The following is a 72,089-nucleotide window of genomic DNA, read 5'->3' as shown; positions in this document are numbered from 1 at the left end:
ATTCTAAGTGAGGGTGTGTGAGTCCACCCCGGATGGAAAGGCATCCTGGTCCAGGGCCACCTTATGCCCTGAGCTGCCGGAAGAGACGCCCACCACCCTGAACTGGAATGAAAGGGTTGGAAAATAATTATCTTACTTTTTTTTATTAATATTTCTTAAATGTATTTATAACACATTTATTTCAGATTTTAATATTAGAAGCAATTTCTGGTTTTTATTTAGAACTTTGGTAATATTTTTGTGACCAGAAATATGCTGTAGGAACTTAACTCTTGCTAATATCAATTAGTCTGTAATAAAAGTGGTTTTGTTGTACATCGTTCCCCTTAAAGTTGCAGTTTCTAAGAACCTTTTGTCAGCATTAAGTGAGGACCTACTGTATGTCTGCATTTGGATGAGGACTGGGGAGGTAAATATGTAAGCGGGAATAATTGTTATGTAGAGGGAGAGGTGATGGGTAAGGTTTTCTTTTCATAGGTTTAATGTTATTGTATTTTATTTTTAAAAGCAGGGGGTTTCTGAAAATCAAGATATTTTTTTGGAGACAAAAGAATAAATATAAACACAATGTCTCTAGGCTTAACCAAAAAGATTTTGGGACTTCTAACAGGAACAACCTCTGTCAATTATGTGGCCACACCATTAGGTTGAGAAATGTTGTTATCACTAGAATAGTGGTAGGAATCAAATATGCAAATATTTCTCCTGGAGGTGGAAAAGTCTAAATAACTTTATGATAATGCACAGTAGTCCTATTCCTATGAAATTTTGGTTATAGTTGGTTTTCCTTATATTTAAAGTAATTCTTTATATATAATTATTTTTATTTTTAATCATGGTGAAAAAACACATAATGTAAAATTTATTGCATCAGTTTTAACTGTACAAACCTCTAGAACTTTTTCATCTTACAAAACTGAAACTCTGTACCCATTAAACAATAGCTCCTCATTCCTCCCCTCCCCCTCAGCCCCTGTAACTATGGTTCTACTTCCTATTCCTATGACTTTGAGAACTTATATGAGATATAAGAGGAATTTTGTGTCTGGCTGATTTCACTTAGCGTAATGTCCTCAAGGTTTATTTCATGTTGTAGCATGTGCCAGAATTTTCTTGCTTTTAGAAGCTGGATAATATTTTCAAATGTACTGCAGTTTGTTTATCTAGTTGCCCGCTGATGGATCTTTGGGGTTGCTTTCACCTCTTGGCTGTTGTGAATAATATTTCTATGAACATGGATGTACAAATATCTCTTCAACATAAAGTTATGTTATGTAGCTCCACTGATTTGGATCCTCTTTGGGAAATCACATTCTTGCATTTGCCCACTGCTCACTCCTCTGAGTCTGAAAGTCTCTAAACTCTAAGAAGTCTCTTTAGTTAATCCCTGGCCCTCACATGCTGGGAGGCTTGTTCCAGTTGGTAAGGGCTGATCTTCAACTTCAATGTTAGAAGGTTATCTTCTTCCTGGAGCTTGCCTGTTTATAATGCCATTCATTAAGAAGCCATTCTCAGTGCTACCACCAACACCTGAAGAAGGTGCTAGAAGCTTTCAAAAATAAAATGATGGCCTTAAAACAGCTTTCTGTTTTTAAAGTGTAGTTTGGGCTTGTGGTTAATCTATCCTACACTTGTCTTATATTCAGGGATGATTCCACCACTTACTAACTAGGTTTTCAATGATTTGTGATGCGTGACAATTCATCTGGTGCAAGACTGAGAGTTATTTTTATACTGTTTATGAATTAAGAGACTGCTAAACAAAATAATCCTATAAACAAAATTACATGGTTTGGGCAGGATATTTCAGTAGCTTAAGGGGACAAATGTATTCAAGGATATTGGCAGTTTAATTTGCATATAATTGATGTACTAATTATAGATAAGTTTGTCTACTAATTAAAGTAACATTAGAATGTCTACTTAGAATATCCGTTAACAAAGTCTGTACTTAAATTAGCAAAATTACCTTTCTTTTCCTTTGTAATTTAAATATTAAAAAGTTCCACTTCTTGCTACAAGTTCCTGAAAGTATTACTCAAGGAATTATTGTAAAGTAGATCGTATTAACCAATAAGAACAATGTAAATCATTCATCCAACAAGTGTTTTATGGAGCACCTATCATATGCCAGGCATTGTGCAAGGCACCAAAAGGAATACACAATGAACATGACAGATAGGATCCCTACCCTCCTAGAGTTTACTCTCAGTGGATGGAAGACAGATAGTTAAAGACGAATAACAGCTTAATGAATAAGATCATTCGGATAGTGAGAAGTGTCATGGCGGCAGAAGATAGTCACATGACTGTTCATGGGGTTTGCCACTTAGATTAGTAGTCAAGGAGGATCTATGTGAGAAAGTGACACTTGAGCTGATAGTGGAAATAGAGAGAGAACCAGTGGTGAGCCTAGGTATGGGTAGAACATTCTAAGGCAAAGGCTCTTGGATGGCATAGGAAGAGCAAGGCACACTACAAAGAACAGCAGGTTCAAGGACCAACAAGACTGGTGTGGCTGGAACATAGTAAGAGAGCGAGAGATCGGCGTGTGCTGGAGTTGAAGATGTGTTCAGGGGCTGTCTAAGTGGTAAGGCCAAGGTGAGGACTGTCGTATACTAAATGCAATGGAAACTAAGGTGGTGTGGGTCTAAGCAGGGCAACGACATGGTCTGATTTGTGTCTTACAAAGATATTCTTAGGGCGTTGTAGCAAATCTTGTACCTGATCAAGGACAAGTACATGAAATAAAGTCAGGAGCATGTGGAAATTAAGAGGATTTCCAATTAGTCATTTTATGTATCTTCTTGTCTTCCTTTTTCTGAGTCCAACATGCCCTAGGGCAGAGGTTCTTAACCTGGAGGTTACAAGAGAATCACCTGGGCAGGTGTCTGTAAGAAAGATGCTCAGTCTCACCAGGTGGCTTAGGGTGGAGTCTGATAATATTGATTTATTTGCTTAACCTACACAGATGGTTTTGTGAACTGAAAAGAAAAAAAACAAACCCAAATAGCAAAAGGTAGTGACGGCCAGGCTGCTTTATAGAAAGTAGGGACTGCCCTAAGGGACTCTCAGTACAATAGTGGAGACCAGACACTCTACACAATTAATTGTGACACTAAATACAAACAAATTGGGACTGGTGTTGGTAGGAGCAGAACTTTCGACAAAGGGCTCCTGGTGTTCAGGGGAGGAGGAATACTTGTCAGTGAGGAGGGGTCGAGGCCTGATTCTGGGGATTTTAGCCCCAGAGCTCAGTTGATGATAATCAATGGAACCACTTCACCTCTCAACTGGCTATGTCAGGAGTGACTGTCTGTCCTGGCCCCTCCAGCCATGCATAGGGAGAAGGGGCAGGAGACAGCCTTGGAAAACAAGAAGGGAGATCCCAGAGGCTGAAGGAGGTGGGCAACAGTGGGAGGCAAGGGAAAATTTGAGGTGAGGCTTGACTAGTTCCAACCCACTCTCTGGCTCTCACCCCACTAAGTTTGAATTAGTGAGTCCATTCTCTGGCTAAGTCATCTTCTCTCTGGGTGAATTGACTATCAGTGCAATAAAATAGGAGTAGTGCTCTGGATTTGTGGGCAAACTAAAAAGGAAAAGAAACTTATTTCTCAGGTATTAATTTGCTATCTTGACCCTCCACAATACAATCCCCAGAGTGGGGAGATTGAGGAGATATAGAGGATCTGGGTTCTTTTCATAGAAATTTAATCATGGGTTAGGTACAGACTAATGGAATATGGAGTGGGGAGGAAGGGGTGTAGAACTGAGACAACTATGGGTTTTATCTATCTGCACTGTTTTACTCAGTTTTTAAAAAACACACTAAACTTATAAAGAGATCAACCAAGGGGTGAGTATTTGCATTCCAAAAGGGTTCCCTGAGGAATTTCTTTAAATTGCAAGATCTCCCTAGAGCCTTCATTACGGTGAATTATTAAGTGGAAAAAAATACAGTGAATAATAGTTTCAGGAGCCACTGGTCACCAAGCACTCCTCCCAGGTCAAGCCCAGTGCTCTGTTTTCATGGACTGTTTGGAATACAGGTCACCCGGCTGGGTTCCCACCTTCTCTCAGCTGCTTCTGAGCTCCCTGCTATTACTGTTGGCCTCCTCATTTGGCCTCTGTGTCTTGTGGAAGACGCCAAAGCACTTGACATTTAAAATTTACCACCAAACTTTTAAATATATATAATGTGAATTAAACAGGGTTTTTAATCCCCTCAACTGTTGCCATCAGTATAATCACTAATAGAATGAAATCAGAATCAGTGAAGGAAAATATTAATCACACATTTGCATCTATTAAGTATAATGCGAGAACAAGTAGGCTGGATGCCCAGGGCTGATTTTCTAGCATTTAGGAGGCAGGTGGCTGTGGGTCACTGAGAGAGAAGGGTGACACTCAGGGATGTCTGTTTCCTTCTCACCAGCTCTTGTGCCTCCACAGCCCACACAGTCCAACCTGCTTAAGGGTGCCGAGGCAGAGAGCTAGCTAGTAAGAAAACCCCTTCCTGCCTGAAGCCCTGGGACTTGGTTTGGATCAGATAAAAATTTGCTAGAGTTTTTGGGACTTTTAATCTCTGACTTCTAAAAAGGGAGGGGTGCAGAGTGACTTCCCATCCCCACTTCCAGGCTGGAAGCTCATCTCTGAACCCATGAAATAAATCCATTGCTGGGGACTAAGTCAGGTAGCAGCTGAAGCCCAGGGATGAGCGTGATAGTAGGTCTTTGGGGACACTGCCTTCAGTAAAAGATTAGCCTTCGTGGTTAAAAGCATGAACTTGGCATTGAAACAGACCTGCTTTTTATTAGCTGTGCAACCCTGGGAAGGTTCTTTAAACTGAGAGCTTCAGTTTCTTCATCACTAAAATAGGGGTAACAGTAGCTACTGCAAGAATTAAATGGGACACTGAATACAAAGCACTTAGCCCAAGCCCTGTTCCTAAAAGGCACTCAACAAACATTTTTTTAAATGTTCCCATATAGTTTGTCTTTGGACAACACATCATCCTGGATGCCTCATCTCACCTAACATTTCAGCCTCTAATGACCTGAAAACTTTTGTCTTCAGATCTCTCACCTGCATTTCAGACCCAACTCTGTTCTAAAAAGGACCCATGGGTGCCTCAAACTTAGCAAGTTTACAACAGAACTGGGCATTTCCCCCAACACAACCTTCATTCTCTAGCCGCTAACACATAAAGGACACTAGTCTTCCCCCAGTCACTCCATTCAGGCAACTGGAGACCTTTCCATTCTTCAACCTTACCTCCGCCATGTAAATCAGATTAGGTTCCATAGCCTGTTGATTCTGCAACCAAGCAAACCAGGGCCCAGCCACACGGCCCCTTGACAAATGACCCAACAATTAGTGTTGAAGGAAACAGGTGTTTATTTACAGGAGTCCAACCTTGGGGGTACTGAGAGCACTTCTGCTCAGAGTCCTGTTCTCCCACGAAACCCAGCAATTCCCTTTCTCCCCACTAGGCTATAAGCCAAAACCGTGCCCAGAAAGTTCCCCATATCCTTATCTGTTCTTAAGCCGACTGCGCAGACAGGTCTCTATCCCCTCTGGAAGGTGCTCCTGTGGGTTTCAGAGTCGCCATCCTCTCGCAGAAGCTCCCCTTCAGGATCTGGGCTACATTGTCCTCGGCCTCCATGTAGTAGTTTGGGAAAATGTGCTGTGTTACACTGGATCACGATGGAGTCCAGGGAAGCACATGTCCCAAGAGAGTGACTTCTCCATATGTCCTTCAGAGAAGCTGAAGTCTGCATACCCGGTCACAGTTCAGTTCAGCTCCAAGCATCTCCCATAAATCCGTGCTTGGTTAGGCAGGTCCCCACACAGCTCCATCAGCTCTCTCCTTACACCCTTTCCTCCCACTTGGCTGCTTCCTCCTCTCTCTCAGCCTGCATGGCTTCTATTCTCTTTCAGCACTCATGGCAGAATCCTCACTACACCTGCCCACATGGCAGAATCTACTTCACACAGACTGCATGGCTGAATCCTGTTTTCTTTCAGCCCGCCCTTATTAAAATGTTTGGTCCAGAACTTCCTACGTGACCTCATACCTGGCCCCTCCTATGATGTGCTACTTTTGCCAGGTCCCCCTTATCTTTTACCTTCTTTTGGCTGTCAGCTTTAGTCAGGGCAAGAGTTCCCTGAGACACCACAGAGACATCCAGACATCTGAGGTGGGCATCCACCTCCCCTGGCTATGTCATGAGTCACTATACTCTCTGAAAGTCATGTATACCTTTTGCCCAGGGTGGCAGAACAGCTATCAACTTGCCATTGTAATGCAAAGTATTTTAAACAAGGTGTAGTCCACTTTCCCCTTCCCCCAACTGAGGTGTGTGGGGAATACTTCAGGGGTTCCCCCACCTCCTGTTCTGCACCCCATTACAATTATACCTGCTAAGTAGCTCTCAAGTTCATACTTTTCTCTTAGCAACTCATTTCAAGCCTAAATTTTCAGTCTTACCTCCTCAAACTTACCTACCCAGGGCCCAGAGAGGGATTTCCTGAAATCATCCATCTGACCATTTGTGTCCTGCCTACAATTCTTCAAAGGCTTAAAGAGTGAAATCTAATCTCCTGGCTTGGATTCAAGACCCAGCTGGTTTGTCCCCAAGACCTGTCTGACCTCTACTGCTGATTCTCACTCCTTCTTTGAGGTTCCTTTGGAGGGAATAAAGGCATGAGTCTAACCCTGAGTGTTTCGTAAAAGCAGAGTAAAAAACGTGGGGTATTCCCAACCAGATACTTTTTTTAATTACGAAAGCACAATAACACTTTTTATTCGCCATTTCAATGAATATCTGAGTACCTATTATATACTAGGCACTTTCCAAATGCCATAGATACAGTGATCATATAAAATAATATCCCTTCCTTGTGGAATTGTACTCCTGACTAAAGAATCCAGCTATGGGAGCAAATATATGAAATATATGCAGATATTATGAAAATGACACATAAAACCAGTGAAGAAACACAGATGACTCAGTATGTGATATTAGGATAACTGACTTGCTCTTTGGGAAAAACATTAAGTTGGATCCCTGCCTCACACCATATACCAATACATTTCTAAGTGGATTAAAGACCTAAATGTTGAAAATAGATTTCTATCTCTGGCCCCATATTTCTGTCCTTGTCCTTTTTCCACACCAGGGGTCACAAACTCATATGCTGACAAGGAACAGACCAGTCATCTAAATAAACCAAATGGCCTTGCAGGGTGACCTGGAAAGCATTTGCTCCTGGTAAACGTCTAATAATCACAGTTATAATTATAATAGTAGCAGATGACATTTTTAGAGCCAGCACTTTTCTAATCACTTTTCATTAATTTACTCATTGAATCCTTATAACAATCCTATGTGACATGTATGATTATTACTGATAAATAAACTGAGGCAGAGAGGAGTTAAGTAATTTGCTCAAAGTCACATAGTAAATGTTGAGTAGGGTCTGGAATCCACATAATCTGATCCCAGAACCTATGCTCTTAACCCTTATATTCCAGACAGTTATTAGACCAAGCAAATACCATACGTACATGCCAGAACTAGTGCATGGATTGCCAGTTTCAGCCTGTGCCCTGGACTCTCTTAGGAGGCTGACGACCCTGCTGACAATTACACATTTCTACCTCAAGTTCAACACTGACTTGTCCCTGAGGTCTATATTTTTTCAACCTTTTATAGATCTGATCTGAATGTCCCCCGGGCCCATCTAATTTAACAGGTTTAAGCTGACCTTCCCTTCACTTCTACCCAAGCTTGTTCCTCCCTTGTAGCCCACTGCCGTATCTTTCATGCTTCCTCCCTTCCCATCTTTCCCAAATGTCATCTTCCCATACACACTCATTCACATGTCCCTGCCAGTATCCTAATCTTGTTTCCTCTCTGGTTTCTTTTTCTTCATATTACTTATCCCCATCTAACATCTCACATATTTTTCTTATTTATTTTGTTTGTTGCCTATCTCCCATTGCTAAAGTGTAAACTTGTGAAGACAATGATTTTTTAATTCGTTTTGTTCACTGTTGTATCTTCAGTGCCGGGAACAGTGCCTGAAATCACACTGGAAGATTGATTGAATGAATGAATAAATAAATTGTGGTTTCATCTTGTACAAAAAAAATAACTTTTTTTTGTAAAAAATTTCCTTGAGGTCTTATGTTTTATCTTTAAAAGGAATCCAGATTTTGATTTCTATTCTAGTCATCCAACTTTATTTTATTAAAAGATATTTTGTATTGTTTCCCCTACACCCTAACCAAAATTTCAAGTAAAATCCATGCTCCCAGTCAACACGACCTGTCGTGGCCTCCTGTACATGTGGCATAACCACCACACACACCCTACCCTTTGTCTTGCTCTTGCCTTGACTTTCCCAATAAAGAGACCTGCTTTCCCAGTGAAAGGTTACCAGGAGTGAGTTGATGCAAGTTCAAGAGTGGCATACAGTATAAAAGGCTGTGGAATGCCTTGAAGGCAAGGACATTTCAGCCTTCCTGAATAGGCATACTGAGGTTAGAGGTAGGGAAGGGACAATTTTCTTTATTTTTCACAAATCAAACCGTATTTTTATTCTTTTCATTTTTTAAAGATTTTTTTCCTACCTGCCTTTAAAATGACTTCCTTGTTTAGTTTTTTGTTCTTTCGCTTTCTTTTCTATGTTAAAACTATCTCACTCATTAAGTTGTTTAATAAATATGCATCAAGCTGCCCAGCAGTGCACTGGGCTCTGGGGATAAGGCCAGGGACACAGTAGATATTATCCTTTCCCTCATGGAGCTCCCTGTTGTGTGGAGTCCACACAAGGATACAGACTGTGCAATCTTGGTTGATAATTGCTGGACTAAGGAACTGTAGGATGCCAGGAGGGCACCTACAAGAGCACATAACCCAGATTTAGTAGTCCAGGGAAGGCTCCCCAAAGAAAGTGATGGATTATGCTGATACCCAAGAATGAGTATGATTTACTCAGGCTATTGGGAGAGGAGGGTGCTGTCCTGGTGCCTACATTCCATCAGGAACATAGTCAAACTACAGTGGGTAGGGGAGACAGCTGGGATGATTACTATGGTGACGATGATGATGATGATCTGTGTATATGTGTAGAAACCATTCTATAAAGGTTGGATTTGGGAACTGGGGATTTTTTTCTCCTGAGGAAGAGCAGTCTCGGGCTCCCTCAGGTATTTGAAAGTCTGACACACAGAAAATGGATTTGGATTTATGCTCAGAGGCTCCAGAAGGCAGGTGGTAGCACTGGGTAGGTGTGAGAAGCAGGTGAGGCTTTCAAACAGAACTGTCCAATAATAAAGTGGCTCCTGAGGAAGGCTATAAATGCCCTATCACCAGTGAGGCCAAAGAGCATACAAGGTGAGTGTTGTGATACTTGCCAGGGTACTGGGCTAGAAGATCTTTGGTGGCTCCTTCCGCCAGGGGTTCTGTGACTCTGGGCCATTTTCCTTTAGGAGGGGCTTCTTTGATGAGAGCTTGGGAGCATATTTGGGCTCTGTCTTGCTCTCAGTTAATAGAGAAGTGTCAGACCTGAGCCTCACCCATGGGAGCTCACACATCCATCAGGGAGAAAAACGCAGGCAAGGTTGTGGGAAACTCACAGGTGAATTTGTGGAATAGATCATGAGAGTAAAAAAGCTGAATAAAGGAGTTACTCAGCAGCCCAGAACAGTGGAGGATTCAATGGAGGGCAGTATAGAGCCCTGTCTGGAGTTAATAACCTTGGGTTCAAGTCCAGTTCTGCTCAGATGTATGGGGTGTCTCCAGGTCAGCCATTTTATTCTCCAAGCCTTTGTTTCCTCCTCTGTGAAATTAAAGGTTCTGTTTGAACTCTAATACTGTAGGGTTCCACGACCAGCATGCTGTAATGACCATATCAAGAGCTTGGAAGAAAGGGAAACATTCACTCATTCACTCATTTATTCATTTTCTTCATAAGTACAATACTTGTCAAGCTCTTCCATGGGCTTGACCGCTGGAAAAGGAGCCAGAGGCAAATCCAAAGAAAACCGAGATGAGCCATAAGAAGACATGCACAGATGTTCACTGCAGCCTTGTTTGCAATGAAAACAATAAAAATCCATCAACAGGGAAATGGCCAAATAAAGGTGCCTTGTTCATATGGTAGAATAGTAGTCCTAGTTCAAACGGGTAAACTAGACCGCTATGTATCAAGTAGATAGATCTCAAAAACTAAACGTTGAGTGAGAAAAGCAAGATGCAGAACAATAGATGCTTGGCTAAAAAGCAGCAGATGTCATTTGTAGAAGACCTATTGCCTCCTTAGCATCCACTCCTTTCACTTTATATAATTTTTTTCAGGTCCCCACAGCAACCTGAGCAGCCTGTGTGTTTCAGAAGAGGCCAACTCTACCCTCTTCTTACAGTGGGGGACGTGTTCCAGGCCAAGGCTGGTTGACATAATTCCACTAATGGCTATAATGTCTGGTTCAGGGATGGTAGCATGAACCATTTTAGGCCATGAAAACAGAAGTTTATTGGAGCTTTTGGGGGAAAAGCTTCTCTTCTCTCCCTAGAGCTCCCCCTGGCTGACTCCCTCTCTCCCTGGATGTGGACAAGGAGGCATGTGGTCCTAGAGCAGGAGCAGCCCTGGGATGAAATCACACCAGGGAAACAAGAGTCAGGAGACAAAAGAAACTGGGTCCTTGATGTCACGATTGAGCAGATAAACCATGACATCCTCCTTGCCACTAAACCTTTCAGTTATGGGAGCTAGTAAATCCTCCTTAAAGTTTAACTCAGTTACAGTTGGGCTTTCTGTGTTTGCAACTCAAAGATACTAACCAAGACACTGTTTATGTAAATTAAAGAACACATACAAGAAACACTATATATTTTTCATGACTATAGTATACATATAGAAGTACAAGTACAAAGCAGGGACTGAAAGCATACATACTCAATTCATGTTTTGGTTGACTCTGTCAGATGGTGGGGGAGGAGCATGGAGAAATAGGTCCAGGGATGGAAGACAAATAACAGTGAGCATATATTGAGTGCTTATGATGTGCCAGACACTTACATGCATTAACTTATTGAATTTTCAGGACTACATTCCACATCCATTTTACAGATGTAGAAACTGAGGCACAGACGGTTGAGCCACTTGTTTATGGTCACCATGGCTAACAAATGGCAGAACTGGGACTTGAAAACCCAGAGAACCAAGTTCCAGAGCTACTTACTACGTTTATGTTCTCTTAATAGCTATACTAAGGTGACATGAACCTTGTATGTAACATTCCTCTCTTTTCAAAAGGAGAGTGAAACAAATATAATAAAAATTTAACGATCATTTTTCTCTGGTGAGAGTAGTACAGAGGTAGTGGTCTCATTATTCCCTGCCCTTTTGTGTGATTGTTCACATTGCTTACAGGAGAAGTCAAGGTGGGGACAGCTTCTGCTCTCAAGGAGTCCTCAATCCATGGGACACACTGGCTGCAGCACAGACTGAGCGCTAGGAGACAGGCTGAGACACAGTACATCCTGTGGGAGTTCAGTAGAGGGAGGGGCCCCATCATGCTCAGTGATCATGGACCGCTTCGTAGCTGCTATGGCATTAGAAGCTGAACCTGCAGATGAAGTTTGGATAGGCAGTGTTAAGGGTGACTGAGCAACCAGGCAAAGAGGAGGCAAAGTGCGGGACCCGGGGAGCCCACTGGTTGGAGCTGAAGATGCATGAAGTGCAGAGGGAGAGAAAATGTCTCTGGAAGTCAGCTGAAGTCAGATGGTGGCAAGGCTTGTTCTCCATTTGCCCTTGTGCCCCAACCCCAAAAGATGGCTTTTTGTTAGGGGGCGCGGCTGCTGCCTCTGGTGCTGACCCCCTCTCCACTGTCGCCATTCTCATGAGGTGCCCATCTGGCTGTTTTTGCTGCATCTCCAGATGTTCTCAGGGCTCCTGCAGTGAATTATCTGCTGACCCAGCAGTAGCCCCTTCCCCAACACCCGGCGTACTCTCAATGTAAAACATATAGCCACTTTTAAGTCAGTGAGACCTTGTCTTCCCGGGGAGACATATTCAGACCAATCTGCATGGACCTATTCTGGGCTCCGGGCCCGCTCAGGGTCACCTGCACAGAAGCGGGTGAGATGTCCCCAGGCATCCACAATGGTTCCTGACAGCTGTGGGAGGGACACAGATGCAGGCTAGCGTGTAATTAGTGCCAGATATGCAGCTTTCTGATCACTTTCCCCCAAGAATGTGCCTCTCTGGCTAAGAATCAGATAATGGACAATCACAGAAGATCCTTGATTATGGCTTGATTGAGCTCATGGGAGATCCAGACGGCTAATGCAATTGTGGCTTCCAAACTGTTAGTGGCGGGCATTTCCATATGGGCAGGGAATTAAATAAAGCTGCCCTGAACACTTTGCTGGGCTTGTGCCTCCAGTGTTTGTCCGGATACAATCTTCCACTTCAAGTAACCTCAGCAGAGACTATAGGGAGTGGTCATGACCCAGGACAAGAAGGCCAACTTCCTCCTTAATTACTGTCACATTTCACCTCCAGGGCTCTTGACCTGCCTGGCATTAGCTTTTGGCTCCCTTTCCTGGAGCCAGAGATCTACTCTCCGCCTGCCAACCTCACATCGGCACCTTAACTCTAGGCTTTGAGCTTTTCCAGAAGTCTTGACTTTTATTAAGTAGAGAATTGTGCTGGGCTCTCTTTCCAAAAGAAAGATGATTCACTGGTCTGGTGGAGAGGAGCCAGGGAAAACCATGGGTGGAGCACAGGTCTTATGTCAGGGCCCTTGGGGGTAGTCACATATGCCCCCGATTTTCCCTGCCCCCTGCTTTGCCAAGGTCTTTGCCTTTCTGGACCTTGGGCTCTCACCTATAACAGAGAGAGATGGGAGAGATGATTTCTAAAGCCCAGGGATTGAACCAGCTACCCTCAGCTATGAAAGCAATAATGTAAGTGAAATAGGATGCTGAATGCACCTTCTTGCTGTTTTGAAATGTTGACAAAAGCACCAAAGATGGAAACAGTAGCTGCTAGCTGCCCTGTCTGGGGCTTCTGGAAAGAGGGATGAACTGGTGGTCTCCAGCCTTTTGCTTGCCATCCATTTTCAGCCCCCACACACAGAAGGTCTAAAGTTCATTGAAGCAGGGAATTTGGAGGAGGAGTGAGCTGCAGGCTAAGGAGGAGAGCTGGGCCATTCCCCTCTCTGCCCCACTGTGAAGAAAAGAGGAGAGAGTGTTCCCTACCCAAAGCCAAGCGACAGCAATTCCAAGAGAATTACTCAGAGTCTGAGGCACCAGCACAAGTGCAAACAGGCATTTTACTCTCCAGCCAGGTAACTACCAGGCTGCAGGAACTTCCAAGCCTACCCAGTGATGCCCAGGAGTGGAGCACAGTGAGAGGGCTCTTGCAGAGTTTGGCATGCGTCCCTGGAATGTACACGAACTGAGAAGCCGGTGCCTGGAGAATTCTGAAGGCAAGTGGTGGTTGAAGTCATTTGTGAGGCCAAAGGTAGGACACCCGAGGATCTCTTGAGGGAAGTGGATGCCACAGAGGATGGCTGGGCTTAGGTATCTTAGGTGGCAAACACACTCTGCCTTCCAGGCAAAGGATTCCATTCATAGAGGTCCTGGGATGGAAGGGAGATTTCAAGAGATCAGCCAGAGGACACATAGCTTATGTCAGGAGACTGTTCAGGATGGAGATTCCAGAAGGAAATTCAATGAGAAAACCAATATTTGAAGGCCTGCCACATCAAAGACATCAATACCAACAGCATTGGCCAAGGGAGAAGTGTAGCCCCAGTTAAGTTAAAGAGAGGACTTCTATTCTTTCCTCCTAATCCTCAGTCCTTCTGCCCCGATTTGAGAGTAACCAAGAGCAGCAGAGAGATGAGGATGAGGAGAGGAGGAGCAGGAGTGACAGAACAGACCATAGCATTTCTCCATGGCCAGCAGCCTGCACATCTTCCTCTTGCCCAGGAGTACACAGCCCTTCTCAGACCCAGGGATGAGTCTTGGGCTGGACAAAGTGAAGTGGTTTTGAATCATATGCAAGATTGAAGTTTCAATTGGAGTGGTTTTGATTTGGATAGCTTTGGACTTTTTAATATCTGAAAGTAAGTCTGAATTAACAAACGGAGACTTTTCTCATGACTGTAAGGGAGAAGACAGCCCTGAGCTCTGCCTGAGATGGCATCAGGGAACAAGGAGTAGAAATCAGAGCATGTTTGAAGGCAGTGGTTGTAGAAAGGTAAAGTCATTTCCTATTTATATGCAGTTTTCATAACTAATGCTCTGGTTCAATCTCTTACTGTATTTAGTCTGTGTTAGACTTGGAAATGGAAAGGTGAAGTGCGCTGGATTCCCACCTTGACTTGGCAAATACTGTCTCAAGGGTGCAAACCACAGTTCCTGGGCCCCCATCAGCCTTCCCTGGCTTCTCAGAGAGTCAGAGGCCTCTGTTCGTGTTCCACGGCCATCATGTGCCATCCACCAACCTGACACCTCCTCTACTGAACTGCAATTTTGCCTTTGGTCTGACCTCTTCTAACACTGTGCTCCCCAAGAGCAGAGGCTGTATCTCCGGTGTTTAGTCTGGAGTAGCTCTCAGCACATGCAGTTGGGGAATAGGTTTCTCCCTCTGATCTTACCTCACTGCCCAGTCCAGAGTAGGAAGAGCAGTTTTCTCACCTGTAAAATGGCACATTGGGCTGGATGACTTTAAGGTCTCCTCTAGGTCAAGAAACCTTTGACTAACAGGATGGGGTTTATCCCCAGCCTTTGAAACGTTCTGACAATCAGCTATTGAGTATTCAGTGCTGGATTCTTCTGAGGGAAAGGCCCAAAATGGGCAGCAGAGACAACTCACCCATGTGCTGGCCACGTATTGTCAAATCTGTTTTGCCTCGGGGTACAACAGGGCATACGCCGGCTCACTGCAGCAGGACTGGCAGATGGAGGAGGGCTGGGAGGTATAATTTGAGTAGTCCTCTCTTGTCCACAACCCTTTGGACCCACTCTGCAGGTAGAATGGAGGTTTGTTGGTAGGTGGCAATGTCTTGCCTCTGATCTGAGTCTCCCTAGGACCATAGTCCCCCAGAGAAAGAAAGAGTAAAAACAAGCTGAATCCCAGTCTAAGAGGTTTGGTGGTTGTGCAAAGGACTATAGAGGTAGCTCAGGTTCAGGGGCAAAGCATGGAACCAGCTGAAAATCGGGAAACAAGGTCAAGCTCTGCTTCACACAATGATGCTGGTTCTGAGTGCTAAGCATTGGCCAGAGTTTCTTAAGTTCCTGCTGCCTGAGTTCAGGGTTAGGCCTCTTAAAGGAAGGCAGGGAGGCAGGGAGGCAGAGGGTACAAGTGAGGACAGCAGGACCCTGAAAAGGACACGTGAAGCATGGAACTCAACGGCCCCCAACTTGCTTCTCAGATTTCCCTTTTGATCTGAGCATTTGTAGCTTGTACGGCACTTGCAAAGAGGCAAGGGCAAGGATTTGTACCTACCTGTCCCCAGAGCACAGAGCTCCTATAGGGGAATAAGCAGTGTTGCTACAAGCTTGGATCTGCAACTTTTCTAGGACTCTGGGTTAGGGTTAGGGTTTGGGCTAGGGTTTAGAGTTTAGGGTTCAGGGTTTAGGATTTAGAGTTTAGGGTTAAGGTACTCTGGGGTGCTCTGGGGTGCTCAGTTTGACTGGGAGGGCCCTATGAAGTTGGGGAAGGACCCAACAGAGGGGTTCTGTGAGCCTCAATGTGGTGTTGTTTGGACCCTCCAACCGTCCTGTGCACACACACACATACACTTCAGTCTTCTCAGTAGACACGTGCTGAGCAATGGAATTTATATAATTAGCACAGTCATGGCAGTGGGTCATTTCAGAGGGCAAGGACCTCCTGTGTCTCCATCTCCTCTCACACAGTCAGGATATTTTCCTCCAGCACCATCCCTCCGCCCCTTGAGGGAACTTTCAGCACAGAGAGGTATGTGATTTGGCCCCTGAGAGCTCTGCCTGGCAGGATGACTGGGGAGGAGAGGAAAGTCAGGAAGAGTCATTCTGACCCCAGCCATCTCCCTGGGTTGTTTGACTTGCATGAAGTGTCTTTGCAGAGAAATTCAAACTCCTGCTGGCAGAAGGGACAGCTGGCTCCCGGCCTTCCCACACAGCCATGACTCAGGCAGGCCAGCCCCACTGCGGGCAGTTTGTTCATGGCTCGCTAACAGAATACTGTGTGTCCTGGTCTGGTTTCTCTAGGGTCTAAGCGAAGTTCTCTCAGGAATGCACTGGTGATCGTAACTGGGCTTCCTCGGGGTGTCTGGGGCATACCCATTTTATCCCGGTGGCAGGAGGGGACTATTTCATCAAAAGAAAGTTGACCGGGCTGGGTCAGCACATGGGAGACATGCTCTACTTTCCAAGGAAAGGAGTCTCTGAAGCGTCTTAGTTCTTTTAGAGTTTTCATTATAAAATTACGCAAATTTATGGGAGAAAAATAAACATTAAACTCAGTTTTATTTATGGCTTGTTTTGGTTGCAGGGAATAACCCTTACGCAGCTATCCCAGCAAGCGCTGGGGGAGTGTAGGGAGGAAGCTTGTAGTGGGAACATGGACCAAAGAGGAGCCTGCTTGTAGGGACCCATTATGACCATTTGGTTTCCCTTTGGCTGGGTTGGAGGGAGTTGTAAGTTGAAGGTGCCTGGGAGGTGGGGGTGGCTCAGAGGCAGCTCTCTGTGGGCCTTCTCCACCACCCTGTTGTGGTCTAGTGTTGTGGGTTGAACTGTGTCTCCCAAAAAGATACATGAAAGTCCTAACCTATGGTACCTATGAATATGCCCTTATCTGGAAACAGAGTCTTGGTGGATATAACCAAGGTAAACTGAGATCACACTGGATTTGGGTGAGACCTAAATTCAATTATGGGTGTACTTATAAGAGGAGAAACAGAGACACACAGACCACATGAAAAGACGATGGCCATATGAGGCAGAAACTGGGATGATGCAGCCAGAGACAAGGAATGCTAAGTATTGCCAGCGACCACGAGCAGTTTGGAGACATGGAGGAATTCTTCCCCTGATCCTTCAGAGGGAGCATGGGCCTCTGATACCTAATCTCCAACTTCCAGCCTCCAGAGAATGAATTTTTGTTATTTTAAGCCACATGGCACTTTATTGCAGCTGCCCCAGGAAGTGAATACCCCCGGCCACATGCCATGGGCCTGTTGGCAACTGGCATCCTCTTTCTTTGCTTCCTGTTCAAGTTCTTGATACAAAAAGAATCGGTCCCAGTCAACTCTTGTGGCCTTCCTGAGGCCCTGTTCATCTTTGGTGGCTGTCTTGTGGACCATCAGCTCTTGATGGTTCAGGGATAACCCTAAAACAGTCAACTGTAACCGATGCGTGGGGTCACATGGAACAGAGCAGGAAGCCCAGAAGAGGTCAAATCTCCTAAGAATGTCCTGCTTCCCCTGTACCTGGCCAGAGAGTCCTATTGATCTGGGGAAGAAACTTAAAGGACGTTCTGTGGAGCTGTGCCCCGAGACATCTTGCACGCTCTTCCCCTTTCCCCTTTAATGCATTATTCTAGTTTTTACTTTCCACTGCTAATGGCTGGGAGAAGAAGTAGATTTTTTTTTTTTTTTTTTAATGGAGGTTCTGAGGAGAATACAGAAATTTGGGTCCTGGATTTAGATTTTTGAGACCTAAGTTTAAAGCAAGATTTTGGTACTTACCAGCTGGCTGACTATGGCCTGGGCCAACCTTTTACTTTCCTGAAGTTCTAGAATCCCTCCTGTGAAATGGAGTCAAGGCTACTGATCTACTTAGAATGTGATCCAATAAGAAAATGGATCTGAGCATTCTTTGATCTTGTTGAAGCGCCAACCCCCAGGGAATCCTGCAGGTGAGCAGAACCTCTCAGTTCAGGGTGGCCTCTGTGCAGAAGCCAGGATGTGCAGACTGAGGGGCAGGCTCAGGGAGCGGTATTTGCTGGCCGCCTGCTTTTCCTTTGTCTTTTTTGATAATGCTAATTTGGTTACTCTTAGTAACAGCTATTCTCCATTACCGTTACTCATTCCAGGCTCTGAATCATTCTGATGGATACAACTTGACATCAGCCAATTTGCCTAATTCATCACCTTTGCATTTTTCTAATACTAAAGACGAAATAGGAAGGTTGTCCAACTGGCTTTCTCCTCTCTCCCAGCATTGGTGGGAGCTGCAGAAAAAGCTTCCTCCAAAGGGCTGTTGGGTGGAGAAATTAGCTGCCCATTCTCTGTGTGGCCTCGACCAGGTTTGGGTGACCATGGCTTTGCCTTGTTCTTGACACCATAGCCCCCAGGGCTGGTTGTTGGGTAGCCATTCTTTTTCTGCCTGCGCTTAAGCCCAGCCTGGTTATCCGAAGACTAAAGGTTGGAGCTCTCATTCAGCAGCTTGAGACTGATGCTCCCCAACTCCAATTCTGGAAGATTGACACAATCTTTGAAGCCCAGCCTAGCCCAAGAGGCAAGAAATCTGCTCTTAACTCTCACTCTGTTGTCCTGTTCCTTCATTATGAGCCTTAATCGCCTCTTTCACATTGCAAAATAAAAATGCTCACTATAACAAGTAGAAAACAATACTGAAATTATGTAAGAAAAAGCTAATATTTTCCTCATTCTTCCTCTTCCAGTTCTGCCCTCTCCCCTTGGCTAACCAATGTTTTGTTTTGTCTGCACCTTGCAATGCCTTTCTCTGTGCTCACACTGATATTCATTTACATATTCACATACAAAAAGGGTTTTTCTTCTAATTTTTAAGAGAGATTATTATATACAGTAGTCCCTCTCTATATCGCGGTTCACTTATTGCAGCCTCACTGTATCGCAAGATTTAAAAAAATATTATATTTATTTATTTATCATGGATTTTTCGCTATATCACAGGATTTTGCGGTACTGTATACGTATGTTGTTAAAGTTACGTAGGTTTAAGAGTGTAGAATATGTTTAAGAATATAAGTAGTGTTTATAAAGGAGTGGAAAAGGGTAATAAGGGAGTGGGAAAGGTTAATAAGGGACTGGGAATGGTTTATAAGTGTGTGGGAAGGGTTTATAAAGCCTTAAAATATATATAAATACTAAAATAAATATAAGGTTTCTACTTTGCAGATTTTCACCCACGGGGGGGGGGGGAAGGGTCTAGAACGTAATACCTATGATAAGTGAAGGACTACTGTATAAATATATACAGAATTACTTTTAAAAACAATATATTACAGACATTCTTTCATGACAATTCACATATGTATAATTCATTTTCATGGCTTCATAATGGTCCATATTTATTTAATCTTTGTTCTTTTCTGTTTTGCCAACTTTGCACACATACCTTTCCATACTGGTGCCTTTGTTTCTGGGTCAAAGGGTATGATCTACTTCATTTTTATAGCTACTATCACATAGAATGCAGTGATAAAGCTCATCAGTAAAGTAGGGGAGTACCTGTTTCCTTACACTCTCTCCAGCTTTTAGATGTCAAATATAAATATTTTACCATTTTGCCTATCTGCTGGGTGACAAATGGCATTTTGTAGTTCTAACTTGCATTTTCCTTAATACTACTGAGTTTGAGCATCTTTTTATATTTATTGGTCATTTGTGTTTGTTCTTTTGTGAAGTCCTTGTTCAAATCCTTCGTCCCCATTTTTATCATGTACTTTAATATATAATGCCTAATATTACAGTTCTTCTTGTACTGTCCAACATTCCCCATAATAACAGCTAACACTTGTACAGCATATACAGCAATTTTCACATACACTAGCTCATTATGTTCTCACTGTGATTTTGCAAGAAATGTATTATTATCTTAATTTTAGGAAACTAAAGCTCAGAGATCTACTCACGATAGTTAGGCTATCAGTGGCAGGGCTCAGAGTCCAACAACCTTCCACAGCACCATGGGAAGGATACATGGTTTATTTTTTCCCCCATGTGGTGTCTTGCACAGGCCTTGCACTAAGGAATTGTTGCAGATTGGGTAGAGAGATATATGATGGACGTATTGATGGAAAGATGGAGGGACTAATGGAGAGATGAAAAAATAGAGGGTTGGATCAACTTCCCGATTTAACACACACTCCCTCAATATTTGTCTTCCACTAAAATAGACCCTTCTTATTCTTCATTTTCATTGCCAAGCACAGTCTTCCAGAGCTGTCTGACATTGCTCCCTATACCCCCTGACTTTGCCTACAGTGAGGAATCTCTGGCTCATGCATGGAAAACAACCCGCTGTCTCAGAGAGACAACATTTAAAGAGGGCCGTAGAATAGAAAGGTAGAAAGCAAAAGTTCTCAAGTGGCGGTGATATTGTCTCATGAGGACATTTGTAAATGCCTGTGAACATTTTTGGTGTCACAACTGGGGAGGCAGATGCTACTGGCATCTGCTGGATAGAAGGCAGGGATGCTGTTAAAACATCCTACAATACATGGGACAGTGTGTACAAAAAAGAATTATCCTGTCCAAAATATCAGCAGCACCACTTTTTAAAGAGCCTTGGCTTAAAGTCACAGCATACCCATTAGGAGCAGCATGAGGAAAAGGGAGGCTATGGGATTTGCATACTCAGGGGACTTGGCTTTGAGTGTTAAGGTGCCTCCATACCAGCTGTATGATCATGAACACATCATCTAGCTTCTATAAACCTCAGTTTTCTCAAATGTAAAATAAGGATAACCTTTTCTTCCTTGCAAAGCTATTGGGAAGATGAAGCAGAATGACACATGCGAAGGGTGCCAGGCAATGTGGGAGCTGGGAACTGTCACTAGAAAGCACAGGGGAAAGGCTCTTATTTATCTGGGTGGGAGCCTGAAGGAGCTGAGCTTACACTCTCTTTGTTTCTGGGCTGACTGAGTGCAGGGTCTTTGGATGTGAAAATGCAGGTGTTTGTGGTTCGGAGTCCAAAAGACTAGCTGAATGCTAATCTCCCAGTGCCCTTGTTTGTGCCTCTGGAAACTTTGAGGGTGGACAGCTAATCAATGGGAGGAAATGATGACTCCTGCATTGTGCACATCCCAACTGGCAGCCGGTAGCTGAGGCTCAGGCCTTGGGAGCACGCTTTTACTCTTGAAGGAAGGCTAGGCAGAGAACTGTGGTGGAATTCCTAATCCTGGACCTGGCTGTTGGGGAGCAAGTTTTGATCCATTTAGGGCTTCGAACAAGGCAGCAAAGGGTGAGGGAGAAGAGAGGCACAGCGCCAAAGCAGGTCTGGCAAATTAGGGGAAACTAAAAGGGGGAAAGGGAAAGGAGGTCTCGGGGGATTTTGGAGCCTGAGAGCAAGATGCCCAGAGAGACATTTTGCACTAATGGTCTCGGGAAGGGGAAATGATTTTTCTAATCAGCCCGGCTGCGTTACCCTCCACTCTGACTATACTTCCTGACCCAGACTGTAATCTCTGCTCTGGCCCAAGCCACGCCCTGTCTTCTGTATTCTCTTCTTTCCGGGCCTAGATCTTCAAGCACTTCAATCTCTCTGCTCTGACTAGAATCCCACCCACCATCCCTGGCTCAGTGCATCATGTTGACTTTGCTAGGTAAAGAGAAAGGGAGCGGGCAGATGAGAGGGGCTGCATACTTTTGAACCCAAGGAATCAAATTCCCTAGGCTGCTGGCAGTTTATCCTACCCCAAAGACCAAAAGGGGTAGTCCTTTCCTGAATATTCCAAGGCTAGAACCAGCCTATGCTCACATACACATGTTCTGATTTGAGTCGTAAATAGTGGCTCATGAGCATCTTTTACAGTTTGTGGAATCTACATCTTGGATGCAATGCACAGTTTGCCCAGCATTCAGCTCTAAGCCAGGCTTTGGGCCTTTCCGGCATGAGTAGCCCAAATCCACTGGCCTTTGTGTCTTTCTGGAGCTCCTGGGCTAGGGTTGCCCTCAGCTCAGTAAGAAGCTTCTGTGAGGGTGGAGGAGAGGAGCAGATAAAGTCAAGGATGTCAGGATAGCTTGTAAGGTGATTCAGACCCTAGTTCCAGGAAGGAGGAACCCAGGGAAATTCCTTTATCAGTGTTTCTTGCTCAGCGGTAGTAGCAGGCGGGGTGGAAGGGATACAGACTGCCCGTCTCCCATGTGGGGACCGGCCCCTCCGGGAGTGCTCCAGCGCCTCCAGCCTGGCTGGGTGGGGCGGGGACTGTGGGGGCTGGTGTGGCAGCTGTGGGCTGCTCCGAGGCCTGTCAGGGAGGAATGATTAATGAACAGCCGCGCCAGCTGAGGCTAACCTTTGGAGAGCTGAGCAGGACATCTGCAGAACTGTCAGCGCTCTGACAAGGACAGAGCTGAACAACCAATTATGCCGCCATCACTAAGGTGGGCTGTCACTTTAATCCCAGCCATTCACTTAGGCAAGGACAGGGAAATTTCTCCTCTGCAGAGGTGTGTGCCTTGGCCACCTTAACCATTTCAGGACAGGGCAGGGACCTTCCCTGGAAGCTTACTCAGACGAAGCCACCTGACAAGTCACCTTACTTCTGGGCTTTCCCCTGGTTTTCAGTTCCTCTCTCAGACAGGCCATGGGAGCAGAATTCTAAACCCACACATAAGCATCTCGTTTCCTTCTGCTACCTCCCACAGCTTGCAGGATCAAGTCTGAAATCCTTAACCTGGCATTCAAACTTTTCATCTCGTTAATTTACTCATCCATGTATCTGATGAACAATTACCTATTGAGAATTTGTTATGTAGGAAACAGACTGCTATCTAGTGAGCACAGTAATTAAACACAAGAGAGTTCTTACCCATTAGAAGCTTGTGGTCTCAGAGTAGAGGCAGGTAAGTAAGACCTCGAGTAGAGTGTGAGATCCCTACCAGAAGTAGTCATAGAAAACTGGGAAGTCAGAGAAGTAACACTGAAAGCAGACTGGTGGGGACAAGGGACAGAGATAGTCGTGGGATCCATCTGAAGCTCTGAGTGCACATTAGTCAGACAGAGAGGCAGGGAAAGGGAAAAGCAAGTACAAAGACACTAAAGTGAAAATTTCATGAATTCCAGCAATGACATGTAATTCCACATGTCTGGAATGCTGGGTGCATGGGAAGTGGCCGATGATCTGGAAAAATGGGACCAAATGGTAAAGGGCTTTGAATGCCAGGTACAGTGATTTGGAGTTACCCTGCTTCTTAGAAGGGAATAGGTTTGGGATATGTCCTCCTACCTGTGTTTTTGACATCTTCTGTGACTCCATCTTACCGTATATCCTGGATTCCAGCCCCATTGGACTTGTTATTCTCTCTCTGACCTTGGCATATCTTCACACCTCCAGGCTTTTACTCCTGTTGTTCTCTCAATCTCGAATGTTCCTCTTACATTCTTTACTGTAAAGGTAGGAATTGTGTTTAGCTGAAATAACAGAGGCCAAATATAAGAGTGGCTTAAGCAAGATGGAAGAGTATATTTTTCTTTCGTGTTGCATGAAGTTTGGTGGTAAGTGATTCAGGGCTGGCATTAGCACAGCAGTGTCATCAGGGCCCAGCCTTCTCCCACCTTTCTGTCCCATCATCCTCAGTGTGGCTTCTATCCTCAAAGCCAGCTCAAGGTCATCAGGTGGGTGCCATTATGTCCACACTCCGGGAAAGAAGAAAAAGGAAGGGAAGAAAGGCAATAAGAATGCACTTTTCACCTAAGTCAGCTACTATGGAGAGCTGTTCTAGAAGCCTTGCCTGAAACTACTGCTTTCATTTCATTGGTCACCCCAGCTGCAACAGAAAGTGGGAAATGGGCATTTTTGCCGTGTTCATTTCACCCCCAACAAAAATCAATGTCGTGTTACTAAGGAAGAGGCAAAGAATGAGTAGGCAATTCACAATCTCTGCCGTGAATCACCTGAACTTGGGCCACAGAAGAGGCAGTTATGAGAGAAATTAAGAGTTCGAGGATGGAGAAGTCATGGGATTGAAGGTCTAGAGGAGAACAATGGAACCAGAACAATAGGGTATATCTAAAAAATTGCTAAAATTCTAGGTGTCTCTCAAATTTTAATATTTAGCTTGAAAAAGAAGTTTTACGTGTTATAAACAGAGAATAATGTAATAAAACAATCTCTTTCTAAAAATCTTCATTTAAAAAAAAAAGGACTCATAATATTGGAAGAAGAAAGTAAAAATATGCTAAACTACTTAATCTTAAATAAAAATATCTCAAAGGATTCCAGTTCACACTTGATTCTGACAATTAGAAGAATGTAAATTTAAAACTATTTTTGAAAAATGTCAACATTACAAATAACACAATTAGAGCCACCACTTATCTTCTAATACAATAAAGAAAGTAAATGCAAAAAAAAAAGAAAAATAGAATCCATATATGAATGGACAGGTAAAATGAAACAAGATAGTTACTAGCAACATGACATGGAAAAAAACAACCCCAAAACAACTAGTTATAACAATGTGTGTAAATATATTACACTCCCCTATGAAATACAAAGATTCGGATTTTCTCAAAAATAAAATTCAGCTTTATTCTATTTTATAAGACAATCAACTCAAAGTTACGAAAAAGAATGTTTTTTAAAGGGATGAGCAAAAGCACATCAAGCAAACAGAAATCAGAGAGCATGATATTAATCAGGCAAATATAGTTCAGAACAATAAAGAATTCAGCAAGGAAAAGAGTCTTACTTCACGTAGAGAGGATCCTAGTCTTAGCCTCATTAGGACTCAGAAATCTTGGAGTATTTCTTGTGGGATACCAGAAATGTATGTGAGCAGAGGCTGCAGTGTCTCTTGGGAAAGAACTCAGGCTGTGCCCACTGTAGGGGTTAAGATATGGCCAGGCATGTCTTATGAGACGATAGGCCTTCCCACGCCAAAAGTCTGTGCCTGAGATTTTAGAAGGTTCATCATTAAAGAAACCGAGTGTATAAGGAAACCAAGCGCAATGAGTATGACCTGGGAAAAAAATCTTAGTCACCAGAAGACAAAGCAACTCTTAGGACAGTGTGGCATCTATTGTTGAGATTTACCTTTTGGCCTATTCCCTGTTACTTGTCCGATCTAAGTCTTCTGGAAAGTATGAAAACTGTAAAGATGTATAGGATGGCTTCCCTAAAAATGTGATTTTTTTTTTTTTGAAAAAAGAAACCAGTAGTATGTCCTTGAGATCCCTGTAATGCAAAAGGTAGGTAAAGCTATTGCATTTGGTGCCATGCAAATTGATTAGTGTTTTAGAAATGTTGCTCTGGTAGTGGTATGAAGTAAGTCTGGAGTTAAGAAAGAATAAGCATCTTAAGAGCTGTCATAGTAACCTAAGAGAGAAGTACAATTTGGCACTAAAAGGGCTCTTGCATATTGTCACTTGTGCCCAGCAAAAAACAGTGTTGCTTAACAAATAAATGCATGGTTGTAGCCCATGGGTGCCTGGAAGGGTAGTGGAACTTCCACTTATGGGCATGATGGGATAACTGGGATCAGACTTCCCTTGTACTGTAAACAACTACACATCTAAACAAAAGATGTGAATTAACTGTTTCAAGTACTAGACAATGGTAGTAGAGGGCTCTGATCCTTGAGAGAAGGGAAACAAACAAGGTAAGCTCTACAGTTACTCCATATTTTTAGATCATGGCTCCCTGTAAGGGAACCCAAATCTTGCTGACTTGAAGAGACAGGCATCAGAGAGAGAGATGCTGAAATAGTTATAATTTGCAAGGCAGAATACCGGAGAAGAGGGAGTTACATAGAAAAAGCACTCCAGAAATCTGTATGTAATTCTCCTTAAGTCTGTTGCTGAATCCTAAATTACATAAGTCTGGGCAAAGAATGACCAGATGGTTGTAAGCTGGACAATCCCCAGAACTCACATAGGACTAGGATAGGTTAAAGTCCTGACCTTTCAGGATGGAGAGACCTTGAAAATAGCCCAGATACTCAGTAAAGAACCAGAAAGTCTTGCATTGGTAATAGGGCTAAACTAGCAGAGAGTAAAGTTCACTTTAGACCTGTCCTAACAAAGCTTCAACCCTGAGGATCAGGCTGATTTGCAAGTAACTTGTTTGAGTGCCAGAAGAACATTTATCATTCTTTTAGGGAAGACAACAAAATTTAGAACTCAACAACATAACACTTAAAATTTCCAGCATGCAATAAAAAATTACTAGACAAGCAAAGAAGCAAGATAATGTGATCCATAACCAAAAGAAAACCAACCATTAAAAACAAAACTAGAAATGACAGATAATACAATTGGAAGACAAAAAATTTTAAATAGCTGTGAATTTATGAACATGCTAAAGGATTGAAAGGAAAACATGCATATAATTAAATAAATGAAAAAATCACATGGAACTTCTTGATATCAAAAATACAATATATAAAATAAAATATTCACTAAACAGGGTTAATAACAGATTACACACAACAGAAGAAAATTCTGCTGAATTGGAAGATATAGCAATATAAACTATCAAAATTGAAGCATGGAGAGAAAAAAGACTGAAAAAAATTAAATAGAGGCTTCATGAATTGTAGGATAATATGAACTCTAACATTCATGTAATAAAAGTCTCAGAGATGTGGAATCAGGGGAAGAATAGAAAAGTATTTAAAGAAAGAATTGTAAATATTTCCAAATTTGATGAACTCACAGATCCAAGAAACTCAACTACCTTATGTAGGATAAACACAAGAAAATCACACCAATGCATATCATTATCAAATTTCTGAAGACCAGTAATAAATGGAACTATAAGAGTAAATAGTCAGAAATACAACTCTGGTGAGAGATTTCAATATTCTTCTTTTCATTTATTTTTATTCATAACTTGGTGAATCTTTTTTATCTATACATCTAGCTTTGATTTTGGTTAAGAAAGTTTTGCTTTTATTCTTCTTTTCTTTAAAGTTGTGACTTTGATTAGTGTTTCTGTTATAGATATGCTATATACATCTTTGGAAATATCTTTAAATTTTCAATGGAATTTCTTCTTTTTTTTTTTTTTTTGCTATTTTTTTCTCCTTCGTATATGTCCTTTTTTCTACATTGCTTTATTCTTGCTTTATTCTTTTAAAACTCCAGTCCCAAGTCCCCTACATTAGTGATTATTTAAAAATACTATTTCTGTTATTATTGTTGTTACTGTTTTATGATTTCTTTTGTTCTACAAGCTTTTGAAATATACCTTTCACTTAAGCCTGAAACATGGGCACAATCTTTGGTTTTATTCTTATATCTTCCCCTTCCTATTTTTAATGCATCATCACATCCTATAGTTTTAATCTTCAAAAGATGTCTTGGAACCTCCTCATCTCTGTTCTCTCTTATTTGGCCCCCAACATTTCTCTTCAGGTTTACCGCAAAAGCTTTCTCTCCTGGACTTTGGCATTTTAGGACAACAGGCTGCTTCCTTAGCTAACCGAAAAAACTCCTATAAGTTTACCCTTGTCTTCCTCTCAAGTTGCATGAAGTACTCTTCCTTCTCTTGGATGCTGAAGTGATTAACATTCCTGAACTGGCCAAGCTTCCTCACTTTTTGGTGATTTTGCATGTGCTTGCCTAGACGTTATTTGTCCCCTCCTTGTCAAGTTCTAATTCAGTCCTCGGGGTTCAGCTCAAATATCACATACACTGGGAAGCCTTTTCCCACACCTGTTACCCCTCCCTAGTCCTGCCAGGTGCCCCCCCCCCCGCCCCGCATCCACATTTTCCTCCATCACACCACAAGTCACATGACACTGTAATTCTGTATTTATTTGTCAGTCTCCCTCACCCTCAGATTGTGAGCTCCTTGAGAACAGGAATTATCTTATCCCCTTTTATTTCCCTAGCACCTAGCCCAAGGCCTAGTGTAAGATGTTTTTATTGAATGAAAAACCTAGAGCGCTGACCCAATTCCCAGTCCTGGGCAAACAGCACTCATACCTGTTGCTTCAGAATGCTGCGTTAATCTCGCTCCTGGCCTCTGTGATACAAGCAACAGAAAAGCCAGCTCCTGGCACAGGGTCAGACACACAGTAGGTCCTTAATAAACATTTCTTGAGCCAGACTCGGCTGCAGTATATTATTCTGTCCTAAATTGGACCTGTGCCATGAGCAAGAGGCTGTAAGTCGACGATGAAAAGCTATTTAACTGCATCCAAACCAGTCTCCACAGGGATCATATGGATTTTGTTTTACTTGGGGAAGCGAGAGGACTACAGAATAGAAGAAACCTGATGCTGCTCATTGGAAGGCTTGTCATGACAAAAGGCCTGGGGACTGAGCAGGAAGGCACCTACTGTGGGGTGTTTCTGAAGCCTGCCGATTCAGTGCAGCAGCATCCCTGCTCATGTGTGGGGGCATCCAGCAAAGGAAAATCGGATTTAGAATGAGATTCTGTTTGCAGGACAAATAGATAAGAGTGTCAGGCTCCCTCTATTCTGCTCCCCTAACCCCTGCATACACTGAGAGGCCGGAAAGGCAGGATGGTGGCTGGATGTTGCCCACCAGGGGTGCCCACAATGAAGAAGGTACAGAGTTCTGGGCAACCGCAGAGAAGGTGGCGATGCAGCCCCATGCAGCAGTCGGTGCATCGAACTGGACCAGGGACCCCCAAGGGCCATTTGAAGAAGCAATGCTAAGATCTAATCAATTATTGTGCAGGGGAGGGAGAGAAATGATAAGCAATAAATCTTTTCGCTCACTCCCCTGATATTCCTAAGCCCTCCTTGCTAAAATCTTGCATGAAAGGAGACAACATTGAGGTAGACGAGGGTAAAGGGGGGATACATGGTGAAGGAAGGAAACTTGACTTGGGGCGGTGAACACATAAGATAATATGCAGATGATGTATTATAGAATTGTACATCTGAAACCTAAATAATTGTATTAAGCAATGTCATTCCAATAAATTCAATAAAAGTAAAATGAAAAAAAGCATTTACTTTTTCTCAACCTTTCAGTTCAATTTTAATTTGACTTTTTTTTTTTTTTTTTTTTTTTTACTGAGTACGTCCTCACTGCTGGCAACTGCTGTAGAGGTTGGGGATCCAAAGAAGAATGAGAAAGTCTCTGTCGTCATGGAGTTTTGAGTGTGCCCAGATGGTTGGGGGACAGAGGAGAGGAGCTGGGCCGGCCCAGGGGCTGAAGCATGCAGGACGGCACAAGAGGCAGGGTCCGGAGCTGGGGTGGGCAATGAGCTGTCCTGTAGGGGCCCAGCAAATCCCAAGGAGGCTGGAGCCCCAGGGGATGCCCGTGAGTGGGAGTGGGACAAACTCGGAGAGCAATAACTAGGCAACCAGAAATAAGGTAAGGAAGGCTGTTGTGTGGGGACAGGTGGGGATAAAGCAAAATCCTAAAAATAACCCCAGATTGTTTAGATCAGAAAGTACTGAGAGCATCCAAGGACCCAGAAGAAAAGCTTTTGGTCCCCTGGAACCTCACACAGTGTTTCTATTCCAGGCATTAAATGACTTCTGTGTCAGTGCTGTGGGGAGACAGGCACACACCACCCAGGGTTAAAGCAACCAGCAAGAGCAAGAAGCTCTGGGCGCTGGTGGGAGTGGAGGGGAAGGAAACATGACAGGCTATGTGCAAGCGATGACATTTGCCTGAAGCCCCCAGAAGGGCCAGGGCAACCCTAGCCTTGGCACATCCCCTGGAGAAACGGCCTCCCGGCACCAGATGTCTGAGTGACTGGCAGTTCTGTGTAACTCCTTTCCTGAAATTCCATCTCCACCAACTGTTCCTGGGCTGGAACATTGAGATTCTGCGAAGCGGTGGGCCCATTGGAATGCACAGGAGGCAGGCTGCCTGCCCCGCCTGCTCCTCTTCTTTCCTTGGGCTGTGTTCCCAGGGAAGGCGAGAACCTTCTTCTCCGTGTCTCCTGAGTGGAACAGTTGAATTCCCCTGGGAAAGCCCATTAATTCAAAACCCAATGATTCAGAATTTGTGAGCATATAAATAGGAACTTCGATTAACTTGCTTCTTGAACTTGAGAGAAGGAAGGATTTTTCTAATCTCATAAAAAAGGGCAAGATTTCATGGGAAATGATGGAGTTCAAAGCTATTTTTCAAAGGCTTTAGGGAGAAATCAGAGTCACAGAAAGAGACTTCTGGTCATTAGGTTCAATCCCAGGTAAGTTTGGTATTCAGCTTTTGCTTGCATGGGTACATACATCCTGAGACGGGGAACTCACCCCAGGCTGAGACATCGGATTCCATGTTGTGGGAAATCAACTAGAAGGGTCTTTCTTATACTGAAATCTCTCTGTGCAGCACCTAATCATTGGCCTCTATTTCTGGCCCCTGGAGCTGCAGAGCGAATGTTTGTACTGCAAGGCTGCCCACCAGAGACCTGCGGACAAGCCCTCCAGGTCTTCCCTTTTCTGGTTATACACACGAGACTTCACCTTGAGGCCTCAAGCCTCAGGGAAACATAGTGGACTTTCTGGGTGAGGAACTGCAGCGGGCTGCCCTCCTGGGGACAGAAATGGTCAGCTGCTGCAAAGTCCTGGCCTGGAAACCTCTGCCAGGGAAGGGTTGGGACATGGGAGGGGATTCCAGGCCAGGTGTGCCCCAAAACCAGGCTCATGGGGGGAAGGTGGAAGAACTGAAGGAGGAGGGCCCTGGAGCAGAGCTGTGGCAGGACATGGACACAGGGACCGGGTGCCTGCAGATGTGCTACCTGCACACTCTTCCTCCCCACCTTCTTCCTTCCCTGCATCCTCACTTTCATTTCTTCACGCTCCTCTCTTCTCCTTGTCTTCTCTCCAATCACAATTTTTGGCTGGTGTGCCCATCCCTGACTCTCTCATCTACGTATTTCAGCCGGTCTCATTCTCTTTATTTCCTGTTCCTTTTATCTCTTTCTTTCTGTTTTTGTGGTTCTCGCCCCTCTCCTGCCCTTTCTGCCCCCATCACTGTTTATGTGAGTCTCACTCCCTTTTTGTGATATATTCAAAGAGAATAGATCATGTATACAATACCATATGCACATATACACAATTTCATAAACACAAAGCACACTCAGCTAAAGCTGCTTGTGAACTGGGTTCCATTTGTCTGTCATCTTGGGTGCTCTCTGTGGGGTGGTGACCCTCCCTTGAAAGAAAATTCTGTTCCCTGCTTCTGAGTGATGGCCTCTGCATCCATTTTGGGAGAGTTGAGAACAGGTAATTTCTGCAGCAGGCAAACAGAATACAGAGATGAAAATCCAGATTCGCAAGTACAAAATGCTTTGCCTCAGGAATTATTTAAATAGCCAGTACATTTACAAATATGATTCAATTTACAAAGATCGGCTTCACATGCAACCTCTCTGTAACATCCCTCTTATGCATGGTGAGTTCATACCTGAGTTTTTAATTTAAAATAAATAAATAAACAGAGTGTTCAAAGCCTGAGTCCTGGTTCCTTTGGGCAACAGGAGGAAGCAAAATCTTTTCTTAAAGGCAGCTTGACGTAGTGGGAAAAGGCACCAGTTTTTAATTTTGGTTCCTCAGTCCTCTAGATCTAGTAAGGCTCAGCCTCTCTGAGCCTCTGTTTCCTCATCTGTAAAGTGGGGACAAAAAAAATAACAAGGCATGTCTGTTGTGAGGAAAAAATGAGTTGACATGTGTAGTTCATGATTTTAAAGCTGGGTGGATTATGTGAGGGTTTAGAAGCAAGTGTATCTGAGATCTTTTCTGAGCACACATAGCAAAACCATAAAGATTTGGAGCCTGGATTTAGGAAGGCCGTAGTTCTTTGTAGTGAATTCTACAGGAAGGACCATCTTTAATCCTTGGGATTTGCTTACAGGGAAACTCTCTTGAAGCTGGCATGTGAGGAAACCACAGTGGCACCCTGTTATTGTTAGTTTGGGTTAGTTAACAGGTATATTGCAAACGATCTGTTTGGAAGCAGTAGTTAGGCATGAACTTAAAATTTGGCAATTCTAGGCTCTGTATCAGAAGGAAGTAATACCTGATGACATAGCAGAAGATGCAAATTTCAACAAAAAATAGGAAAGAGAAAATCTTGAATCAACTCATGGCAATAAAGAGGGAAATAAAAGAGGTGAGGAAGTGATTAACCAGAGAGAAATCTGTAGGATTGGAGGGAACCCACTGGGGAGAATGGGGTGTTGGTCTAGAGGCCATGGGGGCTACAAGGTACTTTATCAGTTTTTTTGTTTGTTTGTTTGGTTGGTTGGTTTTTTGTTTTTTGTTTTAGTGACCTTAGAGGAGGAGAGGCCAGAAACAAGGTGGCAAAAGACACCCAGAGGACCTCAGAAGATGGCCTCAGGTAACAGTAGAGAAGACTGTAAGAGCTTTTGACAACAAATTGACTTTGAATCCAGAGTCCATGGAGTAAGGGAAGTACTCAGGATCAGTGAAATGCATTTCATTCAGTTCTGGGACTAAATCCAGGCCAGATTGGTTGAAATAATCATCAATACTAGTTAATGGTTAGAACAGAATGGATGCTAACTACTTATTTCCTTCAGTCCTACAGTAAATGTGCTAAAAAAAATTTTTTTAAGGCATGTTTCAAGTTGCTTTTTCCCCTCCCTCAGTTTACATTCTAATCTCATGCACTGCCAGTTGAATCTCTGCCCTCTCTCTCCTTCCATTCCGCTTGTTAAGGTCACTAGTGACCACCATACTGCTAATTGCAGTCGCCACTTCTGAGTCTTATCTGATCTGATCTGTCAGCAATTTCAGTACAGTTGTCTACCACTTCCTTTTGGATATTTTTAATTTTGGAATTTTTCAAAGCCATAGAAAATTTGCAAGAATACTGTAACGAACACCCGTATATCCTTCCACCTATTGTTTAGCTTCATATCACACTTGTGATAGCTTTTTCCATGAAATTAGGCAAATTATTACTGCAGATATCATGGCCCTTCACTCATAAATACTTATGCATGTATCTCCTAAGAATAAGGAAATATATTATTGATACAACAGTGTTATCTAAAAGATAGTAGATATTCTAATTTCTCTCACTGTCTCAATAACTGACCTTTTCAAAAATAACAAAATTTTCAATCCAGGATCCAATCCAGGATCCAATCCAGTACCTTGCATTGCATTTAGTTGTCACGTTAACTTCGTTATTCTTTCATCTGGAACTGTATGTCAGCCCTTTTTCGTCTTTGACATTGACATTTTTGAAGAGTACAGAGGTGTTGTTTTATAGAATGTCTGATGCTTCCTCACAGTTAGATTTAGATGACCCGTCTTTGGCAGGAATACGACCTGAGTCATGTTGTGTTCTCAGGCCCTGGTGTTACTTTGTCCTGTCACTAGTGATGTTTGCTTTGATCACTCAGTTAAGGTCCCACCCACCACAGTTCCCCACGGCAAGGGGACTTCTCCCCTTTGTATTTAGTACGTGAGCTGTGGGGAAGTGCTCTGATCTGGATCCCCAATGATTAATGATTTTTACCTTAATCATTTATTGCCAAATGTTGAATTTCTTACTCTAATATTCCCTCTATAGTTTTTAGCTGGCATTCTATTGTAAGGAAGACTTTTCCCTCCTCCCCCTTTATTTATCTGTTTGGTTATTTTGTTCTTAACTCAGTGAATTATAATACATTATTGTTATTATTCATTTTACTGTTCAAACTATCAGCAAATTGGCCAGTGGAAGCTCCTTTTTAGGTTGGCTCCTGTGTCCCTTTAGACATATTGAGAGACTGAATATACAAACAGACAAGGGCCAGACTATATGTAAAAAACAAACAAACAAACAAACAAAGCAACAAACAAAAAAACCTCTGATAATCTGTAGCAGCCTGCCCAGCAAGCCAATCCGTCATCTACAGTAACTAGCCCAAGAAGCCAGCCTGCTATCTCCACAAGTTAGCACATCGGGAAATCAGACCGCTATCTCTAGCAACTGATCTAGGAAACCAAATCATTAACCTCTGTAACAATGAGCCCCAAATGGCCAGGACTTCATTAACAACTGACAGCTTACCTAATTTTTGTCCCTGCTCCAGTAGCAAAAATCACATCTAATGCACAGATCTTGGTTTCTAAGTACCATTTTAAAAAGAAAAACCCAAAACAACAACAACAACAACAACAAAAAACGAACCAGGGATCCTTAGAGAAATGACTGATTCTAGGGCTGAGGTAAGAAAATACATGGTGAGTCTGGGGTATCTTGTAGTAACAGAAAGTGAAGAGGGGGCGGTGTTGAGAGAGAGAGAGAAATTGTATAAGAAAAATGATGGGAACATGTCAAAAGGATACAGGAGCCATTCTGAATGAGCCCACACTGGCCAAAGCTGGGATGATTTAAGCAACAGAACATATTACAATAATAGTGGATTATGATCCCCAAATAAAATAATTTTCTATTAGTCTATACTGTTATAAATAAATATGAAACAAATAAATAAATAGAGGACAAGAGACTAATTCCTCATGCAGAATTCCAAATAATTTATGTAGATCTTTCTCAAGAAGGTAGAGCATAGCTTCCCACCCCTTAAGAACAGATTGTGCATATGACTTTCTTCCAAAGAATTCAGTATGGAAACAGAGAGGGGAGAGTAACTAAGTAAAGAAACTGACAAACACGACCGCAGCCAAGTGATCAAGATCAACACCAATGGTGATTAGTCATGTTGACAGTATATACCCTTGATATGTGATGAAAATGGCTCTTTATTTCTGTGGTCTTTGTCCCCTAAACCCATAACCACAGTATAATTATGAGAAAAACATCACAAAAATCTCAATGAGGGACATTCTACAAATTACCTAACCACTACTCCTCAAAAACATCAAGATCATCAAAAACAAGGAAAATCTGAGAAACTTTCATAGCCAAGAAAAGTCTAAGGAGATGAAGACTATGTAAAGAGGTATCCTGGATGGAATCCTGGAACAGAAAAAGTCTGTAAGGTAATGCCAAGGAAATCTGCTTGTATGGACTTTAGTTACCAGTAATAATGTCAATATTGGTTCATGAATTGTAAAAAATGTACCATACTAATATAAGATGTTAATAAGAGTGGAAACTGGGTGCAGCATATATGGGAATTCTCTGTTCTATCCTTGCAATATTTTTATAAATTTAAAACTTCAAAAAATTAAAAAAAATAGTTTTTTAAAGCACTCTTGCTAGTGTTTTAAAATGTGTGAATTTCATTGGCTAAAAATAATACCTTACTTTTTCTTTTTAATGAAGAAAGTATGAGGAACTTAAGAGATTTCCCCAGCATAGCTAGTAAGCAGTAAAGTTAAGAATTTAAGTTGTCGTATTCTGTCTCACACTAACTGCTATGGACTGAATTGTGCCCCCTCTTGAAATTTGTATGTTGGAATCCTAACCCCCAATGTGACGGTATTTGGAGATAGGGCCTTTAGGAAGTAATTAAAATTAAATGAGGTTATAAGGGTGGAGCCCTAATTCCGTAGAACTGGTGGTTTTATAAAAAATAAAAGGAAGCAATCTCTCTTCTCACTCTCCTCCTTCCCCACGCACATACGAAGGAAGGGTCATGTGAAGGCAAAGCAGCCATCTGCAAAGCAAGAAGAGAGCTCTCACTAGAAACTGAACACTACTGAACCATGATCTTGAACTTTCCAGTCTCCAAAGTGGTGGCAAAATAAATCTCTGTTGTTTAAGCCACCCAGTCTGTGAGATTTTGTTATACAGCCTGAGCAGACTAATAAACTACCTTAGAAAGAAGAGCACTGTAAGTCGTGACCACTATGTCCCAAGCACAATTCTCTACGCTGTAGACTGGGTCAATAATAGGACCGTATATATTTCCTGCTGCTTGGGGGTCACTATCCTTCATTGGCTGATATTCAATGTCATATATTTTATCCAGTTTTTAAAATTTGTTTTACATGGGAAATTAAATCTAGCCCCTGATACTCCATCTTGAACTAAGTGAAATTCTTGTCAATTCAGTTTTTAAATATGTTTGAAAAACAAGGAAAACTTTTAACAAATATCTCCTCTCATAGCTACAATTTCCAGTGCTCTTTACTCTTCCCTACAGATCTGAATTTTTATAGGTCTCATGTCTCTTCAGGACTTTCTTTAGCATTTCTTGTAATTGGGTCTCCTGATGACATATTATCTTGCATTTCATTTATCTGAAATTATCTTTATCTTAATTTTGTAAGGTATTTCCACCTGATATAGAATTTTAGGTTGACAGGGCTCTTTTCCCCTTTTCTGTTAGCATTTTAATGAGTTCTTCTGACCTCAATTGTTTCTGATGAGAGATCAGCTTCTCTAGCTGCTTTTAAGGTTTTCTGTTTATTCGTGATTTTTCAGGAACTCAACTTTGATGTGTCTATATGTGATTTTCTTGGTATTTATCTTTTGTGGTGTACTGAACCTTCTGGATCTCTGGGTTTTGGTTTCCTTCTTTCTTTTTTTGATCAAATTTGGGAAAAAATTGGCTGAAACTTCTTCAAATATTTTTTTTCTGCTCCATTCTCACCTCTCCTTGTGAGGCTGCAGTTGTTCATTTCACTTAATGCTGCCTCACAAGTCATTCAGGTTCTGCTGTTTTCAACCCTTTTCTCCCTCTGTGCTTCAGTTAGGATGATTTCTACTGCACTGTCTTCCAGTTCACAGATTCTGTCTTCTTCTTTATCCAGTTACTATGATATTTTCTAAAATTTTTTCTTTTTAATTTTGGATATTGTATTTTTTCAGCTCTAGAATTTCATTTTGGTTCTTTTACAGTATTCATATTTCTTCTCAAGTTTCCCATCTCTTCACACATTAAATATACCTTTTCTTATCAATTTGTTATCACATTGATTATGTTTTTTTTAAATGTTTCTTTCTGCTAACTTCAAAATCTGGTTCACTTGTCTCTTGATCTTTCTCTTTACTGAGTTACATTTTGTTTTGTCTCTTCCCGTATCTAAGAGCTTTTTTTTTAATTTAAATTATGAAAAAAGAACTATTTTGTTATCTTTCTCTGAAGAGTAGTGATTTTTGTGCTAGGAAGCGGGTAAATTACCACCCACTCCCCTTGGTCCTGTGGGGGCTTAGGTTTTAGACTTTGTTAGAGTAAGTCTATTCTGGTTTCCCCCTCACTGCTAGAGTGAATCCCTTAATCTTCAGATGTGGTATTTCATCCTAGGATGTGGCTCCCTGGGTTTCTAGTTGAAAGCTTGAGGTATTTATCAAGGCCCTCTCATTAGGTATGATGCAAACTTTAGATTCTGCCTCCAGAGTAGGCAGCTTCGGAATTCTCTGCTCAGCCTTTGTTGGTTTTGTGTTGTGTTCATTTGTGGGTTTCATTTGTTTGTTTTACAGCATTCCAGCTATTGTTTTCTCCATAGGCTTTTTGGAGTATCACCTGCATGTTCAGGGTTTAGGTAAAAACCAGGGATTTGAGTGACATATATGTAGCTATGGAGGCTCCTCTCCCAATGGCTCCTTCCTTTCTAGGATTTCCTCTTCAATTTCCAGCTGCCCTGGCAGACCCAATGTTCATCCTTGTACTCCTCAAGCCAAAATAACTACAGCTTTCTCCTTGAGCGCTCTCTGAAGTGCCCCAGCACGCCCCACGGGAAGGGGACTGCCCTCAGATGGGAAGTTGGATACATTGAATTTCAACCAGTGCGATTCCCTTCTTTTGAGAATCAAATCTCTTCCAGTTTCTACCTGATTTTCTAGTAACTTCAAGCATTTAATTGTTTTCCTATTTTGTCCAGAGGTTATAATTAGTATTTATAAGGTAATGAATACAATACAAGCTATTCTGCCATTGCCCTAAGTTGGAAGTCTCCTGGTTTCTTATTTCTAAAACCGGATAAAAAGAAATATACCTGCAAATGCCTGGCATATATAAATATCCAAGGAATGTTAGTTTCCTTTATATTGAATTAGCATCTGTTTCCTTTATCTTCCCTTCATTCATCTTTGCTTAGCAATCTGGGTCCAACCTATACAGGATAATTTCTTTCCCATGTGTCAGCCCATCAGGTGTTTGATGACAGAGATCAAATCCTATGCCTCCACATCTTCTTCGTGTTCAGGCTAAAAATTCCAGTTCTTCCTGCCATTTCTCCAGCCATACGTTTTCACTAGGGAACTTGGAATCTCTTTTACCATATTATTTCTTCATGAAATAATCGCCTAAGTTCAAGCTTTAGCTCTGCCATTTATAAACTCTGTAATTTGAGCGAGTCAGCTTATCTTCTGAGTTTCAATATCTCTATCTGGAAAACGGCATAATGATTCCTCCAGTTTGTACCTCGCACACTCAGACACCTCAAACTTTAGCTGCTGTTGGTGGGAGAGCATGAGGTGAGGTCTCCACCACCCAGGTTCCTGCTGGCACTGATGGAGGAACTGGGGCTCCCTTCCTCTGATTGCGTTGGTAGTGGGAAAGATGGGGGGAAAGGCGATAGTATAATCATAATTCAGTCTCTCTCTCTGAGTGGGTCCTGTGGCTAGTGTCCTCTTGGATTACCAAAGGCAATCACATCTTCCGGTTGCAAGTTTCCCTTTTTCCAGTGACAACATAGCCTAGTCTCACCTGAGAAATGCATATTTTTCCTGTTTTATAACGTTGACCCTATTCTCTTCAAGTTAACACTGGGTTTACTATGCTATGGAAGCATTTTTCTCCCTCCTGAGTGTATCCAGTGAAAATACTAAGATCAAATAATATATTCCTCACAAATCTCTCTGATCTCCAAGTTTCTTTCAAGGGAAAGAAAATTGTAGTAATTTATTCTTTCTCCAAGTGACAAAAAGCAATGGCAAATTTATACCAATTCTTTTATAAACTATAAAGTCCAGTGAGTAGGGTGATCATAAAATTTTTTATCCAAAGCAGGATACTTTTGAGAGTGAAAGAGGGCACTATTAATAATAATGCTGTGACCGTCTCAGGGAAATTGGAATAGATATGGCTCCATGCTACTATATACCGTAGGATCTGATTTCCTATAAAGCTTTCTGATTCTTGAGGAAACTGAATCACTAAAAATACAGACCTGTTCTCCAGTCCTCTATATAGATTTCCTTTCTAAGGAAATTTATTGTTTGGGGACTCCACCCTACTAGTGCAGGGAGCTTAAGAACACCTGTACAGAGACACCCAGGAAAAGGACTTATGTGATCACTTTTGTCTAAAACACATTCTCAGCTCTGGAGGCAAAGAGTTGAGCTTAAATCACCTTCTTGCAAGTCAAGGACTCACTGCCCCTCATTGAGCTGCGTCCTGCCTGACTAATATCTGTTTACTCACACAGCTCCTGCAAAAGGTCACTGCCTTCCCCCAGAGGTGCTGGTTTGCATGTAATGGAGCTGCAAAGTGACCCTCTTCTCCTCCAGCTCAGTTCAGCCCCCAACCCAGCCCAAGCCCAAATAATACATCCCGAACAGAATATTCAAGAAATACACATTACAATTATCTTTCTACATTCTGAACAAGTCATGTTTTTTCATGCCTGGCACCTTTCCACACTGCTATTATTATATCTAGACTATATTCTTCTTTTCTAATTCTTTCTATCTAATAAAATTTTACTCATTTTTCAAGTCCCTTCTCTGTGAAGCCTTTCCTGACACCTCTCACCTCCACTAAGCTGCTCCAGGTGCCAGAATTCATTAGGGTTTGCTTCTGCTAATGTAATAATAATGATAATTTTTTTCAAAGCATGACAGTAGTTTGAACAAGATAGGACTTTATTTCACTTTCGTATAGTAGAAGTCAGAAGGTCAGTAGTCCAAGGCTGGTACAGTGGCTCCTTGGTGCTCTCAGGGACTCGTGCCCCTATCTTTCTGCTTTGCTATACTTGGAGTATGGCCTCCTTCTCAAAGTCACCTAGTTCAAGATAGTTGCTGGAGCTATAAGTGTGCATCTCCATGACAGCTGGAAGAAGAAATAGCAGGAGAACCAAAATGGATTTTACTAGCTAATCAAGTCTTTTTCACGTTAATGCTATGAATACTTGAACAAAAAATTGTCTTATGTTAAACCAACCTTGAATTCCTGGAATTAACCCAACTTTTGATCAAATGTATTATTATTTATACACATTTCTGTATGCTAATGCTCTGTTTAAGATTTTTACACCTGTGGTTCATGGGTGAGAATGATCTGTAATTTATCTTTTTCATACTGTCTTTGTCATGTTTTGGTATCATGATTATGTTAACTTCATAAAGTGGATAGAAACTACTTTGGGGACACTTTGGAATTCTTAGGTAAGATTAGAATTATTCATTGCCTTGAATGTTTGGTAGAACTCACTGATAAAACCTTCAGACCTGGACTTTTCTTTATGGGAAGACTTTTAACTATTCATTCAAATGTTCTAATGATTATAGGACTCTGAGTTTTCTATTTCTTCTCAAAAAGTTATATATTTAAAGCATATGCCCACTTAATCTAAATTTTCTTTACTATTTTATCATTTTTTTCTTGTTCTCCTATCTACTAGTTATGCAATCCAGATAATATCTTCAGTTCTCTCTTTTAGTTCTCTGATTCACTTTTTCATTTTTAGCATTCTCTTTGGTTCTTCAAATCTACTTGGTCATTTCTGATATTTTCAAGTATTTAACATCTTTATTGAAGTATAGCTGTAAAGCAATAAATTACACATGTTTCAAGTGTATAATTTGATGAGTTTTGACCTATGTATATGCCTGTGAAATGACTATCAAAAATCAGAAAATGAAAATATGCATCACCCCTAAAGTTTCTCTTTTCCCCTCTATAACCTTCTTTGCTGTCCCTCCTTGTTCACCTCCCATTCCCAGTCAACCACTGATTTTCTTTCTGTCCTATAATTTAGTTTTAATTTTTAAGGTTTTATCATAAAATAACATCATATGCACCTCTTTTTTGTTGTGGTCTGGATTCTTTCATTAAATATAATTATGTGAGATTTATTTATATTCTTGCATGTATCAATATTTTATTTCTTTTTATTTCTGATTGTATTCAGTTCTATGACTATACAAAATATGTCTATTCACTCACTTGTTGACAGACATTTTGGTTGTTTCCAGTTTGGAGGTATTACAAATAAAGATGCTGCAGATACTTATACACAAGTCTGTGTATGGACATACTCTTTCATTTCTACTTAGTACCAGCAAATGGAATGTCCAGGTTCCATGGCAGGCGAATGTTAACCTTGTAAGAAACTGCCAACTGTTTTCCAAGTGCTTCTACCATTTTACATTTCCATCAGCTGCATATAAGAGTTCCGGTTGTTTCACATCTTTGACAATACTTGGTATGGTTAGTCTTTTTAGATAGTCCAATAGATGTGTAGCAGTATCTCATTATAGTTTAAATTTGCATTTTGCTAATAACTAATGATGCTATCTTCTCTTTTGATTTTTCAGTTGAGCTAGAGATTTATTGATTTTATGAACTTCTCAAAGAACCAACTCTCAGTTTCATTGGTTTTCTCTATTGTTTTCTGTTTTCTATTTCATTGATTTCTATTCTGATTTTTATTATTTCTTTTCTTCTGCCTTCTTTAGGTTTCATTTACTTTTTGTTTTCTAGTTTCTTAAGGTGGAAGCTGAGGCCATTGACTTAAGACCATTCTTTTTAAAATAGAAGTTTAGTGTTATAAATTTCCCTGTATCCTATAATTTTGATATGGTGTATTTTCATTTATACTCATGTCAAAAATACTTTCTAATTTCCTTTTTCTTTTCATCTTTGAGCTATGGGTTACTTAAAGTGTGTTATCTAACTTTCAAATATTTAGAGATTTTCCATATATCTTTCTGTTATTGATTTCTAATTTAATTCAATTGTGCTCTAAGAATATACTTGGATGACTTGAATCCTTTTAAATGTATTGAGGCTTGTTTTGGGGTTCAGAATATGGTCTATCATGGTGAATGTTTATGTACACCTCAAAAAATGTATATTCTTTTATTATTGAGGGAATGTTCTATAAATGTCAATAAGTTGGTTGATAGTGCTCTCCAACTCTTGCATATCATTACTGATTTTATGTCTATTGTTCTAAAATTATTGAGAGAGGAGTACTAAAATCTTTGACTATTATTGTAGATATGTCTATTTCTCCTCAAAGTCCTATCAGTTTTAAGTTTAAATATATATATTTTTGCTTCATTATTAAGTGCATAAGCATGAGGACTGTAATGTTTCCTTGATAAATTGCCTCTTTTATCACTATGAAATAATGCTCTTTACTTCTGGAAATATTTTCTTGCTCTGAAACGTACTTTAATATTAGTATAGCCACTCCAAGTTTCTATTACTATTAGCATGGTCTATCTTTCCCTATCCTTTTATTTTTGATCCATTTGTGTCTTTATATTTAAAGTGGGTTTCTTATAGGCAACATATAGTTGATCTTATTTTTAAATCTAATCAGATCATATCTGCCTTTTAATTAGAGTGTGTAGACTATTGATAAATTTAGTGTTTTTTATTTGCATGATTGAGTTTAAATCTATCATCTATTTGTTTCAGCTCTTCTTTGGTCCCTCGTTCCACTTGTTATGCTTTCTTTTGAATTAGTTATGTTTTTATGATTCCCTTTATCTCCTTTGTTGTCTTATGAGTGGTAACTCTTTGTGTGTTCTTTTAGTAGTTTCTTTAGAGTTTATAGCATACATCTTTAATTTATCATATTCTACTTTCAAAAGTATACTACTACATGTATAGTATGATATAGAACCTTAGAAATATACTTCACATTCTCCCCTTTCAGCCTTTGTGCTACTCTTGTTATATATTCAGCTTCTATACCACATTTCTTGATGCATTATTATTTTTGCTTTAAAAAGTCACTTATCTTTTAATGATATTTAAATAAGAATAGTTATTGATTGCTACCTCTTACTAGAGCTCCCTCTTAGATCACCTTTTACTATTCTGTAGCTCTTTCTCCATGCTGCTCTGAGTTGTTCTTTACTGCTTTGCCCAAGCCTATATACATAACCTTCCATTAATTCTCCCAAAGAATGCTCAGCACAATCAGAGTGAGGGAGGGTTGGTGAGAGTGGGGAGAAACATGTGTAAAGGGAAAAAGGGAAAGGAAAAATTAAAACTGGAGAGCAGATATACATATTCCTAGTGTCTATCAATCCTGCCCTCCACCGAAGCTATCCCTAGCCATCTCTTGGTTTCTCACTCTAGAAATACTGCCATTTGCTGGGCAGATTTACCTCCACAGGTGGGAGGCTCCTTCGACTACGTCCTTCTCCGTGGACTGCAGGCCGTAGAAAGACTTTGAGGTCTTCCTGTCTCCAAATTCGAGGCTCATGTTATTTTCTTCCCAGGAGACTAACAGAGAGGATCTCTAACTTGTGGATTAGATACTCTACCTCCATCCCCAGGGCAAGGCTGGGCCCTGTGGACTGGCAGGCAGTCACATGATCAACTGTATATTTCCCAAAGACTACGTTAAGTCCCCTCCAGTTCAATTTCACAGTCCTTCACCTCCAGGGTGAGGTGAACAGAATGTCAGGCATGCTCATCCCCCTTGTTAAATATATGCTCTCAATCACATACATATATTTGAAAAAAATGCTCACATATCTCTCAAGAAATGAGTGAAAGCATTGCTGGGTAGTCTTTTTAAAATTTATTTTTTTAAAAAATACTCTCTTCACAAGGGCCTGATCCTGATAGAGATATGGTATCATAGGGAACGGTGAACATCTCAGAGCTAATTTGGATTATATCTCTAGTTCAACACTTGCCTAAGAGGAGTGAGCATGTTTACTGACCTTACACCTGCAATATACTGTCTAGTTAAGAGAAGAGCCTGAAATGGCATCCCTTAGTGGCTCTTCTCAGAACCAAAGGAAGGCCTTCTCAATAAAAGATTCCTGTTTCCCTCTAGAAGCAGACACTTTCTAGCTCCACCAATTTAAAATCTAGAGCTAACTTTAGGTAAACTTTCCTGCTAGCAACTTCAGAATAACTGTATGTCTCCACTGTATGGAAGTTTGAGACAGGATACTATAAAACCCCTAATAACTACTACCTCCAAAGTTACATAACTAGAGCATATCATTTCAGGCCTGTCCAGCCTCAAAAGTCCCATGTTCTGCATGTTCATGCCTTCTCTTTTCCCTAATGTGTTTGGACCAGAGGTGGACACTTGTTCCAAGGCCAGCCATGGACCAATTACAGCATCTTACCCCGGAATTTAAATAAGAGTCAGCACCTGTTAGGTAGCAGTGGGAATTTGAGATGAAATGTACAGTTGAGGATACAGTAGGTTCCATAAGCAATATTTTATGCGTTCTGAAGTTATAGGGAGCAGAAGTCACAGGCTTGTAGGAGAGGAGTACAAAGCAAGAACCACATGTCCTCTAGAAGCGGGGTGAAGAGAGAAAGGCTGCCTCCATCCTAACATCACTGACCCTAGCTGCAGGCCCACTGTGTTCTTGCCCTGGCTGCTGTGACACCCTTCCATGTGGCGGAGATTGATTTTCCTTTTCAAACTTTACTCTCCCCTTGGTTTTATTCAGTGTGGTTATGTGCACAACAAGAAGATTACATCTCCCACCTCCCTTCACAGTAGGAATAGCTTTAGTTCTGGACAAAGAGAAGTGGAAGTTGTTGATTGGAACTTCCTAGAAAATTCTTAAAAGGGGAGAAGGCAGTTGGGATGCACTTATTCGCCCTCCCCACCCTCCTTCTAACTGAAGTGCAGAATTGATGGCTAAAGCCCCAGTTTAAGGATGGATTCTTTGGTTAAGGATGGAGGAACAGAAAGATAGAAGACAAAATTTCAGTCCCTGACGACAATGACGCCACCATGCTAGCCAGGAATTGCCTACCTCTCGGTTCTTTCAATGAGAGAAAAATAAGTTCTTTATACCAACTTTGCTCTGTTGAAAGCTAGAGGCATTCAGTAGTACTGGGCCTTCACAGAGCCAGAGGTCACTCAGCAAATGTTCCATGCTAACATATGTGGGCAATCTATGAGCTGAGACATGGACCCTCCCTAACAGTAGTCACTATCTTCCAGGGCCCTGTGTCCATGGAAGAGGTGAAAGAGCAGATGCTGGCCACCTGGAACAAGAACAGAGCTACTTTGTGGAACAGCTCCCCAACAGCATGAAGGCGTCATGGGGGGCACCCCTCTTTGGAGCCTCCAGGTGGTCGTGCGAGGAGCCCTTCTTGGGGCCTCAAGCTAGCATCCATGCTCACAAGCAACAGCACCACCATTCATGAGTTTTTTAGCACATCTGGGAACAGTTTTCTGTAATGGTGGCCAGGCCTTCCTTTACTGGTTTATAGAAGGGATGGATGGGGTGAAATTCACAAAAGCAGAAAATGACATGATCTGGTGTTAGAATACCAGCAGCGTGAGAAAGCTATAGTTAACAATAGAGAAGAAACTTTTGAAGATGGTGAGGAAAAGATCAGTGAGTAAAGGAGACTCCCTGCCTCCAATTTAAAAATAAATAAATAAGCCATGCTATTTCTTTAACCCTTTATAGCTGAAGATTTGTGCATCTTCATACTTAATACTGCTGGGCCTAATGGTTCCCATAGCTCTAAATAACTTTATATAGGAGCCTCAAAGACATGACAAATTTGTAATAGCAGCCACCTGGAATATTGATGGAATACAGATCAGATGATGAGGACTTTATACTACAGGATTGAAAGAACAGGTGAGCCATAAAAGGCTAACTGAATAAGCCTGATTTTCCCTTCAGAGTTCAACCATGTCAGATTTCTCATGGAGTGTAGTTAGAATAATTGGTAGTTTTTCATTCTTTTTGATGAAATCCTGAAGTAGTCGGTAATATACAATATTGACCATGGAATATAAAAGTTTGAAATATTTTATAATAAAATACCAAAAATTATATTGAAATGTATGCTGAAAAAAAAAAGATAGTATCTAGTAGGACTGAAAGTATGCAAAGCCTGTAACTGTCCAATCCTACTTGACTCTGCATTCGTAGCATAAAAACAGCCATCGACAATATCTAAACAAATGGGCGTGGCTGTATTTCAACAGAATTTTACCAGAACAAGTGATGAGCCAGATTTAGTCCAAGAGTCATAGTTCGTTAACTCCTGCTACAGAAACTCATGCAGGTATGTACCAAAATATGACTATAAGAATATTATTGCAGTGTTGTTTGTGATAGCCTCAAACTGAAAACTACCCAAACCCAAATGTCCATCAAAAGGAAACTCAATAAATAAATCATGGTATATCTAGCGATAGACTAGCAAACAGCAAATCAAATGATTTCAGTATACATATAACAACATTCTTCTGAGATTCAGGGGTGAATCCTAAAAACAAAATGTTGAGTGTATGTAGCCAGACACAAAGGAGTGTATCCTGTATGATGTCTGATTTGGTAAAACTAAACTGTATTATTTCCAAATGCTCTCGAATAAAGCAAATAAGCAATTAGAATTAAAATTAGAAGGTGGAAGCAATGGTGATTGGAAATGGGTCCACAGTGAGGCTTTGGGTGCTTGCAACATCCTATTTCTTGACTTACATGATGATTACATAGATATTCACTATTTATTATTTTACAGAAATCTTACATTTGGGTTTTTATACAAACCTAAACCTAGGTTTTATATGTGTATAAGTGTCATAAGAAAAATGTGAGTTTTTTAGTACTTTTATCTATAAAGTGCTACAGACATGACAGGTGTTAATAATATGATGCTTGGGTCTCTCTGGAATGAAAGGTGCCTTGTGGTTTTTATTGTCTGTATAAGAGCAGGGGCCTTAGTCTATAGCCTGGGAGCTGAGGTTGACCAGCAGTATGAACCAATAAGGAGCATATTAGCCTGGGCTCTGTGGCTATATACTTTCGCGTGCATGGAACATAATTTCTTAATAGTTCACATGTCTTTTATTTTGAAATCTGCAAAATACTAATGTGCAAACCCTTGAGAAAATGTCTGCATTGTTCCTATAAGTGAAATCAGACATTGACTACGTGGTATTCTGAAGTAGTTGGGGTCTGCAGCTGTCTTCCCTCTTTTACTCTGAAAAATATTATGAAATTGAGAAGTGCTATCTTTGATAGTGTCTCCTGGGAGCAGAGCACGTGATGAACAGACTTCCACCGTGGAAGAGATGGGTGAGGAGGTTAAGTAAATTTCCTTTGTGTAGTTCCCATTAAACTTCAATCAGAGTTACAGAAAGAAATTTCCTCCAGGCGGCTGCGAATACAGGTATTGGTTTGACTTTAATAAAAGTCATAACTGATCTCTCTGAGGTCTCTCGTGAAATGAGCTCAGCAGAATTCAGGCAGGTTCTTGAGAGGGAAAGCGCCCACTTAAACATCACATTATCCTAATAATCCCATTCCAGAGCTGCCATCCCATTATTTTAAAGGTCTTCATTTGCAAATTGTGGTATTTGAAAGTTTTCTTTTTACACTATTTCAGGAAGCAGGATGGATCTTTCTGAGGGCCCCCCTCACCTATTTACACACTCCCTCTTTTCCAGGCCCATGTAAGACGGCATTGTGGGTCATCCAGACTGCCCTGCACCTCTGCAGCCTCACTTTGATTAAACCACCTGTTTAAAGCAACACCTACATTGGAGATAAGGCTGATTTTAATGAGATTTGTTAAGAAAGGGAAAAAAAAAATTCTTCCATTGCTATGAATAACTTTAGTCAGGATGGAGATCAGAAATAATATCATCCCAAGATATAAAATCTCATCCAGTAGTCCTCTAACAAATCTTTTCAGGGCACCTACTATGTGTTCAGCACTATCCTAGGTGCTGGAATAAAGTGGGTATCAAGGCAGACAAGGGATTTACAATCTAGAAAGGAAAGCACAGAGTGAACAGTGAAAATTAGTATGATTTCGGATAATAAGAAGATATAAAAAATTAGGTTGGAAAATAGGTGATGATTTGGGCTGGGGGCACCAATGTAGACAGAGCACCCCGCTTCAGAAGGTATCATGTGAGTTAACAAGTCACTGAGAAGGAGCCATCCATGCAAATACTTTAGGGAAAGGGGGTTACAGGGAGAAGGTGCAGCAAGTGTCAAACACTGAAGGGAAGACAGGGAGGAATTTACAGGTGCAGCAGTGTACTGACTGGGGAAAGAGGGAAAAAGGTGCATTTGGAAAGCTGAGCAGAGGCCAGGTCCTGCAGAGCCTTGCGGGCCATGATAAGGTTTCAGATTTTATTGTATGTGCAAAATCTCTTTGTTCCTTTAATATATAAATAGTATTTCTTAGGATAATGTCTGCCTTTCCTTCTGGGATGCAGACATACCTGGGTGGGTGTGAGGGAAAATGCAAAGTGGCTCTGGACCCTGGCTTTGCCACTTTTGCAGGACTTTGAATCAGGTTCCCCAGCCTCTCCAAGCCCCATCTGCAGAATGGGGATAAGCGCGCCACTTCACAGAGTCATGGTGAGAATTAAATGTCCAAGAAAATACCCCACAAGTGACCATATGCAGCAAGTACTTGAGAAATTTCAAGAGAATCTTAATCTGAATATCCCCAGGGTCTGCTGAGCCTCTGGGAAAGCTTTTTCAGTAAAAGCTCATTGTTTAAAATGAGTTCACCCCAGCAGTAACATATCAAGGAAAACCAAAAGATGTTAACAGATCCTGAGCAGGCTGCCCTGGTGTAGTGGGCTGGCACCCGTTCTGGTCCTAGCTCCTCCCTCACTAACTGAATGACCTCAGGAAACTGGGCCTTTGTTTCCAGATCTGGAAACAGGAATAATCATTATTATTCTGGCCCTGCCCACCTCCCAGAGTTATGAGGGCTTGCAGCAGAATGATGAGTGTGAGCCAGGAGGGTTTTGCCCTGGTGAAGTTAGCCCTTTGGGCTCCCAGGCTAGCACTTTATTCTCCATCCTGGGAGATGGAGGGCAAGGCACTAAGACTCTGAATAAGTCCCACTCAGTACTGTGAGTTGGAGGAGGGAGCAGGTGGTCCCCTTCAGGACTTTCCTCGGTCTTAGTCTAACTGGATTCATTTATGAGTTTCTTAGGATGTCTATAATTTACACTCTTTATCGGGTTTAGAATGATGTTAGTCTAATTCTTTGGACAAATGACCCCTCTCTTTGAGAGTGTTGGGGTACGCATCCTAATGCAGGAGCTTCCTGCCCACCCTCTCTTTCTAATGCCCTGTCTCTGCTGAAGCTGAGCCAATAGACCAAATTCCACCCTGGGCCCACCCAGGAGTCTCACCTGGATTATGATAATGGCCCTGGTTAGCAGAGTTTACAAAGCAAGCTAAACGGTGCTACAAGGGTTCCCATCTCTGTTATTAGAAGGCCCCCCTAGGTTCAGGATTGCATTAGAAGCCTTGGCCTCTCTTCGCTTCTGCCACTTGCCTAAGCAAAGGTATGCAGATAAGAAAGGCCTGGCTAGGACCAGGAGTGATGGAGGAGCTGCTGGGAGTGGGCAAGGCTGGGCTCAGCCTCGGACCGAGGAGTGGTAAGGGGGTCCTGGGGACAACGCTGAAAACTGGAGAAAGTAAGAACATCTCCAACATGATAGTAACAGATAAATGTATTTTTCCCCTAAACTGAGATGGGAACCCAAAGGGACAAACACATCTGGGCCATGGGCACTTGGGCACAATACAGAAGGGGAAGAGGAGGGCAAATATATAATCAGCTGGGTTTTGGCTTATTTTTGTTTGTTTCTTTGCCTCTTGCTTGCTTGGATACAAGTCTGTCTCTAGAAGTTCTGAAAAGGGGGAGTGGGGAGGGGGAGAGAGGTAGCGGTCTCTCCACCAGAAGCCTGATCATAACCATTTTCCCATTCAATAGTCAAGTCAGTTCTGTGAATAGGGTAAGATGGATCATTATTCCCGTTTACAGGTGAGAAACCTGAGTCCAAAAAGATGAAGGACTTGTCCTCGGAGACACAGTTTATAAAAGGCAGTGTCCCACCCTGGTTGGAGTATAGTTCCTTACACCAAAAGGTACGATTTCTGGTCTGGACACACACCCAGGCTGAGGGTTTGATACCTGGTCATGGCATGTATGGGAGGCAGCTGATCTCTCTCTCTCTCTCTCTCTCTGATTTAAAAAGATAGATAGATCGATAGATAGATAAAGGCAGTGCCTCTAAGTCAGCTGGCTTCAGTCCTGAGCCCCTGAGCGGTGGAGACCTTCACAAGAGGCCCTCTCACCCACCCTCAGCGCCAGCCCCACCTCCCTCACCACCATCGCCCTGCCCCTCTGAGAGCAGAGTGAGAGTCCAGACCCCGAGAAAGGATACTGACTGCTCACCAACTGGAAGCAGAAAGAAGGGACTCACAGCTCTCTCCTGCTTAAAGGAACAATTTGTACTGATTAGCAAAGGCATTTGTCAAGTCTGCAAACCCTTTTAAAAACCAGAATCAACTTCTGTGCTGAAAAGGCCTGCGCTCAGAGCTTCTAACTGATGATAATGACCAATCAATTACTCTTTTGTGAAGCCCCTGGGCCCAGCTGAGCACCTTAGGGGGTGGTGCCCGCAGGCCCCGCTCTGCCCTGCCCCACTCCTCCAACAGCTCCTGTGGGAGCCAGAAAGCGCGCTGCTGGGCTCCTGGGCACACCCGCAATAGGCCCCAGTCTGGTCTGCAGCTCATATTTTTGTGCCATATAAAATGCAGCTGTGCCAGATGAGACACGCTTCACTAAAAAATTGTGTCATTTATCTGAAATTAAAGTTTAACTGGGCATTCTGGTATTTACTTGGCTCAATCTGACTGCCCCTGCCAGCTACCCACACCTTCCTCATGAACCCTGCTGCCTGGCCCCTTCAAATCCTGAATGATAGCTTGGGTAAGAATGCCTTTCCTCCCCTAGGCTCCCCGTGATTGGGGTTCCCCACTCCACCGACCTACCCCATCCCCTATCTGTGGCTATTAAGTCAAGTACCCTGGTAATCCAGGGTGTCTTGTTCTCCCAGCTCAGGTGCAAAATCTCAGCATCTAAACACTCCAAGGAAGCACCTGCTTAGTGGCAGCTGCCTCCACAGCCGTGGCAGCAGAACGGAGATTTTGGGAAAATATATTGAAGGACAGCCTTGTGGCGCCAGATCCAACTTGACCCAAACAACCAGGAATCTCAGAAGGAAAATCTTTCCTTCCCTACCTCTCGAACCTAGGAACCCTGTTCCACCCCTATTCCTTCCGGAAGGAACAGGCAGAACCCTGGGCACCGCCTCCTTAGCACAGACAGCCCATCACCAAAGGGCCCAAGCTATTAATTACCCACCATCACGGCGCCATTTAGCCTCCAATCTGCCTGACTACCACAAGGATTAACTCAATCTCTGAGACTTCACTGGGCCATTTAAGGGAGCATCATAACTCTTTCTGTTCCCCAGAAAGTGTAACCCAGACTTGGTTTTGTAATGCTAATTGCCTTATCTTCATAAATTCTACAGTCTTACATAATTTACCCGCATTGTAGCAGGATTTCCCAAGAATAAAAAAGCAGGTGCCGTCAATGGTAATTTGAATAAGAAAAGACATGTTAAGTGGTTCTTCTCTCACTAGTAATAGAAATTAATTAGCTTTGAGCAGCTTTGGAGGTTTTTGCATTTTTTGCTGTAACCTGCTATGTTTTCTAATTGTATGGAAAGGAGGTTTGATTTGATCACATTATTTGGTGACGGGGAGGGCTCTGTTTGGAGTCAAAGGTACAGGAAGGGTGGCAGCCAGAAGTATGGGAAGGCAGTGGAGGTGTGCAGATAGACTCTGGACTTTGCAGGGACATAAACGTGTGTTCTGAGTCAGGGTGAGCCATTTGCTAGCTCTGTGACCCTGGAGGAATCGCTTTTCCTCTTCACACTTCAGCTTTCTCATCTGTACAACAAGGGTCACCAACTCCATCTGCCAGGGAGGAAGTATAGAGCTGAGCATGAGCTCTGGAGCTGGGCATCCTCTGCTTTGATCCAGGTTCATCACTTACTTGTTCTGTGATTTTTCCAGTTACGAAGCTTTAGCTTCAAGAAACATGAAATGTCGTTTAAACTGGCAAAACAGAGATGTACTATGTCACACGAGAACAGCAGAATTAGGGCAGGCTGCAGGGGCGGTGTAATTGATGGAGCAATTTCATCAAAGATCAAGGGCTACGTTCTTCACTCTGCTTTATCCTAATGCTGGTCCTCCCCTTTCCAGGCAAGAAATACAAGTTTCCTGGTTTACATTTAACAGATAAAGGAGTGAGCCTCTCCCCCTAGTGTGTGATGTAAATCCGTCCCTTCAGTCTGACTGAACCCATTCGTTTACCTGTCCACCCCTTGGACAATAACTGACTCCCAGAGAAGGCTATCGTGGATTGTTAGACTACTCAGGATTGACCTCTCCAGAGACAGGATGAGGTCTTCTTCCCTTAAATCATGTGTGCACTGACCAGGGTAGATATACGTACCACACTGTAGCGAAAACTACAGTGACCTTGGCAAGCTCCTTCTTCCCGCTAAGCTCAGTTTCCTTGTCTGTAAAGTGGGGACAGTAAAAACACCACTTCCTAAGGTCGTTGTGAAGATTTCCTAATACAGATCTAATGTATGCATGGTAGGTTTCTCCATGCATTCTGGTTTCTTCCTCCTGCTTTCTTTTTCCTTTCCTTGAAATCCTTTCTTTGATTCCTTGAAAGAAATCCTCCGGCAAGTTATTCAAAGCAACACTCTGGGCTTTGGAAGGACTAAGAGCAAAGGAGAAGAGAGATAGGAGAAACGGTTTTCTTATTCTCCGAAGTAGCATCTTTTCAACTACAAGAAAACTGTAATTAAGAAACTATGTTGCCAAAGATGTAACTAAGGGAATATGACTATGATGAAAATAAGTTTTGTGAAAGCAGGACATCATTTGTGCGGGAAGGTAGTCAAAGATTGATCTGGCTTTTTTACACATATGCTCCAATCAAAAGCACAAAACCTTTCCCAGCTCACTCCCTTCTGATGATTCCGCCTGAGTCTTGGCTCCAAATTGTGGCAAGCCAGGTGCCAAGCAGGTCCCAAGGCTAAGGAAGAGACTCAAGGTCTCTTCCCCCCATTGATCAGAGTCATAGAGTTGGGAGCCAGGGGAAGGCAACTAACTCCAATCAACTGGATGAAGACCCTCATTGTGTAGCTTTAAAATACCTGAAGTCCAGTGATTATCAGCCTGGATCAAAATGCAAGCTCCAACTACTTTCAGTACACACACATACACACACAGATGCATTTTATTTTTATTTTTATTTTTTAATTTTTTAATTTATTTATTTGTTTGTTTGTCTCTTTATTTTTTTAGAGATAGGGGAAAGGGGAAAGAGAGAAGGAGAGAAACATTACTGTGTGGTTGCCTCTCACTTGCACCCCCAACGAGGGGACCTGACGTGCAACCTAGTCATGTGCCCTGACTGGGAATCAAACCAGCGACACTTGGCTCGCAGGCCGATGCTTAATACACACACAGATGCATTTTAAATGGAAAGATACAGATAGGTTGAAAGGGATGGGAAAAGATATACCACACTCTTTCTTATGCAAACAGAGAGCATATGAAAGCTGCTGTGGCTGTATTAATATCAGACAAATTAGACTTCAAGATAAGGAATATTATCAGAGATAATTATCAGAGGGATATTTCATAATGATAAAAAGGATTAATTCATTAGAAAGACATTAGTACCCTAAATGTGTATGCATCTATTAATGGATCCTCAAAAGAAATGAAACAAACTTTGGCTAGCATAGATACACTCTCAGTAATTAATGGAAAAGCTAGACTAAAAAAAAAAAAAGGAAGGATATAGGAAATTTGAATAAGACTATCAATCAACTTTACCTACTTCACATTTATAGAATTACAGAACACCATACTTTTCAGAATATACATTCTCTTCAAGTGCATGGCATGTTCACTAAGGCCATATACTGGACCATAAAATACGTTTCAATAAATTTCAAAAACTGAAAACTTGTACAGTGTGTTTTCTAACAACAGTGGACTTAAAAATCAATAACACTAAAATATTTGGGAAAGCTCCAAATAATTGGAAATTTAAAAATGCACTTCTAAATAACCAATGTGTCAAAGAAAGCGATCCCAAAGGACATTGTAAGATATTTTGAACTGAATAATAAAAATACACTTATCAAAACCTCAGGGACAGAGTCAAAGCAGCGCTCAGAAAGGTGTGTATGTGTGAGTATTTAAATATTATATTGGAAAAGAAAAAGACTTTTAAGTAAAGATCTAAGTTTCTGCCTTAAGAAACTAAAAATAATAATAATAAAAGAAAGAGAAAATTAAATAAAAGGAAGGAGATAATAAAGATAAGAATGGAAACAGGAATAGAAAACAGTGAAGAAGAGAGAAAATTAACAAAGTCAGATTTCATTCTTGGGAAAGATTAATAAAATTGAAAACCCCCTAGCAAGATGGATCAGAAAGAAATATTGAAAGAAGGGGGTGGAGAATGACACACTATCAGAAGTAAAGTAATTATCACTACAGATACTACAGAAATTAAAAGAAAAGAAAAGCAATATTTTGCAAATAAACTTGACAACTTAGATAAAATGGACAAATCCTTAAGCACACACACAAACACTACTTATCAAAATTGACACAAGAAGAATAGATAATTGGCATAGCTCTTTGTTTATTAAATAATTTGAATTTATTATTTAAAAACCTTCCCATAAAGAAAACTCTAGATCCAGATGATTCTCTGGTGAGTTCTATTAAACATTTAAGACAAAACTAGCATCAATCTTACATGAATTTTTTCAGAAAATAGGGGCTGAAACAAGCCCCTCTCATGTCATAAAGCCAGGATAATCTTGGTACCCAAACCAGACAATGATATTACAAGAAAAGAAAGCCACATGCTAATATTTTAATGAATGTGGGTGTAAAAATCCTGAATGAAAATTAATAAATGGCATCTAGAAATATATAAGAAGATGCTACATCAGAGCCCAGGAACACAAGGTTGATGTAACATTTGAAAATCAATGTGATTCACCGCATTACAAAAATAAAGGATAAAAATAATCTTAACAGATGCAGAAAAATCATTTGAGAAATACAGCACCCATTCCACTCACAGAAATTTCTCAGTCTGATAGAGGGCATCATAAATAACAGCAAGGGTACTGACAACAACAGAAACAAAACCCGCAATGAGCATCATGCTCAGCAACTAAAATCCTGAACAACTTTCACTTAACACTGAGAACAAGGCACCACTTCCATGCAGCATTGCATTAGAGGTTCTAGCCAGCACACGTAGGAAGAAAAAAAAGAAATATTGGACAAGAAGAAGTAACACTGTCTCTAGTCACCAACGATATAATTATGTAAAAATTCTGAGAAATAATTTTTTTAAATTACTCAAACTACTGCATTAATTTAGCAAGATTGCCAGTACACAAGATACACAGATCAATTGTATTTCTATATACTAAGAGCAAATAATTAGAAAATTTCATTTACAATAGAATAAAAATATAAAATATTTAGGAATAAATTTATTAATGGATGTGTAAGATTTTTACATTGAAAACACAATATTTTTAAGATATTGATTCTCTTCCAAATATTTATAGATAGAATGCAATCTTAATCATAAATTCAATAGGTCATTTTTTAAATGAAACTGACAAGTTGCAAAGGATCTAGAATAGCCAAAATAATCTTGAAATAAAGAACATAGTTGGAGAACTGATTTCAAGACTTATAAAAAGTGTACAAAGCTACAGCAATCCAAGTATTATAGCGTACAGATAAGGGTAGACAATTAGGTCAATGGAACAGAATAGAGTCCAGGAATAAATCCATACATATAACATCATTTGAATTTTAACAAAAGCACCAGAGCAATTCAAAGTGAAAATGAATGTTTTCTCAACAGAAAGAAATGGAAAAAATGTATGAAAAAAATGAACTTCAACTCCTGCCTCACACCACATACAAAAATTAATTTGAATGGATAATAAACTTAAAGGTAATAGCTAAAATTTTTTTAAAAATAAGACAAAACATTTGTAACACTGGAGAAGGGAAACATTTTTAGCATATATAAAGAACTAATTATAAATCAATAGATATATTAGACATCATCAAAATTTCAAAACTGCTCTGTCATTACTAAAATGGAAAATGAGCCACAGCCTGGGAGAAAACATTCTCACCCCCATGTCTATCTAGTTCTATAGAGAAGCCCTAGAAGTCAATTAAAAAAAAGATAGATCACTCACTAAAAATGGGAAAAATACTTGAACATAGATCTCACAAAACAATATATATGAAATGAATTTAAGCACATGAAAAGTTATACAGTATCATTAATCATTAAGGAAATGAGTTAAAGACATGATGTGATGTCACTTTACACCCGGTAAATGGCTAGAATTAAGAAGATAGAATATACTAAGTGTTGACAAGGACATGGAGACACTGGAATTGTTAGTAGGAGTGTCAAATGGAGAACTGTTTGGTAGCAGTTAAATATACACCCAGCATATGATCCAGATACACTTTGAGCTAGTTACCTTAGGGAAATAAAAACATGGATCTTCTAAAGTACCCATACATAAGTGTCCTTAGCAGCATTTTTTATAATAACCCCAAACTGAGGACAACCCAAATCTCTATAACCAGGTACACGGATAAATAAATTGTAGTATATTCACACAATTGAATACTATCCAACAATAAACAGGCTTGGACTACTAATACATATTACAGCATGGGTGTGTTTCTAAAACATGTCGAACAAAAGAATCCTGATACAAAATTAACCTTTGGTAGTGGAAGTCAGTGGTGGCCTATGGTTTGTAGGGAGATTTACTAGACAAAGAAAATGTGGGACCTTGGATAGGTCCTATATCTTAACTGGGGTGGTGGTCACATAAATATATATATTTGTCACAGCTCATGAAATTATATCACTAGAATCTGTGCAGTTGACTGTAGGTAAATTTTACCTTTAAAAAAGAATGACGATCTGGTTATGGTGAATGGGTTTGAGGAAGTGTCAAGTGACTCCTGGTAGAACAGTCAGGAAGCTGTTTAGTAGACAGGTGAGAGGTGATGGCACTTGGCATACAATGGCGGCATGGAGTTGAAGAGAAGTGAACAATGTTAATAGATATTAAGGAGATAATAATGATGGGGCCTAGTGATTGCAGGAAGAAAATACGTCTTGGATTACTCTCATACTTTTGGCCTCACTCACCAAGATGGAGAGAACTCAAAGAAGCACCCAGTTTGTAAGATAAGATCACAATGCACCAGAGACAGCTTTCTAGAATGAACTCTGACCATGTCCCTTCTCTGCTTACTCTCCTTTAGCATGTCCTTCTGCTCACAAAATATAGTCCCACCCTCTTAAACCCATGAAGTCCTATATGATCTGAACCCTGCTCACTTCTCCCACCTCAAGTTGCCTATTTCTCCTTCCCTTCCTCCCTTGAATCCTATGCTATGTTCATTTCTAGAGGTACTATATCTTTTTCTGTTCCTATATACCTGCATTAGCTGAACCCTCTGATTGGAAAATCCCTCAACTGGAGTGCTGTATCAATCCTTTCATAGGGAATCCCAGACTACCAGGGCATGCCTTTGTATAGGAGTCTTTTGCTGTAGTTTTTGCGTTACATGTTTTTCTTTCTCAATAAGGGTACTCTGGTACTCCCTGCGCCTATTGTCAATAATGTTCAAAGAATGGATAGGATGGTGAAGGGTCAAGATTTCTGTCTTTGCACTTACCATTTATTCTACAAGATGTTATTAAGGTCCAAGTAAGTTCTCTGCAGAATGGGAGAAATGCTATAAATTCTTTAGATGGTGGCAGGAATATAAGTGGCATTTGACCAGAAAGGCCCCATGGGAGTGATTTCACTGCAGTCATTCTCTGAGGCCCTGTAAAATGAAAACTTTCACAGTTGCTCCCCCCACCTCAAAGTGAGACCATGATACAATGTACTTGGGGAAAGAAGGAGACCCCAAAACACAGAACCTCTTTAGAGCAATATCACTAATAAAGCGATGCTGAAACCAAGTTAATGAAGTCACTTAGAGTGTTGGACATGTGGAAAGTGTGAGTTAAATATTTCCTTTCTTGAATATCTTTAAGAGTAGAAGAAATATTATCTTAGTGGATGTTCTACTTTCTACCTCCAAAACACAAATTACATTCCTCTATCTTCACTGTTTCTACCTTGGCTCAAGTTCCTGTCTTTTATTTTTAATTTTAATTTTTTAATATACTTTATTGATTATGCTGTTACAGTTGTTCCAATTTCTTTTCCCTCTGCTCCCCTCCACCCAGTGACCCTGCCCCCTCCAGTTGTCCCCCCGCCTTAGTCCATGTCCATTGGTTGTGCATATAGTTCTCAACATCTTCCTGTCTACTCCACTCCCTCCTAGTATGCTTCTTAATTCCTGTACCATCTCCCACCCTTTCCCCCCTTTCTCCTCCCTGCTGACCTCCCCCCATAATGTTCCCCATACCTATAGTTCTTCCCCACTCTCATTGCCTACTTAGTTTGCCTTTGTTTTGGTTCCCTATCTTCTGTTGTTGGTTGTTGTCATATGGTTTTCACTATAATGTTCATAGTTTTGGTCCTCTTTCTCCTAAACAAGTCCCTTTAACATTTCATATAACAGTGGTTTGGATATGATGGACTCCTTCAGTTTTACTTTGTCCTGGAAGCAGTTTCTCTGCCCTTCTATTCTGAATGACAGCTTTGCTGGATAGAGTAATCATGGTTGTAGGTTTTTGCTTTTCATTACTTTGAATATTTCTTGCCTGCAGAGTTTCTTTTGAGAAATCAGCCGAGAGTCTTATTGGGACCCTTTTGTATGTAATTCTCTTCTTTTCTCTTGCTGCTTTTAAGATTCTCTCTTTATCTTTAATTTTTGACATTTTGATTATAACATGTCTTGGTGTGATTCTCCCTGGGTCCAGTGTTTTTTGGAGCTCTCTGTGCTTCCTGGACCTGTAAGTCTTTTTCCTTCCCCAAGTTAGGGAAGTTCTTCTTCATTATTTTTTCACATAATTTTTCAATTTCTAGTTCTTCTTCTTCACCTTCTGGCAGCCCTATGATTCAGATGTTGGCCCACTTATAGCTGTCCCAGAGGTTTCTGAGCCTCTCCTCATTTTCCTCACTTTTCGTTTCTTCTTTCTACACTGGTTGACTGTTTATTCCTTCCCTATGTTCTAATTTGTTGATTTGATCCCTGGTTTTCTTTCCCTCACCAGTAGTTTCATATGTGTTTTTGATCATTTCAGCAGGACTAGCCTTCATTCCTTCCCTGTCTTGTTTAAGATCTGCTGTTAGGTCTGTAAGCATTTTTGTAACCAAAGCTCTGAACTGTGCCTCAGAAAGATTTCCTATCTGCTGCTTTGTTAAGATTAGATATTTGCTGCCTAGTCAACTGTGTCACCGGGATCTCTGTCATGATCTGTGCCATCCTGAACAGTTTTGTGTTTACCTTTGCTTTCTGGGCGGGGTTGTCACACCTCCTATGCTATAGGGGGCAGAGTCCCATGCACTCATCACAACTGGGCAACGCTTCTCAACACGCTGTGGCATTTTCTGTGGGGACGGGGGTCCAAGATGTATTTCTGCCGTTCACTCTCTGCTGAGAGACCGGGAGCCTCCTCCTTCATCCCCACTCCCTCCAGGCCTCACAGTCCAAGGCAATGGGGTGGGTCTTCCTTCCCCATCGTTGGAATCGCAAGCTGACAGGTCTGGTCTGCAGCCAGGATGCTCCCCAGGTGCTTCTTATCTCCCCTTAAATATGGGTGTCTGTGCTTACCACCATCCTGCTGCCACCGCTGTCACCACTGCTGCTGCTGCCGCCACCAGTATAGCTTGACCTCTCTGTCCCAGCTTCACCCCTCCTACCCATCGTACAAGCACCACTTCTTTATAAGTTCATACATTGGACTTCCATTTATTTTCCGGAACTTCTGGTTATTTCTGGTTTTGCAGTAGTTATATTTCTTCTTAGTTGTGGAGGGAGATGGAGCATGTCAGTCTAGGCCTCCATCTTGGCCAGAAGTCTCCTGTGTGTGTTTGCCTCTGCATCTTAGGTAGAGCCGTCGCTCCTGTTACATTTAAGGGGCGGAGCCTTAGGGATTTGTCAGTACAGGGCGACCTGTTTCAACATGTTGTGGCATTGTATGTGGGGGAGGGGTCTGAGAAGGAACAATGTCGCTTGCCCTGCACTTGCCCCTTTTCCAGTCACTTGTCCCACTTCCATATGGGACTGGTGCCTCTCTAGCTGTTGCCCTGGCCTCGTTCCCAGAACAGATGGGTCTATAGACATTCTAGGACTGTGGGGGCCCTTTAAACAAGCGGACTCTGCTGAGACGCCAGCAGTTTCTGGCTCTGCTCCAACCCCCACTGGTCTGCACAGTCAGAAGCAATGAGGCCTGATTTTCCCCAGTGCTGGGACCATGAGCTGTGCGGTCTGGTGAGTAGCTTGGAACGATCCCCAGGTGTCTCTCCTGACTTTTTAAAGTGTGTAACTGTGCTTTCTGCCAACCTGCTGCTGCCACTGCTGCTGCCACTACCACATGTGTCCTCTCCACCCTAGATCTGCCCTCCTACCTGTTTGGGTGAGTATTTCTTCTTTATATCTTTGTTTGTGGACTTCCATGCAGTTTGATTTTCTGGAACTTCTGTTTGTTTCTAGTTTTGAGGTAGCTGTGTTCCTTCTTAGTTGTGGAGGGAGACGCAGCATGTTTGTCTACACCTCTCCATCTTAGCCGGAAGTCCTCTTGTCATCTCTTGCCTGAAGTGCTGCAATAGCCTGCCAAGTCGCCCTGCCCTCAATGTACCCTAAGCTCTGGCTACCAGAGTGACCTTCCTCTAAAACAGATCTGACCATGTGCCCTGGTCTAAAACTCCACGCCATTTATATGGCATATGGAATGTAAGATCTTTATATGAAGTTCTTAACATGATCTAAAGGTCCCTCCTATTGATGGCTCTGTCTCCCTTTGAAGCCTAACTTTCTGCATTGCTATCAGTGGTCCCTGTTTCTGATGGGAGATGTATCACATGGGCAAAAAGATTTAAAGCTATCCTAGCCACCCTGCTTTTCTTGCCATTCTTTTTAGATGTTGCATTCCTTTTTATTGGTGAGTAAAAAATTGCCACAGACTTAGCAGCTTAAAACAACATACATGTATTGTCTTATAGTGTCTGTAGATCAGGAGTCCAGGCATGGTGTAGCTAGATTTTCTGCTTTAAGATCTCACCAGGTTGCAACCAACATGTTGGGTGGGCTACATTCTCATCTTGAAGTATGACTAAGGAAGAGTCCACTTTGAGGCTTATTAAAGTTGCTGACAGTCTTCTGTTCTGCGAGGCCCTCTGCTCTGACAAGTCACCTGCAGCTCTTTGCCATATAGATCCCTCCACAGTCAGTTCACAACATGGGTATTTGCTTCTTCAAAGCCAGAGGAAAGGAGAGTGCAAGACTGCTAGCAAGATGGAGTCTTATAAATGTAATGTAATAATGGGAGTGACATCTCATCACCTTTGCCATTAATCTGTTGGTTAGAAAGAAGCCACTGGCCTCAACCACACTTAGGGTCTACACACCAGAAGACAGGGGTCATCAGGATCGTCTTAGGTCTGTCCACCAGATATCATGGGCTTTCAAGCTTCTGAGCCTTTGCTCATGCCATTTCCTTTCTCTGATATCCCCTTCTCCTGACCCTCTGCCACTGGTATAGAGTAACAAGCACTGCACTTCAGTTACTCTGTGCTGGTTCCAGACCCACCTCTGCAGGCTGTAAACTGGAAGGACAACCTCTGAGAAGAGAGATGGAAAAGCTTCCATTCAAGTCCACCTCTGTCAGTTATCCTGTGTGACTTTTGAAAAGATACTGATCCTCTGCCAGCCTTAGTTGCTTCATCAGTAAATGGAGCAGTCCATCTCATAAGGTGGTTGTGTGGATCAGGTGAGGTAATGAATGTAAAATGCCGAGTGGAGTGCCTGGTATACAGGAAGCCCTCATAAGAGTTTTGTTGTATTGATCAGTGGCCCTTCCGGTCAAGATGGTGGCATAGGTAAACAGGGCTCTTCTCCTCACACAACTGTTACCGAATGAAAGGAGGTTCTTTCACATGGCACCTTGGTGGAAAACCCAATAATTAGTATTGAGGAAAACAAGTCCTTATTTCCAATATTCCAACCTTGGGGGTGCTGTGAGCATTCCTGCTCAGAGCCTTGTTCTCCCACAGGACCTAGCACTTCCCTTGCTCCCCAAAAAGCTATCAACCAAAACCATGCCCAGAAGTTCCCCATCCCTTATCTGTCAGCTGTCTCCTTCAGGATCTGGGGTATGATGTCATTAGCCTCTATACGACAGTGCAGGAAAGCATGTGCTGTGTTGCACTGGCCCACACACGGTTCTCTCCTGTGTTTCCCTTCAAAGCCTCATGGTTCTCTCTTTCCTTCTAAAACCTCAGGGTGTTCTCCCTGCAAATGGCTGCCACCTTATTTTTAAATCCCTGACTTCGGCCTGTGACACAGTGGGTGTGGTAACTAGTTCTGACCATTCACAGAACCTTGTGCAGGCCCTGTATGCTCTTTCCTCAACATTCTATGGTCAAAACTCTTCCCATCTCCTTGGGTCCTTGGAAGAACCAAATCTATTTGCATAACTAACACACTAGCTACCAGCCATAGATATGCAAAGGCATCTTGAAAGCTGACCCCTTCATCCATCCCTGAACTGCAGGCTCTGGGGAATTTGGGGGCTCCCGCTCTGTAACACAACCACATCAAAATTACAGCTAAATTACAGAGCAGCCATCACTCAGAACCAGCAGAAATTGAGTTGAATGGAAGTCTGACAATTATGGAATTAAAGAAACCACATCCATACAGCCTGGTAGGAGGGGCAGAGACATGAATAGGCTGGTCCCATACCCATGTGTGGTAGACAAAATTTAAAGAAAGATATCTCCGGATTGAGGAGTTCCAGCCCCACACCAGGCCCCCCCAGCCTAGGGTTCCAGTGCCAGGAAGATAAGTCCCCATAAATTCTGGCTGCAAAAACCAGCAGGGATTGAGTCAGTGGAAGGAAATTCTGGAGTCTTAAGCAATTCTTCTTAAAGAATCCACACATTAACTTACTCAGACTCACTCCCTCTGAGCTCCAGCACTAGGCTAGCAGCTTGAAAGGCACCAGTGGCATACAGGGAGGAACAAAAGTGGTTGGCATCAAGGTGAGTGTTGAGGGACAGCTTTCTCCCAGACAGAAAGGTGGGCAGAGCCAAAGAGCCACCAGGAGGGTGACATATCTGAGACTCCATCAGACTGGCTAATACTGTTTGCCCTGCCCCAGAGATCCCCTGAGTCTCTGTTCCACCCAACTTATAGCTATTAACAGTAGCTTTTCTATATGAATGGCTGGTTTTGACTCAAGCTTCACAACTCCCTAAATCCTTTCTAACAAACAACAGCTGGCCTCAGGGAGTTCTTAGCTCTTTTATCTCTTCCTAAGTGAACCAGCACTAGTAACAACCAGCCTAGATTCACAGCTTAGCTTTGCCTGGGAATCTCCAAGCCCAGCACAAGTAGCAAACATCTCAATAAACTTTATAACATAGGCAGGGTGCCCTGGGCAAAACACAGGTGGAGGCTGACCTTGGCCTGCACCACCCTGGAAATTCCAGGGCCTGCACACCCAGTGGAAGCTACAGATAATGTCAGAGCACCACCACCCTACCCCTGCATAGCTGATACTCCACAAAGGGTGGAGGTTGGTAACCAGTGGTCACAGCCAGTCCTTGCAGCTGACTGGTCTGGGTAAATCCCTCCCATTGTCCTGCCAACAACAGCCAAGGCTCAACTACAAGAGGAGGGTGTACTCAGCCCACATGAAGGGCACACCTTGAGTACCTAGCTTAGGTGATAGGGGAGCTTGTGCCACTGGCCCTACAGGACACCTACTACATTAGGCCACAATACTAAGGAAGGGAGTCACAGAGCTCTACCTAATACATAGAAACAAACACAGGAGGCTGCCAAAATGAGGAGACAAAGAAATATGGCCCAAAGGAAAGAACAGATCAAAACTCCAGAAAAAGAACTAAAGGAAATGGAGATAAGCAATCTACCACATGCAGAGTTCAAAACACTGGTTATAAGGATGCTCAAGAAACTTAGTGAGGACCCCAACAGCATACAAAAGATCCAGTAAGACATGAAGGATACACTAGTTGAAATAAAGAACAATTTACAGGGAAAAAACAGTAGAATGAATAAAGCTGAGAATCAAAGCAATGGTTTGGAACATAAGGAAACAAAACCAACAAATCAGAACAAGAAGAAAAAAGAATAATTTAAAAATGAGTATAGTGTAAGCAGCTTCTGGTACAACTTCAAACATTCCAATATTTGAATCATAGGGGTGCCAGAAGGAGGAGAGAAAGAGCAAGAAATTAGAAATTTATTTGAAAAAAAAATGAAAGAAAATTTCCCTAATTTGGTGAAGGAAATAAACATGCAGGTCCAGGATGCACAGAGTCCCCAACAAGATGAATGCCAAGAGGACCATGCCAAGACACATCATAATTAAAATGCCAAAGTTTAAAGATAAAGAGAGCATATTAAAAAGCAGCAAGAGAAAAGAAGCAATTACCTACAGGAGAGTCCCCATAAGACTCAACTGATTTCCCAAAAGAAACTTTGCAGGTTAGAAGGGACTGGCAAGAAATATTCAAAGCCATAAAAAGCAGGGATCTATAGCCAAGATTGCTCTACCTAGGAAAGATGTCATTTAGAATCAAAGGGCAGATAGAGTTTCACAGACAAGGAAAAACTAAAGGAGTTCATCATCACCAAACCATTATTATCTCAAACGTTAAAGGGACTTATTTAAGAAAAGTAAATCATAACTATGAACAATAAAATGACAATAAATACATATTTGTCAACAATTGAATCTAAAAAACAAACTAAGCAAACAAGAAGAACAGAGACAGAATCATGGATATGGAGAGCATTTTGATGGTTGCCAGGTGGGAAAAAGGTGGGGGGGAATGGATGAAGAGTTGAGGGGATTAAGAAGTACAAATAGGTAGTCACAGAATAGCCATGGGGATGTAAAGTACAGTATAGAATATGGAGAAGCCAAAGACCTTATATGTATGACCCATGGACATGAACAATGGTGTGAGGATTGCCTGAGGGAGGAGTTAATGCTGGGGGGGGGGGAGGAAAAATTGGGACAACTGTAATAGGATAATCAATAAAATATAATTTAAAAAATACCAAAAACATTCATTGTATTGAAGATGATCCCTGGGTTGTGTTGCTCTGAGGCGTGTTCTGTGTGAGTCCATGATGTCATGGGAGCTAAGGACGTTGTCTCTGGGTGGGGTGTCCCCCTTCTCTCTGCAGATCCTACCCCTGTGGGGTATACTGACTTTTCCCAGACAGTGTCCTTTTCCTGAAGTCCTGCTCCAGCCAGGTAGGCCATTGCCCAGCCTCTGCAGTGGTCAGCACCGTGGACAGGGGCCAGGTCCTCACTGGACCTCTCCAGCCTGCCCAGGGTCTGATTCCCTCTTAGGGAAGAGAGAGTTGCCAGCGAAGCCCCAGGGCAAGTACAGCCTCTGCTACAGCTAGCAAAGCCCGGCTCCCTGGGGGCAGGAGGGGTGCACCACCCACCTTTTCCATGGCTGCCTCTGAGTACTTTGAATTTCATTAGAGCAATTATTTCAAATGGAATTAAAAGGGTTTAAAATTAGACCCTAAACTCTTAACAATTAGTGACGCAGCGACCTGCCATCCACAGAGCCACAATAGACCTATGTCGATTGGTACGTGAGCACAATGCCAGTCTCCAGAATAGCATGCCCTGTTACAATAAATGGCTTTTAATAAAATGAATATTCTTAATTACCGCTGCATTAATAAGCTGCAAATTAGTCATCATTAAAGGCCCCACGGTCCCTCTCCACTTCTCTGAGAGTCACTGGTGGGCTTTACCAGCTCAGCTGCTTCTGCAAACTCGAGTTTTCTTGCAGCTACTTAGGAGGGGACCAGTTAGGGGATAAGTCCCATATCGACCTCAGGGCAGAGGTCTGAAGGCTGGGTCAGGTCTCTGGGTTCCTTCTGGCTGTCCTAGCTCAATGCTTCCAGTGTTCTCTAGGTCTGGGAAGCACTATGTCAGCTTAATCATATTATTTATTCTCCCCATTATGCATTCATTTATTTGCCAGTCTTCCAGTTGGGTATATTCACTAGAAAAGTATCCAGCATTTGCTTGAAGCTCTCTGGGAGCTGGGGCAGCCCCTGCTTAAATGTCTTCCTTGTAGGAAGCTGAACTTGACTTCTGAGGCCCTGGGCTCCAATCACCCACATGCCTGAGGAAGTTCTGAGGAACTCTGGAGGAGGGTCATCTTGAGCAAGAGCACTATGCTCACAGGTCTAAAATCTGTCCCCAAGTCCCTGTGGGAACTTGGGCAAGTCATTTTCTCTCCTGGGCCTCAGTTTCTCCAACTATACAGTGGAGACATTGGTCTGAGGCCAACAACCACATACTTTTCCTGTAAAGAGCCAGACAGTAAGTATTTTAGGTTTTGAGGTCCAAGTGGTCTCTGTCACAACTACACAACTGTGAGTAACAGGCAGGGACTGGAATTGACCCAAGGGTTGTAGTTGGCTGGTCCCTGGTCTGAGTGAATGATAAATGCCAGTGAACGGCAGCTTTTGCATTTTGTGACTCTATAAAAGGAATGTTCTTCTACTGGGAAATTGGGAGAAACTTTAAGCAAACTTTCATGAAGGTTATTTAAACCAAATTACAGAATATTTCACTTGGAAGGTGATTTGTGTAAATGTGACAGAAGGTGTGTTTTTTTCTGGTCCTTATCACAATCACCAACATACACACAGGCACACACACACACACACACACACACACACACACACACACTGTAGAAGCTACATGATGGCCTCATGAAACATCAAATCCTAATCCCCGGAACCTGTGAATGTCACCTGTATGGTAAAGTTTTTGCAAATGTGATCAAGATAAGGATCTTGAGATAAAGCAGTTATGCTGGATTAACCAGATGGGCCCTCACCACCATCACAAGCGTCCTCCTAAGAGAGGTGGAGAAAAGGAGACAGAGGAGGAGATGAGGCAGAGACTGGAGTGATGCAACAAGCACAGGGAACACCAGCAGCCACCAGAAGACGGAAGAGGCAAGGAGCAAATTTCCTCCAAGAGCCTCGGGGGAAGTGCCATCCTTCTGATACCTCATTTTCAGCCTATGAAACTGATTCCAGACTTCTGGCCTCCGGAACTATTGGAGAATAAACTTTTGTTGCTTTAAGTCACCAAGTAGTGGTCTTTTGTGACAGCAGCTATGAAAAACTAATACATACATCTGTTCTCCTATAGCAGCCACTGATATTCCTTATGCCTCTGTAGCCACATTTTGGCTAAAAGGAGAGATACTAGTAATGATAATGCTTCACATGGTTTCCTACACTCCACCAAGCACAGACTGTGTTTATGTTGATAAAATATCTCCATATGCATATGGTAGCCCTATAAGGAAGATGTTAGAGGCTCTCTATTCCCTAGGGGAAGAATTAGACTTCAAAATGTGAAGTGCTTTGCCCAAGTCACTCAGTTGGTAGGTGTTGGGCCAGAACTTGAACCCACATCTTCTGACTCCAAGTCCACACTGCAGTCCAAACCGAAGGCTTTGTTGAACACACCTGCTGGATAGAAACAAGGACTATGAGAGAGTTGGAGTCAAACTGCAGTTCATGGAAACTGTCCCTTTGGAATGGAATGACACTGCTTGAGTCCCCAGGTGATATCTGTCTTAGCCACATGCTCTGATGAGAATTTACTGTGTATTCAGTGTCCAAGTAGTTTGCAGACCCCATCTGGGGGCAGCTCCTGGGCTGGGGACCAGCAGATCTACTGGGGCGTTGGACACACCCAGGAATCCTGAAGACAGCTCATTGATTTATGTCTTTTCAAGCCCTTCGTGAAAATTAGTAGTGTGGTAAATGCCAGAGAAGGGTGCTCTGATGCTAGCTAGTCTTTCTTTCTTTTTCTCTCTTTCTTTCTTTTTCTCTTTCTTTCTCTTTCTTTCTTTCTTTCTTTCTTTCTTTCTTTCTTTCTTTCTTTCTTTCATATTTTATTCATTTATTTTTAGAGAGAGGGGAAGGGAGGCAGAAAGTGAGGGAGAGAAACATCAATTGCGAGAGAAATCAGTTGCCTCTCACACAGCCCCAACCAGGGACCTGTCCCGAAACCCAGGCATGTACCCTGACTGGGAATCAGGCAGGTGACCTTTTGGTTTGCAGGACGACACCCAACTCATTGAGCCACACAAATCAGGGCAGTCCTGCATTCTTTCCACCACACCACAGCTGGAAAACCAAACAACAGATGCGTTAATGTCTTTGGAAGTGCTAATGTGAAGGAGAACAAACCCAACCTGAAATCTACCCTGTTAAAAAGCAACATCCTGGTGAGGAGTCTGGTTATCTAGTTTGCAAGCAGAATCATGGCTGCCACAGCAGGGGAGTTCACCAGTCCAGATCTTTATTTATTGCAAAGTCCAAATGAGTACTTTAACTCGGCCATCTCAGAAGACCACAAAAATATGGACTGAGAGTGACTGAACAACCCACACTAGGAAAGGATAATGTGTACAGTTTATTATACACTTAATTCAAGCACATTTTTTCCAACAATCACACAATATACAGTGTGGTGTTGTAAAATTAGAGAATTTAAACTATCTGATTTAAAGACTTATTATAACGCCATAGTAATCAAGACAATGTGGTATTCACATAAGTATAGACAGATAAGTTGGTGGAACAGAATAAAGTCAAGAAATATACCTATGTAGATATGTTTGGTTGATTTTTGGCAAAGATGCCAAGGTGGTTTAATGCAGAAAAGAACAGTCTTTCAACAAATGGTGATAGAACACTAAGTACCCTTATGGAAAAACAAAAAAACAACAACAAAAAAAACTTTGGCTTGTACTTCACACCATACAAAAAAATTAAGAACGGTTTATAGGCCTAAACATATAACCTAAAACTATGAAGCAGAGCACAAAAAGTACTTTGACCTTTGTTTTAGATATAGCATTAGTTAGGGTTCTCCAGAGAAAGAGAACCAAAAGGATATATAGAGACATTTATATAAGAGGAGATTTATTACAGGCATTGGCTTACATGGTTTTTATGGCTGAGAAGTTTCATAATCCACCATCTGAAAACTGAAGAACCAGGGAAGCTGCAGGTTGGAATAATTTAGTCCAAATCCAAAGGCTTGAGAATCAGGGGGTTGCTGGAGTCCAGAGACCCAAGAACAAAGGGCTCTCATACCCAAGGTCAGGAGAAGATGGATGTTCCAGCTCAAGAAAAGAGACAATTTGCTCTGCCTTCATTTTTTTGTTCCATTCAAGCTCCTAAGGGATTAGATAATGCCCCCTACATTGGTGAGGGCCAATCTCTTTCCTTGGTGTACAGACTCAAATGCTAACTTCTTCCAGAAACACCTTTACAGACACACCCATAAATAATGTTTAACTAGGTATCTATGCACCCCTTAAGCCAGTCAAGTTGATACATAAAATGAACGCATATATTAATTTATATTTGTATAATGTAATATGATAAATAATATATAAAATGTAAATAAATACATACTTTTTAAATGGTCGAAATATTTTACTAGACTTTACAAAAGAAGATATATATACATATGGCCAATAAACACACACAAAAAACTGTTCAACATCATTAGTTACCAAAGAAATGCAAATTAAAACCTCAGTGAAGTACTGCTTTGTGTTCATGACAATGACTAAATTACAAAGACTGACAATACCAAGTGTTAGTGAGTATGTAGGACAATTAGAACTTCATTTCTGGTGGAGGGTGTATAATTCTACAACCCCTGTAGAAAAGAGTTTTGTAGTTTCCTTAAAGTTTAAGTATATACTTATTATACGACACAACAATACCTAGATATTTACCCAAGAAAAATACACTGCCATAGAAAGACTTGTATACAAATATTCATAGCAGTTTTATTCAAAAGAGCCTAAAACTAGAAACAACTCAAATGTCTATCAACAGGTGAATTGATGAAAACTGTGACACATCTCTATGATGGAGTACTATGCAGCAACGAAAATGAGAATTACTAATTCATGCTACAATATGGATGAATCAGATGCAAGAGAAAACATACTGTTTGAATCCATGTGTGTGATGTTCTAGAACTGACAAAATTAATCTCTAGTGATGGAATTGTCATCAGTGGTGGTCCGGGGAGGATTGAGTGGGAAGCGGCACACGAGGGCACTTTTGGGGGAGATGGAAATGCTCTATATATTGATTGGTGTAGTGTTACAAAGGTATATACATTTGTCAAAACTCAAATGGGCTCGTTTATTGCATGTAGTCTATCTCAAATTTTATTTAAAAATATATAGTGGGGTCTGGTAATTAATTTCCGTATCTTCTCCCAAAGAAACTGGTAAACACTCACACTCAGTTATGGACATGAAGACAAATTCAGTCCAGATCTTTTTCTTGAGTTATTCACATTCTAGGCTCCTCCCCAAGTTCCTGTTTCCACTGGCAAGCCACACCCTTGTATGACAGTCTTTATCCAATTCTGAAAATCCCCAGCTTCTGCTTAAGATAGATATTGGTTTGGGGGGAGTGAGAGTCACACCCTGCTCTGAGTAGAGAACCAAATGTGAAGAAGATACTAGAATCAGAGAGACAGAGCTTTGCAAGGGCTGATAAAGGTCTAGGCAGTGGTCAGCTGAGGCTCCTAATATTTTTTCCTTCATCTGATCACTGGCCTACTGGGCAATCTCGGCCCCTTCTACAAGGACAAACCTGTCCCTCAAGTTGACCACAGAGAGGAAGAGAAAATGCCTGGTCCTAAGCACAGTTGCTCCGAAAAGAAGATGATCAGGAAAGGGCTGAGCAGCAGGCACTCAGTCCTCCTTCCAAATTACCCAGATGCAGGTAAGTCATGGGGAGGAGGAAGGGGAGGGGGAGAGTCCAAGAGTGGAAGTTCCCACCATCTATAAAATATAAGGAGTCCTGGTGGGGCAGTGGGGAGATAAACTAGCAGCGTGCCTATGATTACAGCGATCCCACATTCTAGTCTTTCAGGGCAATCCCAGGGTAAGCCTACTGTCATGTAGTAGCTACAGATGGCACCCCTTTCACCCTCAAAAGTGGCTGTTTGGATAATTGATATGGCCAATTAAATGGAAGGGGGATTGCTTTCTCCCAGTGCTGACTGCAAATGCCACTGCTTCTCCCTATTACTTTGTTTTGGAGGCCCAGCAGCTCTTTCGTTCTCCCCAGGCACTCAATCTACTGCCTCCAGGTCCTGCTCACATTGGAGGGTCAGGATAGGTTTATAAGTCTTATTTTAACCCAGCTGAAGATTAGTGGCCCATTGGGCAAATTCACAACAGCTCGGGGCCCCACTCGGGGTTTTGCTGTCTCACATTTTCCCTCCGCTGTGAGTGAGCCGCACGGTGTGCTGGAAGAGTCACAGATGTATGTGACAGAATTCTGTCCTTGCAGAGCTTCTAACCTGGGCTGTTGTGACAACTGAATGGAACTCATACCCAGTGGGCCACTACACAAAGACCCCGGAGCTCAGAGAAGGAGGGACATGTCCTAGCAGTGGACGGAGAGATAGATACAGCGTAAGGACCCAGTACCGGGGCCAGGCCCGGGAGGTTAGCAGGCTTCCTAGAAGCAGAGGCCAAGGAAAGGCCTCTCGGGCTCACATGCAATATGACAGCAGCCCATCAGGTCCTCCCTGCCCCCTCCATCCTTGCCCAGACTTCGGCCCCTCTCATAGGATGTATTCCAACCATCCTATCAACGGCCACGCTCTCGTCCATGCGCTGCACTGCTGCCACATCAGTCTCTCTAAAGCACAATGTTGGTCCTTCCACTTCCCAGCTCAAGAATCTGCAACGGCTCCGCTTGCCTACAAAATGGCAAAATGCTGACATCTTGCCGCACCCGCCTCCTTTCACGTGTTTGCATCTCCAGTGGAGAGTCCTCATTCTCCAATAATCAGCTCAAATCTTCTCTCCGCCGCGTTCTTTTATT

Source organism: Furipterus horrens, unplaced genomic scaffold, assembly GCF_987537825.1.
Source record: "Furipterus horrens unplaced genomic scaffold, mFurHor1.1.pri manual_scaffold_3, whole genome shotgun sequence".
Taxonomy (NCBI): domain Eukaryota; kingdom Metazoa; phylum Chordata; class Mammalia; order Chiroptera; family Furipteridae; genus Furipterus; species Furipterus horrens.
Note: the sequence above shows the minus strand (reverse complement) of the source record.